This window comes from Diorhabda carinulata, chromosome X (assembly GCF_026250575.1).
Source record: "Diorhabda carinulata isolate Delta chromosome X, icDioCari1.1, whole genome shotgun sequence".
NCBI classification, from domain to species: domain Eukaryota; kingdom Metazoa; phylum Arthropoda; class Insecta; order Coleoptera; family Chrysomelidae; genus Diorhabda; species Diorhabda carinulata.
Genome location: NC_079472.1, coordinates 36,354,791 through 36,405,808, shown reverse-complemented (window position 1 = coordinate 36,405,808; position 51,018 = coordinate 36,354,791). Strand labels below are relative to the sequence as shown.

General features: G+C 31.7%; 1 protein-coding gene across 6 annotated transcripts; it reads left to right on the top strand.

Moving 5' to 3' along the window:
- Positions 1-10,046: 10,046 nt before the first annotated feature.
- Positions 10,047-43,619, top strand: LOC130901495 (sodium- and chloride-dependent transporter XTRP3). Of its 6 annotated transcripts, XM_057812931.1 has the most exons (12): positions 10,068-10,346; positions 13,293-13,657; positions 20,878-21,110; positions 22,975-23,196; positions 25,040-25,150; positions 25,590-25,831; positions 29,426-29,570; positions 32,471-32,672; positions 32,793-33,115; positions 34,394-34,594; positions 36,375-36,462; positions 41,530-43,619. In XM_057812931.1, exons 2-11 carry the CDS (start codon positions 13,369-13,371, stop codon positions 36,459-36,461), a joined length of 2,055 nt encoding a protein of 684 aa, XP_057668914.1. In that variant the 5' UTR covers positions 10,068-10,346; positions 13,293-13,368; the 3' UTR covers position 36,462; positions 41,530-43,619. The 6 variants fall into 6 exon arrangements, with proteins under 6 accessions (XP_057668910.1, XP_057668909.1, XP_057668911.1 ...); XM_057812927.1 differs by lacking the exon at positions 36,375-36,462 and having other exon boundaries at positions 10,047-10,346; positions 13,304-13,657; XM_057812926.1 differs by lacking the exon at positions 36,375-36,462 and having other exon boundaries at positions 10,047-10,346.
- The last annotated feature ends 7,399 nt before the right edge of the window (positions 43,620-51,018 follow it).

The window sequence follows — 51,018 nt, the reverse complement described above, 5'->3', positions numbered from 1 at the left end:
GCATAAAATAGGATGTAGGTTCAGTAAATTTATTTCAGGTCACAATCGGCAAATAATAGAGATTAAATAAAAAAATAATTAATACTCTACAAAACTAACAAAAACACGCTTTTTATTGCAGTTTAATGTGGCTCCACAGCGCTAATCATTAGCGCAGGGTAAAAGACTATTACAGCTGGGTAACCTCAAGAAAGAATTTCTTGATTTATTTGAAAGTTTGACACTTGAGTGTTTCCTTGAGGTTGGATTTCAGATTAATCTGCGGTAAAGTATTGTATGCAGTCGATGAAGACTTCTCTGTCACAGCTTCTCACCTTCCTAAAAACAATCCGGGGGAGATGAGAAGTAGATGGAAGGATGTTGTGTAGTGCTGTCGTCTTGTTGCTCCATATATTGCGCCAAAAACTTGGACGAGGTTTAAAAACACGCTTCAATACCAAACCAGATTAGAAAATACCAAACCAGATTAAAAAATAATTCTCTCAACATTTCATATAAGGGTAGAATGATTAATAAAGGATATTATTTTAATGTAATGCTGGTTGAATTAAATATTTCATGTTGATGGATATAATGAATATTCGCCGCTGAAAAGATTGGAGAGAGTCGAATACCTGGCCGAGACGATCACAAGGTCACTGGGATTTCTTTGGGTGAAATTCAACATACTATTTCGCCGAATTCGTTCTTTCGGTCTGAAATAGTACAGTTTGAGGTTATGTCATTATATGTGTTTTCATTTAAATTGTTTTATACGGCTATTCATTCAAACTTTTATAATTGCTATGAAATTAAATAAGTATATCTCTGTTATAATAAGATTTCTACCTTCCACTATATAATTAAAATGAATATCAAATATAAATATATATTAAATTTCTAACAAATTTCCATATCATATTAGTGTTACCTTGAAACCCCAAAAGTCGATTCTTGCTTGCGTGTCTGGTATTGATCCAGGGGCGTTGTATGACGTAATCGTGACGCTTCCACTGGTGCCATTTAATGGTTCGTCTTTCTCTGTCTCTTCTGGCAATTTTTGTCGTATTTAAACTATCTACGTTTACACGTTGATCTGTTTTATCGGAAGTGATGGTTCAATATATCCCAAATATACCAAGTTCCTTAATTTTCCAACCCGACAATCCAATTAACTGAGGTATTATGTTGTAATTCTTCTTCAGTTATAATACGTTCTATTTTTTTAATATGTAGAATATTTATTACTTATTTGGCTCAAATTATTTCTACTTCTTTTTTATTTTCGTACTATTAATCATATGTTCTAATTATCACATTAATAAGTGTATTCATTTGTTAACATTTATAAATGTATTAACATTCACTACTTCTTCTTATCGTGCCGTATCAAGTCCCGTTGACATTGGCGATTAACATGGCAAAACTATCTCTATCTTGAGATATTCTAAATAACTGTCATGCTTCTCTTATCCCAGTCCATTCTCTAATATTCTTCAACTAAGAGGCTTGTTTCCTTCCAATTCCTCTACGACTTTCAACTTTACCCATCATAATCAACTGGAGGATATTAAACCGGCTACCACGCATTATGTGTTCCATATAAGCTATTTTCAGGCATTTCATCCACCAAGTCACGAGCCGTATTTGCTCTGTTAAGGATTGCATCTTGAGCATGCGTCTATATAACCACATTTCAAAAACCTCTAAGCGATTAATGGTAGATATTCTTAACGTCCATGCTTCGACACCATATAAGAGAACTGTTCATATGTAACATTTGATCATCCGTATCGGGAGTTGAAATTTTAAATTATCATTAGAAAAGAGTGATCTTATTTTAAAAAATGTTGTATGAGCTACCTGTAGCCGTCCATTCAAGTACAACTTATCTTCTGCTTATCTGATTGTATTTATAAGTTTATAGATAATTTTTACTCCATATGATAAGTTGTGTCTAGCTTGCTCAAAGATCTAGATACAAATTAAAAAGAAGTGGTGAGAGTATGCAATCTTGTCTGACTACTCTTAAGATTTTGCATTCTTTTGTCGATTTTCCGTTGATTCGAACGCCCGTTATTTGGAGCTAATTTTTCGATGATTCTTACGTCAGAGCTATCAACTTATTTTTCCCTTAATATATTTATTAACTTGTCGTGTTGTACTCGATCGAATGCGTTTTCGTAATCGATAAAGACTGCAAATACATCTTTCCGTTGGTTTTGGCATTTTTGTAGTAATATATTCAATGCAAAAAGTGCTTCTCGTGTTCCCAACCCATTTCTGAAGCCGAATTGGGCTTCGTTTTGATCTTTGCACTTATTTCTGATTCTAGCGTAAATTATTCTCAAGAGTAGTTTTATAGTGTAACTCATAAAACTTATCAGTCTATAGTCGCTATAGTGCTTTGGACGTTGTTTTTTTTTTGGTAAATGTTCAAATTATTGAACAGTTTGACTAATATTCCTATGTTTTCTTTATTTATAAGCTTTAGCATCTCTATTGGAATGTTATCGTGTCCAGCAGCTTTCTTGTTTTTCTGGCTTTAGTATTTCTGGTCCTTCGTCTTCATCAAATGCCGTTTGTTCTGATATACACACACCAAGTTGTTCGAATTTTTTCTTCATCTATAATAATTTTTTCTATTGAATCTTTTAAGGTATGAGGAGTCTTCTTGTTGTATAGGCCAGCTACTTCTCTAACTTTTTTAAACATTTTGTAACTCTCATGTTTGTCTTGTAACTCTTCCATTTCAATGCTTTTATCTTTCATCCAATCTTCTTTGGCCACTCTTATTTATTGTTTGATTATATTCTGTATCTGTTTATATTTTTCACTAATATTTTTCTGCCGTCTTCTTTACTCAAGATTTCATCAGTCATCCACTATTGTTTTTTGTGTCTTGGACTCGTTTTAATGTGTTTTTCCATTATTCTGGAAATGTGACCTATAAAAGTGTCTCAATTGGCTATCTTTTTCAATTTGTGATTTGTTTTTCTCTGTGATATCCAGTTTTAATTTTATTGAACTCTTTTGAGCTTGGTTTTAATATCGGCTATTAGAGAATTGTGATCCGATGCAATGTCTGCGCCAGGATATGTTGTTACTTAAATTTTTAAATCTCTTGTTCACTAGGATATAGTCATTTTACACTTGATGGAATTGTCCAACTTATTCTTCATACAGTACGGTGAATGGAATAGAAAATGGGACAATACAAAGGAAAGGTACAAAAATGCCCTCAAATAATTTGGCAACATTGTAATAATTGTTGGAAAAAGATGAAGAGAAATTAGAAATTATAACTAACAATGTTTCAGATAAGCTAATGGGTAAATTGTTTTTGTGTCGCGATGTAGAAAGAATTCATGCACAATCCCTAGAAATTACTGCTAAAAATCGCAGAAACACAGCTAATTAATCAAAATGACCACAAACATATAAATTCGTATTACAATAGAGAATTGAGTAATTGAGAGAAAGCACTAAACTAACACTGGAATACTTGTAATGAAATATATGAGAAAAATAAAAGTACAAATGACATGAAGGAGAAAGTGAGAAACTTTCTGAAGCACAAAGCGGATTTGAATCAGTAAGAAGCCTTCAAGGACATCTTCTACATTTAGAAGCTAACAGAGCAATAACAATATGTTTAAAAGTATAGAATCGTTGATATAAATTCAATAAATTTAAAACAACTATAGAATTAAGATTGTTCTATATACATATAGAGCAAAATCACCAAACAAATGTGAACAGAAAATAGAGGAAATGTTGTCAAATGAAAAAAAAAATGTAGAAAAAGTGGAATTAGTTGAAGGTGTTTGCAGAAGATGTAGTATTACATAAAAAACTTATGGGGGAAGCTGTGATGGAAAATGCATGAAAAATAATACAAACAAAAAACACAAATTACTGGAAGAGGAAATTAAGTTTTAATACGAACGATGAAATAGACAACGTGCAAATAGAACAGGTGAAACATAAGAAATATTTGGTAATAATGTTTTGATAAACTAGGAAACGAATTGCATATAAAAATTATATGATTGAAAAATAAATTGAGATGTAATAGGCCATTAACAAGAAATGTGTTGTCAAAAAATTTCTTAAGATTAAGATATGTAACACCATTTATTATATACGAGAATAGAAGAAGAATGGAGGTACGTACCACCGACAACCATGCTGCTATGGAAATATTAGGGGAATAGACAATTATCAATAAGTGAAAAGAATATATTAAATAGAGATATAGAGAAAAAAAGAAAAAAAAATGAAGATCAAACCAAACATAGAATATGGTAATGGGTAAAATGCTATAAGACAATGACAAATCTTGGAGAGAGATTAGAACGTAGGTGAGAAATAGTAAATAATTGTAAAAGTTAATCTACGATAATATAATTTAAATTATAAAAGGATAAAGATAAAGGATAGGGTTGTTCTGCAAGACAATTCGTTAATATTACTATAAACATAAGTATTAGCTATCATTAATTCCAATTAATCATATTAAGGATCAATGAACAAATAATAAACTAATGATTGTTTAGAGCTTTTGAAGAACTGTTTATTGAAGTTGAAAAAGCTTCATTTAACACGCTTATATTGGACCTGAATGTGGTTTTTTTGTTTGTAACTAACCTTTGGATTAAGAGCAAGTGATTTATTACTGTTAGTATATCCTACAACTTTAAATGCGTTCGTTAGCCGAGCGATTTGATGCGTCAACCTCCGGATTCGCCAGTCGTTGGTTCAAATCCCGTTCTTGCTTTAAAAAAAAAATTGAGCGCTTTGTTTCATATCTCTCGTACATCGAGCGCCCAACGCTTTTTCACATCCTTGTTTTAAGCTTATTTTGAAACTTATTTTCAATTTTTTGTTTTATTGTGCTTTAGAAGCGTGTTTTTCAGTTTTTTTTACCCTAATCACGTTTAATTTTTGTCCTATGCTCTGTAAATACCCATAATTTTACACATATTTTCATCAGATCATACGTTTTATCGGTGCTTATATTTATGATAATATGTTAATCTAGTTACCAAACTTTGGGAGGTATAGATTTACCTACTAATGTCTGAACGAGTAATTGATAATTGATTGAACAGAAATTCACATTATGTGTTCATCATTTTCATATTTTTTTATCAGCGGTTATGTTAATTGATTAAGTGTTGATAACGATATTTGTTGACAGGAGCTTACTTTATACATTTTTGCAATCGTTTGAAGGAATTTCCATTCCACAGTATAGATTTGTAGATTAATAGGCGCATTTTTAAATATTGAACAACTCAATGTACAATATATTCTAGTGCGTTAACCATTTATTAGTTATTAACAATAAAAATTATTATGAAAATATATATGTCAAAATACTAATAGGTAATATGGTTACTAGAAACATAAGGTTGGTCTGGGAACAAAGGTTGTGGTATAATGAAAGTATGAAAAAAGACCCTTGCCACAGTAGTAGGTACACAGAAACCAGAGGGAGAAATGAGAGAATGAACAAAAAAAAACAGATAAAAATTTGAGAATAATAACGAATTAATATTGATACAGAAAACTGATACTAAACATTCAGTCGGAAACTTCCAAAGCTAATATGGTAGTTGGAGATTGAAATAATTGACAGGACCTTTCACAAGAAATTGAAAAGCATTATGATGAGTTTTTTTGACATATATAAAATATTTTAAGTATGTCTCTTTTAAAACTCAACTTTCTGTGTTTTATGCTTACCTTCTGTTTTCTGATACCCCTTGAAAGTCTACAATTTCCTTTTTATATTCGTCATTAGTTATTCAGTTTTGCTCGCACAGTTTTATTGAATCCTCAGAAAATAATATAAAAATTACTGATAGGTGGTGTTCGTAAACATAGTTTAAAAAAAAATTATGTTCGATATTTTTGATATAGTTTATATTTTACTCTTTTAAAGGGTAGTTGTGAAAAATTAGTGAATATTGTTTGTGGAGATTATGAGAGGTTAATTTTTTCAAAAAAAAATTTCTTGATGCACACTTACATCATTGAATTTGGGAAATTTTCTGCTTCATTCTTAAGTTTCGGATATTCATAACAGCTTAGACCTCAGTTAAGGGCTGCAATCATCCCGGCTTTCCTCTTATAAATTTCATTACTTATCTCTAGCATATATGAATTTGAGTTGTTTCTAATTCATAACTGTTTTGTGTTTTTTGTACTCTCTTGAATACGCAGTTAATGTGAATTTTATTACTTTTTTAATAAATATACGAATGTTGATACTTTTTCATCGTTTCTAACAATTTTTATTAATTTGTAAAATTGTGTTCGTTGTTTTAGGAAACAAAATTATTTCGAAGTGGTTTTCAGCTTTTTCCCCTTTTTATTTATATTCATTTTGTTTCACTAAAAAGATGGTGGCATGTCGTTACACTGAAAAGCTGATGGCATGCAATTTAATATTAATTGTTCATCCCATTTGAGTACTAGTTATATATACCTGGACTTTTATTACCACTTCCAGAGGAAAGTCTCCAGCCAGGGTCCTAAAGGTTACTAATTGGCGTCTAATGGCCTCATACACAATTTCTTTCCATTTATACACTAGGGGATGAAATTATCAAAAATTCTAATATACGTGTTTATTATTACTGATTTTCTAGCTCAAACAAATTTTTGAAAGATTCGATTAATTAATTTTCATACAAACATTGATATGTTAATTCATTCTTTCAAAAATTGTAATAATTTTTAGTTTTCACCATATATTGAAATATATGTAATTTTCAGTTTTTATTTTTCTTTTCCTCATCCTCAGTTGTGCTTATTTTGTGTTATTTTTGTAACTTCTTCCATTTCGATCAAGGTTATATGATACAAACTTATTTATACTGGTAGTTTTGGGATCGTTTTTGAGACCATTCTTTTCCGCATTCACTTTTTTGTGGGTAAAAAGAATTTGGTGAAGTTTCTATCATTACTCGTATCTTATTTTTATTCCATAATTTCTTACACAACTTGTTATTTATTATATTAAGTATGGAAGTTTGATAGCATTATTTATTATATCCTTTCCTTCATTTCGGATGAATCCACCAAATTGCGAATAAATTTTGAATTTAAATTTTAAAAATATATCAAATCCTTTCCAAACTGGACAGATTCACTTGAAATAGATGTATTTTGTGTTCCTATTATTCTTTTTTGTCTAAACTTTAAGTTACAATAATTGATTAAAATAAGTAGGACTTCCGTGTGAAAATTAATATTTTTTTCAACACATACATACTTCTGAGGCTTGATATTATGCCTTTTACATTTGGCACTAAATATATATCATGAAACTAATTTCACTTTGAAGCTTATTCAATTTATTTAACTAACGTATTATATAATATGAAAGCTAAATTTTCATTCCATTTTTTCATTAATAACCATTGAAATATGGAGTAAATATTAACCGTACTACTATAACGATGAATTCCGACTAATGCCGAGGTATTACAATCAATAATTCAGTGAATTTCAGAAAGCTCTGTAAGGTTACAGGGAAATGTATATCCAAAATAACAAACGCATTTATTACGTTAAAGTTTTGATATAAAAATATGAACAATGCAAATCTAATCAAAGTTATTTGGAAAATTTCTTGAAAAACTTGTTATGGCATCTATGAAATTAACAAGTATACCACCCATATGTAAATCGCTGGTCTGATCGATAATAGAGATCAATCACCATGTAAAACATTTTTATATTTTTCTTTGAAATAGCACCTCACGATAACTGTCAAATTTTCAACCCATTTCTTTCAGTTGTATGTAGGTGAAAATTTTATTGCAAAACTGTAAAAAACGATCTGTACGGAAGAGAAAGGCAAGAGATTCTCCATCAGGACAATATTCCGTATTCTCATTGTTAACTTATCTGCATTATTGCTTTGAGCTATTTCTATATCGTTCTCAAGGTGAAATTTGTATTAAGAGAAGCTGACTGAAGAAGACTTCCAGCACTATTTCAAACAATGGAAGGTTCTCTTTGAACGTTGTGACGACAGAGAAGAGGTGGATATTCAAAGTGACAATGTATGAATTCATAACAAAAATCTTACAGCTGTTCTCGTTATTTAGTAGCAGGTCAACAGTGAGTGTAATCTCAAAACTCATCATAAGTAGTAGCAGTACAAAGAACCACAAAGAACTCTAGAAAAAGAGATCAATATAGGCCATATATAAATGTAGTTAATCAAAAAAGGGCCACTATAGTCAAAGCGTGTAACAGTTGGAGAACATCATTGATATATAATTTGATATAGGTATCAATTAGATGAAGAAAAGCGTCTCTTAATCTAACTTTGTGATAAAAACACCACCTTAATATTGTGATAAAATTTTCTTCGCAGTTATATAATATTAATTATCAATGAGATTACGGTTCCGAATAATAATAACTAAAGTAATCCAGAAAAACATTGTACTTATAATTGAAAGGATTATGTATGTTTTCACTAAGAGTGGATTGAACCTATAAAAAAATTGATTTTCCCGATATAGAATTGAGTGAAACCCAAACATCAGTTCACCATAACTGACCTCTCCAGTTCACCCCTCTACGAGTTCCACTTTTTCAGTACAAGCCCAACAATTTCAAGGCGAAACGTTTTCATCGACTATGTAAACGTTGTCGTTTGGATTTTGCAGATCCGTTTCTCGAAATAAATATAATATCGATACGTTTAATGATTTATAACATATTATGTGTATTCTTAGAGCTCCAACATTATTACAAGTATAATTATTGCAAGAAAATCCAAGATGTCTGAAATTTGTATAATATTTTATTGAGAAAAAAATAATGATGAACTCTTTGTGATTTATTCGTAATTTTGGTCAAAAATTAATGAATGCCCTTAATTATGAAAGTAAATTTAGTATTGTACTTACTTACAATTGCCTATTTTTCTACAAAGTTGCCTAGAATATGACGTACTTGTCACTTCTTTGAATTAAATTTTAAAACCTTCTTCAAAGAAGTCTCCCTTCTGCTCGTACACCTAAGTGTGCATGGTAACTTTCACTTTTTCGTTGTCCCTAACCACCTAGAGGGTGTTTGAGCCGCAGGAAAAGGTAATAACTGCTTGGAGTAAGGATGAAATCCTTAGTCACTACGAACGACAAACCTGAGCGTTCTTTGATATGTACGTTCATACGTACATCTTAAATATCTCTAGTTCATTACTTCAATACCATAAACTTCTGTTATGTTTTGGATGGCATTGGTATTTTCGCACTCATATCAAAAGTAAACCAAACTGCTCACTTCTGCTGCCCTTTTTTCACAGGATTAATTTTTAAAAAGTGTCTGCATGTCTCGCATTAAATATTCTCTCTGACAATTCTATTATAGTTTTCTATTTTTTAAGTTTTTTCCGTTAATCTGCATCTTTCAGCCATGATACACAATAAAATAATATCTACGAGAAATCATTGATATAACTTCTATGAGAACTAGAATTGAAATATTTGGGCTTATTATATACCTTACGGGAGACAGACATAAATTAATAGATGACATCAAAACCAAAAAACTAACCTGGTATGGTCACATAAAGAAAATTTCAGACAATAAAATACTTAAACAGGTCCACACCAGTCCAGACACCACAAAGAAGAAGACATGGAAGAAGCTGGAGGGAGGGCATATATAAAGAAATGCAGAAGACCTGGCAGAAGACTTATAGCAAGATGGAGAGTGGTTAGAAACCACTATATATATATTATTCTAAATAATTCTTATTCTATTATTCTAAATAATATTGATCAATAAACCAACTAATGACACCGGGTTTTCTTTTGTAAGTGTTAGTTATTAGGAAAATATGGCGAAGATATATTTTTTAAATAATTCTGTATTTCTGAGTGCTAGAAATTTTAGAATTTTCAAAATTCACATTGTATATGATAAACACATTTTCTATAAATAAATATCATATTTATTTCTATCTGAGACCCACCCTGGTATTGCTCTCCCTGATTCTATCAACTCCAAATACCCCAACGGATCCCGATTTTAGTCTCCTCCAAACCTTCGGATGTATCTCCCTACTCTGATTGGTCTTTCCAACTGTTAAGGGTGATTTTCCCGTGCAAGCACATGCTTCATATTGATTTTTGGAAAGGTGCTTCTCACTACCATTTACAGTGAGCCCAAAACTTTAGTGGAAAATTATTTAACGTGCGGCAAAAATCACGAGATACTATTTTTACATAGCAAACGGAGTTTTTTAGTGAATTAGAGTGTTATAAATATTGATAAATTACATAAGTTGTGGGAGTGCGTATTGGAAAGTTCATGTGTATTTGGTTTACTTGGTAGTATATCGATTTCACAAATTTAACAAATTGCTCAAATTAAATGTCCATCATATAGGTAGTACATATACAGAGTGTCCCAATTTTATTTATTATAGAGTTTAATATTTCATTAGAATACTTTCTAGGAATGTATTTTTTGTTATGAGTTAGAGGAAAACAAATATTAAGAATCAAATTTCTGATATATATGTGTTAAATTTTTGATTCATTGTATTTAAATGTATCGTATCATTTCTATTTGTGACCTACCATTTCACAATGTGGAGTGACCTATAACATGAGCTATATAATAAAACTACGTAATTTTAGACAAAGATTGAAGTACAACAACTAATGGCAATTTCCTTTTTTCATTCCCTAATATTGTGGAGCCTCCAATGCCTTACTAGTTAGAGTTTCTCATCTTTCTAGTTTATAATTTTTTCTATTTCTATGTCGTCTTACATGTTTTGTCCACTAAAGAGGTCGTGCTTGAATGAATGTTTCGGAATTTATATAAATCTCATTTGCCTTCTATGGAATTACGAGATATTCCTATGTAATTGTCAATTTTCTGTAGGAGTATCTATCCAAAGATTCCAAACGTTTTTCATTTGCTACAATCGGCATTTGTTGTTCACAACTATCTACAGTATGTAACATTTAAAATGAAAGCACCTCCTTATTTCCTGATTCCGATATTTATATTCGAAAAAATTCATTAGAAATAATCGATTTTTGAGTTTTATTACAATGATATAAGTTTGAGAGGCTCTCAAATTGCCATACTCTCTGTATTTCTCTAAGGTTTAGGTTTCAGATCAATTTATTGGTATGCGGTAGAGTATTGTTTAAGAATGTGCTGGACAGTCATAGAAGCATGAAAATTATAACGCACAATACAAGTAGTAGGTGAATGGGTGTAGAGTCATGTTGTTGCTCCATCGATCGCGTCAATAATTTTGTTTGAAGTTGAACTTCACATTTCTGTAGTATTGTTAGAAGCTTATTGGCAGTTTCGTTTCCAGTGTGAGATCTAGATTACCAGTAATGATAGTTTGGTACATGTCATATATGACTATTGGTTTTTTGGTAAAAATAGTAGCGAGTGAGCAGGATTGGAAGGACAAAGACAGCATGTGAAACGAGTATGAGTTAGCTAATTAGCTCTAACATAAAAGTATGCTGCACGACTAGAGCATGAGGAATTAATACTGTACTGTGAATAGAGTTAAATAAATCAGTGCTAGGTGCCCAATGAAGGTGACTTAGGATTAAGCGCGTATCCAGGGGGGTCGAGACTCTCCCCCTCTAGACCCTGATTAATTAACTTGGTTTTTTGTTTCAAAGTCGATGAGGAATTGAGGTTTGAAGTAAAAATTGCGTGAAAACAACGTAATTAACCCGTCCTAATACTAATAACCCCCCCTTTGTCAAGACCCTGGATCCGCCCTTACTTAGGATTCTAACCGTGTTTAGCATCTTTAGACAATTTGTCGTAGGAACTGGTGCTTCCAATTTCATGGAGTCGATTAGGCCATTTCGAGGATTTTACACTGATTTAGAATAGATAACAGGGAGTTTAATATGCATTGAATAGTCGTATTTAGAAAGAAACCGTCAAATGTTATTAATTTCTAGCATGACAGAACAAGTACAAATTCCATTAGTCATGGAAAAACAGATGAAAATAATGAAACTCGCAATGTAACTGTTATTAATCTGTAGTTATGGCCAACTTCGATGTGTACACATCTTGGTGTATTGGTGGCGCATAGAGTTGGGCCAAGAAAAAGGGAAAGGAAAAATTATCACATACAATAAGATTGGACTATTGATTTTGGACCCAATATATAAATAAATAGAAAATTCGTTTTGTTTATGAAGCTTCTATTAAGGGGGATGATCGTCTTAAAATTATATGTTATCCACTCTATGAAACCAATACTCTCAGAAAGATAGTATCAAGTTGAGAATTTAGAAAATCGAGTAATTGATTTCATTTTACGTGTAATATTTATGGGATGCAATTTATAATTCTTCTTTCAACAATTGTGGCCTCTGAGATTCTCCGATCTTCAATTCCACCTTAAATGTAAAAAAATAGATCAACTTGTTTTAGTAAAATAGGAGGATGAGTCCATATATTTGGCTGATTCCCTTATAAATTCATCGTACCGATTGTAGCATTATAATATTATTATATTTTAATTTCAAACATGTAAAATTGGGACTCTTTGTATAAATGATAAGAATTTTGGTTACGTAAATACTAAATTGAATGTTGATGTATCTATATTTTAAAAGTTAATCAATAATGTTGCAAAATTGATTTAAATATTCAATTTGGTCGCCCGATAACAAAAAAATCATTCATTTACAATCTTATCGACGAGTGTGTACATAAAAAATATTCCTACATCATATAAATTTCACGAAATGCACCAATGATTATATCTTGGTGAATCCCACCAAATATATCAGTTACGATCGCAAATTCCTGGCTACCTCTATCATCAGTCTTCAAATATTTACTGACTTGTCTATTTTTTTATTTAACGACTTACGAAGATATCGATTACCAAACGTTATATCAATTTCTATAATTGTTTATACGGAATAGAAACTTTTTCCGCATGGAAAATAGAGAATTATCAATGAAAACCGTTACTTGAATGACAGAAGCTTAATTTTCAATAAAAACTGTTATATTTAAATGTTGTTTATATAAAGCTACGATTTTTTCTTTCTCACAAGCGAAATAGAATGTGGTGTCTCATTTTTTTGTTCTCATTTGCTATATCTCCAAAGTAACCAGAGCAATTCGCATAATTTCTAGATCCTTCTGTTCTGTACAATTTTCCTACAAGTATCTAGCCAGTATTTAGAGAATAAAGTAATTACGATAAAAGATTTTCCATTTATTTATTTATTATAATATTTACGTAACAATATTCAACATAGAATTATTTAAGTTGGACGTTTATTGAATCTATGTGCCGAAATTTGGACAGTAGTGCCTATTCATTAGACTGATAACATGACGGATAAAGCATTAAAATCAGAGATGACGAAACACGGGCATGAATTAGCGCCATTAAACAATGGTGTGAATACATCGGCAGAACCAAAAAGTAAGCAAGGAGTTACAATAGTTCTACAAGGCCCTAGAGGCTCCATAATATCGAGAGGTAGTCAGGCTGCCGACGTTGATCCAAATCGGGCGGAATGGTCTGGAAAACTGCAATTTTTTTTATCCATTATTGGTTATTCTGTAGGATTGGGAAATATATGGAGGTTTCCTTATTTGTGTCAACAGAATGGTGGAGGTAAGGATGATAAAAAATTATACTAAAATAATATCAGTATAAACTGGTCTACTTCATCTTCGTATTCTACATAGTCTTTTCTTCTGCTCTTCCTAAAATATGCAATGAACTTTGATGTGTGTAATTGTGATTATCATATAAATCATTGTTAACGAATATATTTATTTGTTATAAATAGAAAAAAAATATCTAGTTTCCTGTTATACTGTAACCTGTCTTCTATAGACTTACGCTGTTGAAGCATATCTAGAGTGAAACCCGAATTCGAAGGTGGCACATTTCAGTATTAAAATTGATGGCATCGATTAAAACGCTGTGATCAAACACTTGCGTTCCAAGAAGTTGACCATAATGTAACTCTTCAAAGATTTGGTGATAACATTAGTAGAATTTTTACATACTAAAAAGGTGGGAACGTGAGTTCGAAAGTGGTGGACAGTTCTCTACAGACTAACATATAAATGAAGGATCTAGAACCGCTAGAAAGATCTGCGCGAATAAGAAAAATTGTTTGTCCGACCCGAATGCACACAAGCAAACTAAAAAAGACATTTGCAGTCAAAACAAAACAAAGCATAATTTCTTGCAAGATTAGTAACGAGTGAAAAAGTTATCACTATAATGTATAAATCAAAATGCAGAGTAAAGAATGGAAATATTGAGGTAACTACACCACCGCTGCAAAATTCTTTAACGTGATAGATCATGCTAACTGACTCGTAATTTGAGTAGATGATAAGCAAACGGGAAATACGAGGATGTATTTATATCAGTGTCAGTGTAAAGTTTTACGTCAAAATTGTAAACCAGAGTTACGCAATAAATTAAAAGAAAAAAGATGTCCACCGAAATTGTGAAAATTGAAAAATTGGATTATCGAGCCATCATCAAGTACCTGTATTTAAAAGGGTTAGGAGGTAAGCAGATTTACGAAGATATGCTTAATACCCTTGGTGATCAATGTCCTTCGTATGTGACCGTGAAAAATTGGACTGCAAGTTTCAAAAGAGTTAAATTTTTCATTGAAGATTATAAGCGATCGGAGAGGCCAATTTCTGTGTCAGTCCTCGAAAATATCGATGCAGTTCATGACATGATTTTATCAGACCGTCGAATTGGGCAAAAACGGATATCTGAAGCACTGAATATTTCATACGAACGCGTTTATCATATAGTTCACGTCAATGTGGACATGAGAAAAATTGCTGCAAAATGGATCCCCAAATATTTGAATGTTGACCAAAAACGTGCAAGGGTACAAGCATCGCGTTCGATCTGTGCTCGATTTGAAAACGATGTAGACTTCTTAAACCGAATTGTTACTATGGATGAGACTTGGGTACATTTCTACGATCCAGAAACAAAGCAACAATCGATGGAATGGCAGCACTCTGGTTTTCCAAGACCTAAGAAGTTTCGGGTCCAAAGATCTGCTAGAAAAGTTCTTGGTTCAGTTTTTTGGGATTGCCATGGAGTAATCATGATTAATTTTTTGGATAAGGGTATAACAATAACTGGAGATTACTATTCGACATTACTGACCACACTACGGAAAAAAATTAAAGAGAAAAGAAGCGGAAAGCTATCCAAAGGTTTTTTGTTTTTGCAAGACAACGCCCTTGCACACAAATCTCATGTTGCCATGCAAAAAATTAGTGATTTAAGGTTTGAATTACTAGAACACCCCCCTTAGTCACCAGATTTGGCTCCGTCCGACTATCATCTCTTTCCTCAACCGAAAAAAAGTTTAAAAGGTCGTAAATTTTCTTCCAATGAGGAGGTAATAAACGCTGTAGAGGTCTGGTTTGCAGAGCAAGAAGAAACATTTTTTTTGAAAGGTCTGGAGACGTTGCAAGTTCGCAGAATATGTTCAGTAATAAAATATTTTGACATTGAAACTTTGTTTGGTTCAATACTAGGCTATCAGGTAGGTTATCATGCAAAGATAGTTCCAAAATTACGTGAGACGTTGAAAGAAAAACATCCGAAGAAGTGACTCAAAAGTGTACTCTTGTATTCGTATAACGAATTTAGTTTAGCATCTGACACATTCTCCAGATTTAATCTCCCGTGATTACAAATCTTAAGGAATTAACTTTAAACAAAAATATGGTATATCCTTGATAAATTTTTATTCTAAATAGGATCAAAGGGATCTGGTACTATCGAGGGTGCCTCATAAATAATTCGTATTTATGGTGATCCTGGGAACCAGTTAATTGGTTTTACCGCGACATACCTTTGAATTTTGCATTTCCATTTGTGCCACCCAGTGCCTCCTAACGCCGTTTTAACTATCTAGAATGTCTGTTATTCTTTTTTTTCTAGGTAGTGATCCAGTATAAATTTAACTTGAAATTATTCGATCACGACTATTCTATTTATCTACTTTTCTTTGAATACAGATGATAAATATTATTTCGATTTAATCAGCGTTATCGGTGTAATCATCACGTAGGTAAACTCGAAAACTTTTGTAACTACTTATCGAAAATCATTTCAAGAGGTTATATGTTTGTTATGTGATCTGCACACAATTTCGACCGTTTTTGCTCTTGATCTTTTTATATACATTTTTGTTCTTGTGAATAAGTGATCTTGAGTTTAGGTCGATTCCAATAAATAATTCATGTTTCTAGACAAAATATTTGCAACGTTTAAATCTAATTTCGATCTTTATAAAACATGGGAAAGCTGCTGAGTCCTCAATTTATCCTCAGTATATCATGTACGATCTCTTTTAAGTAGTTATTTCCAATTTAACCTCAAATTTTTTTGAGGATTACTTTCTTTTTTATTCACTTTTTTTCAAAGTTGATTTATTGATGTTAATTATAAATATTGTTCAATGATGTATATGTCGTTTGGATAGAAGACCTTTCACTTTTTATTTGGTTAAATCACAATTTCCGAACTGTAGAATTTCTCACCGATTCTCACAAACCTCTTTCGAAGTCTACACTACTGATACAAGTTTTCAAAGGGTTATATAATGGATGGAACAAAACTTCTCAAACAAACTGTCTTTGAAGCGTCAGTCAAATGATTTAGTCTTTCCTGTTCATAAACTCTGGCTATTACTTCTTGATAGTTAATTCAATATCGGCTAATGGCAAACTATAGATACATTTCAAATTCCATCAAACATTTAAGATTCCTTCGCGTCGTAACTATTTGTAAAGGTTCTTTGGGCTCAATCCTCTCTTTCGCAGATTATTATCGAAGGTAACACTATTTCATCTCCAGTACTCATTTGTGCCAGCAAGGATTCAAGTTTCGAGTATCGAGCTTCTTTTTTATCAAACGATTTAATAGTGTTTTATGGTCGATGTTAATCGATTTTTTGAACAGTTTCATCGTCTATTTCACTAATCTGGATGAAGGTCTTTAGGAATAAATAGAGCAAATTAATTATGAACTTGAGCACTCATTACTATAAATTCAGTACAATTTTCGATAAGCTTACGCTGTTGCTTCTCCGTTTTGAGGAAAAAACAAAATGTTAGGAAAGTAGCATTTTGAAAACTTCATTGTTAAGTAAAGTAATTTATCAATGAGAAAATGAAGGACTTAAAACTGCAGAATGTTGTTTTCTCTCATACAGCTCTCGCCAAATCTAGAAAATTCAATTTCAATTGTTTTTATTATATACAAAACATCGCCATCTATGTGGAAATGACAACTAGAAATATTGGACTAATTTTTTAAGATAAAACATCTACACAAAAAAATAGTCTTTATAGTGTTATGTGACAACTATAGAAAAGTGAATGACAAAACTAATTACACAAAAAATTTTTTGAGGAAGCACTAGGGATGCTTAGTGTTTACAAATGAATATTCATCTTAGAACAATCAAAATGTCAAATAGCTCTAGCTGCCGAGGATCTTAATTTTATATTCCATGGGCCCCTAATTCCATAGTCTTTTACATTTCTATACCTATTCCTATACCTGTGACAGAATTTGTACATTGCATCCTCTGCTAAACCTAGCGTGTCAACAAAGGCAGCAATGTGCTTACAAGTTTTCTGTTAATATTCGTAAATTATAATTACTTAGGTGGGTACATTCAATAAATATTATTTGGTTGAAGATTCCCAAGAGTGTCTGACTCAACTTCTGTATATTAGGCCAGTAACTTATTTGTTTCTTATCCATCCTCAGAACTCTAATGGCTGCTTGATTGCTCGACAAGATGATATCCTCCTCTTTGCGATAATTCCTTTTAAAATTGAACTGGGCAAATTTTTTAATGGTGAATATTTGTAGTTGTAAAATACTTGGTATATTTCTGTTTATTCCTTACATAGTGTTTTGATCCTATTCATACGCACAGCTCAATTTTTAAGTACTTGTTTGTCAAAAGCTAAATTTTTTAAGTATTTAGACCTGAGGTTTGATCACATTATAAGGAAGTTATCGGCCTATATCTGGTTACTCCTTTGAACATTCTAAGTAAATATTTAGGACACTTCTAGTGCGGTTGTTTTGTATGTTCTCATTGCTAGTCGTTGCAATTTCGAGAAATTGATTCTTACGAATGCAATTTTGCCTTATAGAACTTGAAATTCAACAGTTAATAAGATGTACTGAGGATAAGCTAGAAATTTATTTAGAAAGCAATCACAATGGAAGAAGGAGCTTTTCATGTCAAATCAACCAATCTAATATGAATACTTCTTCTTCTTATAGTGCCGAGTCCGTTATCGGACGTTGGCGATCATAAGGATGATAAGATCCAATATACTATATGTGTCAGGATTGCGTATTAAATGTGCAAAGTAAGATAATTTTCTGGTCTTAATAGATCTTACAATCTCTCTCCTTTTTTATTTGCACCATAACGTCTTCATTACTTTATTTGCTTATTGATTCCATTAAAGATTCGCTATAAAATTAATATCTTTGCTATCAATTCCAGTTACCTGTAGAATATTTATTAGTTTATGATGACGGACCTTGTCGAATGCCTTCTCAAAATCTATAAAGCATAAGAATACGTTACGGTTGACATCTCTACACGTGTGCACTAAGGCCTGAACGCTGAACAAACCTTCTCTAGTTCCTAGTCCTTTTTGAAAGCCAAACTGTGTACTGCTAATGTGTTCCTCTATTTTGTGGTATATTCTTTGATGTATAATTTGCTGGAATATTTTCAATACTTGACTCATCAAACTTATCGTGCGGTGATCTTTACATTGTTTAGCGTTTGATTTTTTAGGCAGTGTGATAAAAGACCTATCTGTTTAAATTACGCCTTTGTGATAGATAGCGTTAAACAGCTCATTAAGTAATCTAAGGAAATTGGATTCAAGAGTTTTTAGCAATTCTGTAGGAATTCCGTCAGGACCGGGAGCTTTTCCATTTTTTGCATTTGCAATGACTTTCCCGACTTCATCTATACCTGCGCCAACCAGTGATTCTTCTCACTCCTATCTACTGGTGTTATATTATAACTCGGGAAAAATAATCAAGAACATTCCACCTTTAATAATTGATCCATTATTCAACAAATCACAATGTGGGTAACTCTTAATTGAGGGTCAGAATCTGAATAGAGACCATTGAAGTGTTTCAAACCATTTATTTTTGCTTCAATATTCAAAAATTCAATAAATGAATGCTGTAATTCCAAATTTCATCATTTTTTTTCGAATCCAATGTACTCCAACTAAAATTAAACACCAAAAATAGAAAACTATTGACGAAAATATGAGTTCAGAGGAATGTGTTAGAGTGTAAAAGTGAGAGTTTGTGAACCTCGCATTTTCTCCAGAAATACATAGGTCAATACGGTCCACTCTTTAGGTGAACTGGATGGAGATCTGGTAACTGAAGGTTATTCTAAAAAGAAAAGCATAAGATCAAATATCCAAACTTGCAATCAATCAATCAATACCTGTTCTTCACAATGCAGACATACCAGAACCGACGGCGCCTTTGGATTGACAAAATATTGTGCTGGAATTAATGAGCATAATATTGGTTTTTCAGGAAGCTTCAAGGAATAGTGTAGCAACCTCACATCACGCCTGATTAGAATTAAATGAGTACGTGCTTTGCTACAGGCAGAGCTTCTTAAAGAGAGTAGATTACTTACCAAAAACAAAGAAAATTACAACTATTAGAAATACCGCATTTTTGACACTTTCCAATATGCATTTTGTGCCAGTACTGATATTGATGATTTAATGTAGGTACTCGATATCAAGCACTCTCCTTGTGAATGTCGTTGTTCATAAACTCATTGAAATTAATTAAAAAGCTGTGTTATTACATAATCGAAATTCGAAATCATCTACACCAGTTGCCATGTAGATCCAAAAATATCTTTTTCCTTCGAATTCATACCTAAAAAAATCTTTCCCCAGCTCAGAGTCAAAGGAGGGTATTTTTATTGGGCCACAAACTAGAGAGTTGCTGGGCGATAATAATTTTATAGAAAAGCTTACAACGTAAGAGCCTAGAGCTTGAAACTCATACCGATTTATGGACAACAATAAAGATGCAACCTGCAAACAGCTAATCAATAATCTTTAGCCTGTCGTATATCTTTGGAAAATCACATTTCTCATTTTTTCCTGAGAATTCGAGAGTTGTCAGATCGATGGAAATTTGTTACCAAGGGCGATAGAATCCATCCAACTCTTGGTTTTTGAAGAAATATATGACTCCTCATAAATGAAAAAAATAAAATGTGTTATAAATAAATATTTTTGATTTGTATTGATGAACTGTATGTGGTTTTCTTAATGCAATGAAAAAACTTTATGTGTTACAGCTTTTTACTGACTATTTTCGTATTTAGCATTCTATGGTAAAAATGCTATTCAGCTCTATGTTATAGCAAGAATTAGGAAGTTTTATAAGATACTTCAAACAGTAGCTAATCTTCATCAACCTGAAAATGTTAAATCATATACAGGTTGATTATTTCGAATACCTTCTGCTAAATTTTTGGCAGTTTTGGTTTTAGAATCTGGGGAAAAAAGGAGGTCAGCAAACAACGTAAAAATCGATTATTGTAGATAGTAGTTCTAAAATATGTTGCGTTGCATATTCCAATATTGTACTTTCGATATTAAAGAAATTCAACTTATAATATATATTTAAAACACCTCTATCCCTGTTTTTATTTCTTCCCATACAATAAGTAATTTTGCACAAATCTTTCAAATATCGCTTCTATCTATTGAGTTTTTACTTTTTTATTTCAGGTGCCTTTCTGATACCATTCGCCATAATGTTAGTTATGGAGGGCGTTCCTCTGTTTCTTATAGAATTGGGAATCGGACAAAAAATGAGACTGGGATGCTTAGGGGTATGGAGTACCATCCATCCGTGGTTGGGCGGTATAGGCATGGCTTCCTGTATAGTTACATTTTTTGTAGCACTGTACTATAACGTGATTATCACTTGGTGCTTTTATTATCTTTTCAACAGTTTTCAGGTAAGGATCATTCGTCACAAGTATATTTCATACAATAAAAAATTGTGCATGTCGTAGAGTCGCATTTGAAAACGGTATAAAGAAGAATAGGAAACATTAATATAGCCGAAACATAAGCCGAAATAAAACGAATATAATTTTTCGATGTATCGCTTCGTTTTCAAAAATATCGATATTTGAATCGATATTTTAAGCGATTGAGTATTTATTTTAGACGTAATGAAATTTGTTTTTGACCTGAATCATGTAATTTAACATTAACTATTTTATCTAGATGTTGTATAATTTTCCTTAATAATTTAATATGTTTAAATAAACATTTTGTTGAAACAAAATAAGTAATTGCATATAACTTTCATCACCCTTAGGATGAATATAATAGGTTCGTTCCAACCCATTAAAAAACCGTCCTTGGTATAGTAACGATTCTGCGCAATAGAGATTATATGTTCCAACCGAGCAGTTACACGAGCGATTCTGTTTTGTTCTCCAACCGACTTAGGTATCGTTTGGGAACCATTTCTGGAACGCTCTTTCCGATACTTGGTTGATAGCCAAAGGGCTAGCTCTTAACAAAAAGATAAGACTCCCATGGAACTCAGGGGAGAAGAAGGAGACTACGCACGAAACTGCGACGTGAATGAGGATAAGGACCTGTCAAAATGACAGGGGATGGTGGAATGTTCTTCTCCGCAACCATCCGCGGATTTATCCAAGAACGGTCCAGACTAGGAAGTTGGAACAAACCTAATATAATTTACGATAAATATAGAAATAATGTCAACCATTTTTAGAAGGTACTTTTTATTGTTTGGTAGGATTTTATTGATAATGCAATTGTAGTGACGATTTATTTGTTTGGAAATTGGAAACTTCATTTTTGCTATCTTTAGATTGTACAGGTTGTCCCTGAAAAAGTTACGGATTGTTAACCATTGGGCATCAGCCACCCTTGACCTTCAGATAGATCATCCTTTAAAAAATCATAATGTTCGAATGTATAATGCCTATAAATCAGAAACGAGAAAATGTGTCACAGTATCATTTTTACGCTATCACTCCCAAATTGTTTGCATTAAATCCCGGAATACCCTATATTTTAACTGAATACATCCTTTAATACGTATAACTTTCAGTTACTAGCGTCGTAACTTTGCTCGCGATATGTGTCCCTTCAATTTAATATTATTAGATTATTTAGAAAGTTTTTCATCCAAATCCGTTAAACAGATACATAATACGAAACGTTCAATTAAAGAAAATTTATCTTTGGAGGCTGTTCTGACTAAGGAATACAGAATGACAACGATTTCTCTATCCTCCGAGGTTTCAGCTCGGCTCTGCGCATTCCCATCCATGCGCAGTATAGATAAAGTGTCTCGAACGAGAGAGAAAATGAATATTGTCGGCATCGTAACGCAGGGACGTTTTTTACCATACCAACTGTCCATATAGGAGTATTACATTTTTGATCCAATTCAATTGAACAGACTATTGATAGTGGCGACATTTATCAAAAATGGTGAACCCATCATTATTTTCGAAATATACATCCGCCACTCAGAAACCTTCTTAGGCCCTTGCACAATAACTTTACTAAAGATAATCAATCATCAAATGCGTAGTTTACGATTCTACAAAGTATGTACAAACATTCACTTTTAGATATATAGAAGATGTAACGTGAAACAGTAACGCATTATATTTCAAAATAGGATTAAATTTTCAATTACAATAATACAATCTAATTATGATGAAAACTTTAATTAACCAATAAGGCTTAGCTTAGTTCATCGATCAGACAGTTTTATCATAACGAAATTGAAAAAATGTGTGTTTTATTTCAAGGATGTTATATTTTTAGTATCCACTTCCTTGGGAATCGTGTCCTATATACAATGGTACTATCGATGCCGAATGTGATAAATCATCAGCAACAGCTTATTTTTGGTACCGAGTAACTCTAGATGCTTCAGCTAATATCGAAGAACCGGGAATGCCAAAATGGTGGATAGTATTATGCTTACTTCTATCATGGCTCGTTGTATTTTTTATCATGATGAAAGGAATACAGAGTTCTGGAAAGGTAAAATAATACCAAGTATTTCATTTTTTTATTCATATAAGTTTCTAGGAATCAAAAATACTTCTCTCACTTAATTTCCTATTCTCAATGAATACGGGGGCAAAATCTACGTAATTTTTTTTTTAATAAAACAAGTTTTCAGCCATATGCTCAAATCTAAAAAATTAATTCTAGATTTCTAGATTTTCTAGATTTTCAATCAACCAAATTATTCAGTTATATATACTAAAATATTTAAAATTATTCTACAACGCTCTACAACAGAGAGATCTCAATAAATGTTTCGTACACTAACGACTTCATATAAAAAAATCGATAGGATTTAAGTCAGGTGATCTTGAAGGACAACAATTGGGTCCATCCCGACCAATCCATTTTTCTGTAAAACGTCTGCTTAAGTAATTTCTTGCCGCTGCAGCAAAATGAACAGATACCCCATCGTGTTGAAACAACATGTGTTGTGTAATATTTAAGGATACATTCTCCAACAATTCATCCAACATTTCATAAGTAGTTCAAAACAAATAAAAATTATTCACAATTTCACGTTTTTCAATGACAAAACGGTGTAATGAGTTTATTGAAGTAAGCGGCCAATTGTTTGAAAAACCACTGTAACTCTTTCAATTTTGTTATTGTTGTAATACAGTGTTGTTTAAATTTAATTTGTGCGATTATTATTTTCATTGCCAATTTTGTTACTAATACATTTGTGTTTGAAATTGAGATTATGAATACTTTTTATTTGTTTGACAACTGATCCTAACAGCGCGCCACTGGTTAAATTTTTCCAAAGTTTGTTTATGTCAAAATATTACTTTATTAAAAAGCATATTGGTCACCAAATTTGAAAAAAAAAATTAAAGGCGTTCTTGATTTATGGCAAATTTTTTATTTTGATTTAAAATTTTGAACACCCCATATCTCAGCAACTAGGCCCCGTAAGGGTTTGTATTCCTATATCAAAATGAATCGAATTTATTGAGATCTCTCCGGGGTAAGCGTTGTCGGTAGAATATAGAAACACCCTATATAATTGTTGAATTTTAGACTAGGCAACTAAACTTACATTCTATAATTTGGCGAACGCGCTGGTATGTTTATGTTCGAAGTATTACTATTTTTTTGTAAAACTTCAACATAATTCAAATTATAATCAATTTATGACGCGTTTTATTCCATCCTGAAAGATATTTCACAGAAAATGTCACGAATTAAGCAATGGTAGCATTCAGCGGTAGCGGTAGCGTTCTCTATCAAGCCTTTGTTGTTTTCTCTCAATTGTTTTTTGACAGTTGTCTTTTCAACCTAGTGGCTATTTCGGTTGATGAACTTGATAACTGTCACATCATTAAGTGGTAATCGTGCTGGTACTTTATCCAGTTTATTTTTAAAGAATTACGAGGTATATGCGTCAATTAGCAACTTTTATATGTCTATGCGCGTTATAATTCAGAACGAAATTATGGAAAATAATTCATACAGCTCCAATTCATTTCCCTGATCGTCATAAACGATTTCAATCATTTTTCTCCGAAGAAAGGCTGCAACTTAACTTTGGATCATAGTTAATTTAAAAAATTTCTGGTTTGGGTCTATCTCAGTTTTTGTTCACTTGTCTCACGTTTCAGTTTCGAGAAAATTAAAAGCTCCTCGAAGTATAGCGTTTGTTCCAGAACATATTGAGTTTATATCGTATGTGCCACAGAACAATTCCGCTAGATTATTCGGTTTCGTTCGCCGAATGCAATCATTGATTATTTCAATACATCCCTATGCTTTCCACCGCCATCTACTTGAGTTCGATTAAAACACATTAACTAATAAGTTTACTTGCTTTTAGGTTGTCTATTTCACATCACTCTTTCCTTATGTAGTACTAACAATATTTTTTATACGTGGAATAACGCTTAAAGGTGCCAGTGCTGGATTAGCCCACATGTTAACACCGAAAGTAAGTTATTTGAAGGAAAAACTATACTGGTTTGTATGCTTTCGATGTATATATTTGCAAATAGTTTTGAACTTTAGTATGAGTGATTATTTTGTGGTAACAAGGTTTTAAAAACATAAAATAAGTTGAAAAGAACTCAATACCTTCACAAATAAGCTTTCTTGCAGGTTTATGATTTTAAATGTAATTAAAATCAAAATAAATATTTTGAGGTTTAATATTTTCGATTTGATAAGCGTATATCAGATAATTTTCTGACCTCAAACTTCTTACGAAATGAATTACTCTCAACTTATATTCTTTCTACTTAAACTGATGTATTTGGAACCCAGATACTGCTTTTATTAACCTTCTAAGTCACACTAATACATCGTATTGTGTGATTTGAAAAGAATTTTTTCAGTTTTTCATTTCAATAATGGGCATATTTTAATTTTAGGTTGAGAAATTGATGGAGCCGAAAGTGTGGCTCGATGCAGCTACTCAGGTATTCTATTCGTTTGGATTAGCCTTTGGATCGTTGATCGCCTTCGGATCGTACAATACCCCTAAAAATAATTGTGTTAGAGATGTTATTTTGGTATCGATTTGTAACGCTGTTACGGCAATTTATGCCAGTGTTGTTATATTTGCTATTTTAGGATTCAAAGCTGTTACTAATGTGGATAAATGTATAATCGAGTGAGTATTTTTAAAATTTTCATTCCATCGATTGACGTATGATATCCAATGAGACATTTCCTATTACTCTAAAATCAGCAAATATATGAATCTCTAAAATATTTCTTGTAGCATTTGAAAGATACAGAAGCTCAAAGAGTTTTTCTAAGCATATTATCACACAATCTAAAGGAAAATTCAACCATAACGCAGGATGTTAATTGCATTTAATACAAAATATTTTCAGAGGATTATCTTGATTTATTATAAGGATTAATAACAATTCTCTGAAACATAGAATAACGGCTAAATGTTAACCAAGGCCTTTGTGGCATACCACTGATGATTCATATTTTCAATGGCGCACAGGTATAATCGAGGTTTAATGCCGTTAATGTACCAGATTATCTTTCATTCTCAAATTGCTCAACTTACTGGCCTAAACTTTTTCTTTCAATTATCCCCAGAAAAAGAAGTCCAACGGCATCACATCTCATGCTCGTGGTGGCTTAAAAACATCGATATGATTCTTGAATATTCCATGTAAAAAATCGTTGGCCTGTAGGATCCACATATCATACAACTCAATATTTTCAATTCATGAACACAAAAAACATAATCATCACATGATAACAAACACCATTCCCTATTTGTGGTTGCTTTTCAAAAATCACTCGTGGATTCTCACCCATGCAAATGCGATAATTCTGTTTATGAACGAATCCACCCCAGTGTGCCCCATCGTAAAATCACCATTCACTTTTAACTAAGCATTCGATATATTGACGAGACTAAAAACCGTCAATAAACTTCATCTTTAGAGTCAATTGTACTTTGTGAGCTTGTAAATTCAAATCCTTATTCAGAATTCGCATCAGTAATGTCCATGAGATGTTTTATTATTGAGTACAATAGTGAGTGTTTTCCCTGGAACTAACTGGGGGAACATTTTACATCTCCTACATGTCAAATTTACTGAAATTTACGTACAATATCACGATCATTAACTCTCCAGAGTTCAATTTATGAAATGCTGCAACCAAAGTATGTCAAAATCATGTTAAGAAAAAAGCTTTCTATAATGATTATAATCTAAAATTTCTGTGAATATTTTTTTACATAATACTTAGGCCTTTGTCACACTAAAAACACTCTGTATATGTTTCATATGTAATAAGCAAAATTTGAACTAGAGTTTCATTAAAACAATGAGCTTAAGTTTGTTCTTTTATGATATACAAGATGCTGAATTGAAAACATTATAATATAAAGATAATAACTTGAAAATTGGATATGTACTAGTTTCATTAATGTCAAGAATACCTAAGAAGAGTTCACTTGATGTAAATGTCGTAACATGTACTATATGAGTCAGATGAAATTGAAATTAATTGCAAAGATGAATCGAACTTGAGTATACCTATTTATAAAATATTCTATAGGTTTTATGGTTTTATTTCGAGCGTTAATTATGACGTACTGAAATGAATGGATATGTTCGTTCAGTTAATATATCGCAAGTATCATCAATTACATTTCTAACATACGTTAAAAATAGAATCGACACATACACCTTTATTGCGATTAAAATATCACTTTGAAACTAAGTTGCATAATATGTGAGAGATTGATTGCTTGTTTAACTATTGAATTTATGATTTTCACGCTTTCTCAGATTTTCTTTAGTAGTTTTGAAAATGCCAAGAAATTTCTTCTATATTTTTGTATATATTTATAGTTCAGAGTGTCATATATACTGCGACCCAAAGGATCTATTATGTTTCCTTTTCTTGTTGTGATACCAGAAATGCTCAGTATTCACAACTGATGTACTAATCCAGATTATGCGTCCTTAAGTATCCATTGAGGCCACAGTGACCCTTTAAGACTCCAGTAAATAATCGTAAATTGTTCTTACTTCGAGTGGTATATTCAATCATCTTTTTTAATTATAGGTTACCAGGAATATCTTTGCCTGCTTCAACGGCTGTAGAGTATTCTCCTTTTTGAGTGTTTCTTCTATTGTCCTGTAACCAATTCCTCAGAAGCAGTTTAGTAAGTCTGTCTGCTATTCAACTTCTTTCTACCACTGGAACACATTGGAGGGTAACTGTGTTCTTATCACCTAACTGATTAACTCTTCTGGGTGTTCCTAAACTAGCTTGGATCTTATGATATTTGAGCTAAAGGCCCTAATACCTACTTGGCCAAAATTATGATCTCATGTTAGTGATAATTCCGTTTCAAACTGAACTAGTCAAATTTTTTGATTTCATTTGTTTCTGCTTGGAAAATATTTGATGTATTGCCTAAAACCTTTTAAAGTGCTTGGGTTTGTGCACGTAGGTTCCTATTCCAGTTCGGTTTGTTCTAATCGAGCCATTTATCCGTGCAGTTTAGTTTTGAGGTAAATTTTTCCGCTATTTCGTCCTAAAGCGCATGTCCCATATTTGATCTTTTTCTAGACTCTCCTAGATGATCCTCATTTTGAATGACCCCTATTTTGAATTCTTTTTGCCACGCTTCCCAATAAAAACAACCGTTTTGCATGTTCTGGTCTTGGTTGTACATATCCAAGCCAGTCTATGCAATTTAAAGGGAATGTTTCTCTTGTATCCAGATCTACCATCGTAGACAACTACCTCGTGCATGATTATTGGTTTCACTATCGCCGAGTACATTTATAGCAGAATCTTTCGATTAGAATTCCAATTTCCTACTTTTAGAAACTTCCTCGAATCTTCCGTCACTTTCTTTGACTTAATTACCTTATATAAAATTTAGTGTTTGGTACGAGAACAATACTTTCCTTAGCAACAGTATTTCCTATAGCTTCCATAATTGCTCTTCTTGATTGTTCGCTGAAATTATATTAACAACGAATGGACACCGATTCCGCACAACTGACTATAATAAGAATTTTAAGCAAACTTGGCCCCGTGATCGAAATGTCCATTTTTAATTCTCCTTTGTACATTGTGTGATAATTTAGAATTTGGGCAATTCAAATGCCAGTTTTTTCAATACACAAATTTAAAAAAAATTTACAAATGGCTAAAAAAAGTATATAATTGTTCTTTATTGACGGTAATTTCTTTAGAGCATCTTATTCTGAGAAGTGATAGGTGAAAATATTTTCTGAGATTTAAGTGGAGATAGAGACTTGAAATTCTGTAATAGAGCAAAGGACTAACTGCAAGATCTCGTTTCATTATCAGGGAATGACATAAACTTTCCTCACCTTAATAATATGATATATTCATTTTAAAAAATGTCCAATAATAAAATAGGAATACACTACAAATAAGCTAAAAAGTATTATGATGGGAATGGGGTTATGTACAATATCTATATCTAAATTAGTTACAAAATTATTAATTCTTTTTTAGACAGGTTTACATTGTTTAATAAAAAAAATATGTTTCGAAAGTTATGGATTTTTTCACCCTGCATAAACAAGTTTTGACTCTATTAGATCATTAATGGAACAAATAGGTTATATGTTAGGTTGGTCCTAGTTGGTAGGCAACCTCGACCTACATTAGACGTATAAATAGAATTTGCAATCCAACTTTTTGTGGGATTTTCATAAATTTCAGTAATTATTTTTTTTAGTAATAAAAATATTTTAATGACTCATGGAATTTTGAGAAAAATGTCTCCGGAAATGGTGTCCGATGAGGCTTATCAAAACGCACTTGTTCATGCTAATAACACCCTCAACGTCACCGATTGTTCTTTAGCAAGAGAACTAGATGCGGTAAGTTGAGTATATCATAACCGGTATAATAAGTAAATTAGAAAACTCGTCGATTTAAAATAGAGTCTCTACATAAACGATACTGAATACACTGTTTACACCATCAATACACCAACATTCATAATTACACTATCTGTATCTGAAGATAATAATTTGGTTATCGAAACGCGCGTCAGTAGTTAGTAGTGTAAACGATATCTAAAATAATAATTATAAGATAACTATCCATAGTTGTTGCTCACAATAATTTGAATTCAGAACTCAAAAAGCTCTGGGAATTTCTCGAGAATGTTTCTGCCCTTGACAAATACTGAGATACGCTATGGTATTTGCGAAAACCACTCTTCAGTTGGTAACTGACATAAAAACATAATAATTTCAATGAAATAAATCGTTTGAATTCAAACAATATATTAAGTCTCTTAATACTAAACGCCCAACACGGTACGCGCCATTTAATTTACTTTGTTTTTGGCTAGCTGCGCAACAGTAATTTGATTATCTTATGATTTACAAGCATTTATAGATCTAAATTAAATTTTGTTCTGTGAATTTTCTTTTTCAATCAAAAATATTTATAACAGAAAGCGAATTGTTTAAAATGGATAGTATCATCTTGTCAATGCTACAAGGATGGTTCCAGAAGTACCTGGCCTGACTTAGAGATGACGGTAGTTGTTTGAAAAATACCACTGTATTGGAAAGTACACAATGTATACAGCAAGTTTCAAGTTTGAAGATGCCATGTTGTTCAGTATTTGTTCGGCAGCCATCAATAGTGAACGCTTTTAGTGAATTTAGTGAAGCGGGACTGGATGATCGTCGACTGAAAGTGCGCGAGCTAGCATACATAGTAGTAAGTAAAAGTAAAAAGTGGGTACATCCCATATAAACAGAAAATTTGGACATGAGAAGCCTGTACAGCGTGTTTGGCAATGTTTCACAGAAATAAAGCCGAATTTTTGCGCAATTTCATAACAATGCATGAAACGTGGGTCCATCACTTCACACCCGAAACAAAAGTCAAAGAAAATCAAGACAATGGACTGAAAGGGAGAACCGGCTCCAAAGAAGGCAAAGACAGTTTCATCTGCAGGCATGATATCGGTTTTTTATTATTAGCTTTAGATAATTTTTATTGACAATGATAAAGAAGGAAAAACTATCAGCGGCGTCTAATATGCGAATTTATTGAAACGTTTGAGCGAAGAATTCAAGCAAAAAATGTTGCATTTGGTGGTCAAAGATTTTCTAACAATGAAGAGGTGTCGGCAGTTTTGAGGAGGAGACTTCTTTTTTTGTTGTGTGTTTTCCTTTTTTGGGCCAGGTACTTTTGGAGCCATTTTCGTGGATGCAATGATGTTGACAGGCTTTTTGCAACCTGCTACTAAATTAAGTATATACTGTCATGTTCAGCGTTATTCTTTCATTCACTTACATTAAAATTATGATATTTTGGTTACCTTGGTTAAGTATGTCTTTCATTGTTTTGATAATATTAATAATGAAGTTAGAAAAATAAACAATTTACATTTAACACTAAATTGATCTTCACAAATATAAATTGAAGTTGTAGTCGATTTCGATCGAAGTTTCTGAATCTCTTCGAGCAAGTTGTTACCACTTTTTTCATTCCTTTACTGTTGTAGGTGTGGGAATTAATAGTTTTTCATGAGCACTATATACTACTCATAAGTTTTAAAAGACATTTTATTACACAAAAACAAACGAATACTGAAGAATGCCGTTAACCATTTACAAGCTTACTATATACTGACGTCAGTGCACCACCACATAGTAATGTGCGTTTTAGCGGAAAATTTGAAAATTTTAAATTAAAAAGTTTTAAGTAATATTACTATAAAAAAATTACTATAATTATTTTGCATGTCAAATTGGAGGTAAATAATCAAACCACAATTTGTCTGTACTTTGAATATATGGTTATGTTTTTCGTGAACAAAGAAATGATTTTCATAATTAAATCTCCTCCATAAACTACCCTATTGTTTATATTATAGCTTCCTACATTTATTATTTTCCATAATCAATCAGACACAAAATACATTTAAAAAAAGATCACTAATTGAAAGGTGTGTAACCGAGAAAGGCCTCGATTAATCTGAGACGACCTAAGTCATTGAAACATTAATATAGAAGTGATACCTTCCAAGAAATTGTGAAATTAGATTTCTTTGAGGACCACTGACTTAACCTGATCAAGCTAGAGTAAAATGATAAAATGATAAAACATTAAGTTGTCACTAATAGAAAGGTCTTGTCTCGAAATCATTTAGATAGATATTTATTCCAGAATAGTATGTTAAAATGTCAGTATGGAGGGTAGAGGTAAGGAGAACCGTCTTGGATGGAGGATTAGTAGAAGAAGTGTCCAGCGGTAAACAGCAAATTATAATACGAAGACTCGCCAACATAGCGCTAGTGTAGCAAGTGGAAATGATATGAATTTAGCAGTTATATATGTACAATTTTCGAATGAATTTGTATATTAATAGTTTCTAGGCATTAGTTATGACTTTCAAAAAAGAATTTAATTTACTATCCTACTCTATTAGTTTGTGGCGCTCTTTTTAAAATTCTTTCACCTTAATTTGCCGCTTTCTTTCAATAGACACTTTTCGATACACCGAGATGGTTCTCCTTACCTCTACCCTCCATAGTCACAACAAATAGGTAAAAATCTTATTGACGTCATTTTATAAGCATCAGAACTATTTTAATTAAAATGGAATCGTTTTTCGCCTCATGAATCTCAACTCATGACTATTTAGTCAGATGTTAGATTTTTTCATCATTTTCCTGATTCCGAAGGAAACAAAACATTCATAGATTTTATATTTCTTATAGAATAAGATAAATATCTAGATTATAATTTTTAGGCGGCAGAAGGTACAGGTCTGGCCTTTATCGTGTTTACCCAAGCGATCGTCGAATTACCAGGAGCACCATTCTGGGCAATAATTTTCTTTATGATGCTTCTAGCTCTTGGTATTGGGTCTCAGATCGGAATGATGGAAGGAATGCTGTGTACTGTCTTTGATATAGAAATATTCAAAAGAGTCGGCAAGATTTACGTTACAGGTAAAAATAAAATGCAGATTAAATCATACTAATATCTATACACAAGGGCTGAAAAAACTATTATTCCATTATATTTTCGTCATTAACAATAATACTTCATTTAAATAATTACTTTTTTAGCTGCTCTCTGTTTGATATGTTTCTCCGTTGGTTTAATATTCACAACAGGAGCCGGCGAATATTGGTTAAGTATGTTCGATTCGTTCGCCGGAACTATTGGTTTGGTGGTTGTCGCCTTTCTGGAGATGATGGCAGTTACATATATTTACGGTCACGAAAAATTTACTAAAGACATTTTTGAAATGACCGGTACTAAGCCTGGACTATATTGGCAGATTACTTGGAGGTATTTAGCTCCGGTTATAATGATGATTATATTGGGTTCGTCAATTGTGCAAATGTTCATAGAGAGTCCAAAATATCAAGCGTGGAGTAAAGAAGAAGTGAGTATATGTTTATTAAAATATCGATATCTACAATACCCAGGAATGTGGAATAAATATTTTGGTAGCATGTTCGAGTGAATTTTTATCTTACTGTTTCTCATTTTCAAAATAAAATCCTCTAAATTGTTCGACATTTTGTTTAGTATCTAAATTTCATATATAAAATAAATAAAAAAATAAACAGCTAGACAAACATTTGAGTTCCTAGAATTCCTACATCTGCCTTCATTGAATTTAGTGATAAATTGTTCATTACAATTATTTTGGGATACTATTGAAACCAGATAAAATAAAAATAAAACCCGATACGATGCGAAAATGTATTTTAACAACATTACATATCCTATTGACTGCGCCAATTACAAATTTTATATCGGAAAATTAACACATTAAACTCTATAAAATATCAAACTGAAGAAAAATACGATTCCAACTTTTGAGCATGAACAAAAAACTAAAAAACATCATCTTTGTAATAACAAATTCGTATGATATCAAGGATTTGTAAACTTTTCTTGTATCGTATATTTATAACTTTCATTTCGTAATACGAGGTCCTTCGAATTAGAGACAATTTATCAACTTGTTTATACCAAAACAACATTGGAGTAATTGTATACATTTTCTGAATACGCAACCTTTCTTTTGTTAAATATGCTGTTCGTTTGAAATATACGTATTTAATTTGAATGAATTGTATGAAATTAAAGAAACTCAAACTTTGCAAGAAATATTCATCTATTATCGTATATTCGTATACATTTTCCCATTGTAGTCAATCTCTAATCTTCTGTTCCCTGTTTTTACTTGCTTTTTGATCTGACTCGCCTACTATTTGTATCAGCCCAAATGACAATTTAGTGCCAACTAACTTCTTCATCTATCTCAAGGAGATATTGAGCATTACACGTATCATCGTTTTCTGGTTCACTTTTAACTTTGTATGGTCAAAGTTATTATTTCCATAGCATAAGAAGAAAAAGTTGTAAGGCAAGTACGAAAAGTTTCCTTTAGTTTTCATTGAAACTTCTACAATATGTGTACAAGAAAGGAAGTTTGGTGAAGATTTTTTTAGATAAAAGTGTTTCCACAAGTTGACAACATAAAAGTTCACCTTAGTTTTTGGATTATGAAAATTTTTCAAAATTAGTCAATATTTTTGAACAGAATGCAGTATATAAAAATTTTAAATCAAAATTCATATTCTCAAGAAGATAAGTAAGAAATATCTCATCATTATCTTGATCACGACTTTTTTTATTTAATCTTTCACAGGGTGACGTTAAACCTACACCTTATCCAACATGGGTAATGGCTATTGCTATTTCCATGATCTTGGCAGGGATACTACCTATTCCTATAGTATTTCTCTTGAGGAGGTATCAGATCCTGAAACTAGACGTTAATATTCATGAAGGATCTATCCGAAGAATAGATACAACGGTATCTACCAAAGAAATGATCACAGATGTTGATGTAAGTAATTAGTATATTGTTATTTTAATGGGCTTTGTTCTAATTATAGGAATTTGTGGTATCTATATTTATTCAACAGTAGTTCATACATGATTATTTGTGATTCTTAGTCTTCTTCAAGGAGTATTATTGTCCATGTCTCAGATTAAAATGATTGAGAATTGTCAAATTTTGAAGTGGCTTTTCTATTCACCCATTTTGTTACCGAACAATATGACAAGCAATAAAAATTTATAAATTTCAATCATCACAAATTTGTCAAAATTATCACTATGGTAGCGATTTTGCAAGGTACTGCAGTGATGGTCAACGGTGACGTTCTAATCATCATAATAGGCGCATTCGAGTCTTCGATATCTTTTCATACCTTCTACGATTGGTGCTTTCTTTCAAAGCGAATGTTTGAGCGTAGTACAGAAGCACTGAAAAGCAGAATGGTGTAATATCGTTTCAGCAACGCAGCAACATCTGTTTTGTTGAATTTGTTGCAAATGCAAATCAATAAGACCCTTAGGAAGTTTCAATATAGCGTTCATATTACTTATTTAAGCTTTATATGTGCTGGTTCATTTTTTCTATACCCTACTTTCTTTTTTTTACGCGGTCAAAAAAAGTAGAACCAACTTCAACTTTGAAAGTTGTGGTTCCATTCAATAACTCATAAAGGCTGACAGCTCAGTTATCAAGAACCTCATATTGGTCTACGTTTACAGACTTTATTATCTCTCTTGTGTGATGATTGATTAGAAAAGAACTTACAAATTACTACATCAACAAATTGCAAGGAAACGTTTAATTCTACTAGAAGATGATTTCATTCTATGAGTCCTTTAATTTTGAGAATAACTTATCAGTAATTATATTTAGCTAGATAGCTCACACTGTATTTAAGCACATTTTAAATATTCCGCTATTTTATTTGCTTCTGTAATAAAACTATTCGAAAGCTTTGTCACTTGTTAAAGTTTTTACTACACTATTGAGTTTTTGTGAAGACAATTGCCTCTAGGCGTCAATTCTGGAACTAAATGGATCTCATATTGACCTCAATTCCTACCACCGATGATGCATAAATTTAGATCTTCAGATTTTCTTCTAAACTCTATTTTGATTTGAGAATCGTCAGCTCCATCGCCTAAAAAACACCCACTAGAATTGAAGAAGAATAAGTAGCAAAAGAAAAGTGGAAGAGACTATCCTCATAAAAAGCTATGTTTTTGTATATATTACATTGTTTAATTGTTCTCTCAAAAAATTATGAAAACTGAATTCGTGAGTCAGAAATAAATTACGATAAAGGTGAGACAATTTATAGTTGCAAAGTAGCATCACCAATAAATGAGAATGTGGGTTAAAAAACAAAGTGCTTGAAATCAAAGGAAGTAATTATAATAAGATTTCTTGCTCGAACGTCATTAGCTGAAACAGTAGTAGACCAAAAATCAAAGAAAACAAAGTTAAAGAGTTTGACTTTTGCCTGTAGAAGCATAATAGTTGATTCTCTCGAAATAACAGATCAACGAAGTATTTAGGAAGTTATGTCTCACCCATATCACCTGAAATACGGTTGTGTAAAGAACGAAGTCTAAGGTTCAAAGTTCGAAGACCTACTAGAAACTAATTTTATAATTTTAACGAGACAAAATATTGGGATATTTGATAATAGATAATAATAATAAATGAAATAGTACTATGAATGAGTGTGTATTTGAAATAACTTTCGATTAGTTCCGTATTTTGTTATGTATCGCTAAAACTAGTACCTATTCATTCGATTCAGGAGCAATTAACTAGTCCAGAAGGTCCTTGCCTCACAGCTGCGAACACGCTCAAAAATAAATTCACAATTGGAGACTTTGAAGTATAGAGTAAGTATATAAAATTGACGATATAGCTTAGTTGTTTCTAAAAGCATCGCAGGAATCATAAATAATTGATCGTTTGCATTTAAACCGTTATCCAGTCCATTGATATTTTACAGGCGTTGTACCTTTAGGCAATTATAATACGAAGGTCATTTTTAAAGTCATTTTTTGCGTCACGACTTATTAAATATTTAATAAATGCAAATGCTTAAGTCATAAGTCAATTTTCTCATAGCCCAACCTAGTTACAAAATGATTCTTATTTTAAAAAAATGACCTTCGTATATTGTATGCTCATTTTTTTATAGAATTACATGCCCAAATAGCAAGAAATGTTGAAAAATATATTTAATAAAAAAACATCCGAAGAATTGTAATTTTGTTTGTGATAAATATTACTAAAACAATTCTATAGAATTCTATATCAATTTAATATCGAGTAAAAAAAATTGTAAAAACTTTAGTTTCATACATATGAGGATGGAACTTAGTAAGAATGAATTTCCTCGCAGTTTTTCATTGTAGTCTATTCACCAGCGGTTTTTGACAAGCAATTCTCTCGGGCAACACAGAATTTCATAAATTTCATCATGGAAGTAGTAAATACCTCGAGGATCAATAGTTATATTCTGCTGAAGAGCTCTTTTAATCTTTTCCGTGAATATTAATAAATACAAAACCCTTCTCGTTGGTGGGTAGGTATGGACAAAATAAGTTATCATATGGTAAAACAATAGAAGAGATCGAGAAGAAGTTACATGAAATTTATTCTGAGATTGCTCCGTTCCAGAGAATGATCTACTTCTAAAATTGGCACATGAAATCAAAAGAATGTTTGAATGCCTTCAAAAGCGATGTAAGTAAATTATTGTATCGATATCTCACAGTAGAGGACTATCGGGTACACTATTATACTACAGAAACAACGGATTTCATTTGAGAAGCATGCTCTCAAGGAAGCAAAAATTATGTTCACTGGCAAAAAAGATCATGTTTCAAGTTTCTATTTATTAATTATTAAGAAAAAAGAAAAGAACGTTAACTGGCAAATAATATACTGATTTGCTGACAAGTGTTGCTGCCGAACAAACGCATTTATTGAAGAATATAGTTTTGTTCTACCTCGAAAATACGCCTGCACATTCTTCCGTCATTGTTGCAAAAAAATTAACAGAACTACGTTTAAAATTCATTGTCATACTTGCCATATTCAACTGATCTTGTCCTTTTTGACTATTTTCAGTTTCCAAAAAAATGGAAACAATTTCAGAGAAACATGATGGCAGAAATAAGCGCGTATTTAACATAGCATTTGCAAGGTTGTTTTTTGAATAAATTGGATACTCCTGTAGAATTTTTCGCTACATAGTCATTTAAAACACCCACTTCCATCAATCTACCCTTATGAATAAATCCTATTTCACTAAAAGTTATTTATCACATACTGTTGGGAATCAATGTTATCTGTGACATTGTTATTTGGGCATCTAGTTATCTACGAGTACAATGAATCATTTTAAAAATAAAGTTGCTGTAAATTGTGCTTTATTGCGATTATAATTCAGTTTTTAAGGGGATTATTAGAACATGGATATTCAATAGAATTGTCAATAATTAATTTAAAAATTAAAGCGAAAGATATATAACAGAATTTCATGATCAAACAATGTAATCTACTCGTATATAGATACCGTACACTAAACAAATCTATTTTGAATTGGTAATCCTCTTGAATTTCTAGTAGATTTTGTATTTTATGGCAGCATGTATTTTCTTCTTTTTCATTTTCTATAATATTAAATATTATCGATTCGTCAACATATGAGTGTTAATTCGAAAAAGTCTTGAACTTTCTAGAAATTAATTCAACAATTGAAGTGCCAGACTGTTACTTAACCCAGATCACCATAATTTAGAAGAGAAATAGTATATTTATGATAAAAATGATTAGCTAATGAAGTAATAGTTAATTTTTAGATACACAATATTTTGATACTGATTTTCTTCAATTGAAGTTATTATTCTTGGTCGTTTATATCAATTATGACTTGATGAATTACTATGTTTGCATTTAATATCGCGAAATTCAACAATCTTAATGTTGAAATATGATCAAATAAAAACTAAAATCTAAATATTCCTTCCTATATACCCACAGAAAATTTGTTTGACTTTAACAGGAGTTCTACTGTCCATTCAATAGGAAAATAGTATTTCCACTACGCAAAACTTTTATCTGTACGTTTATCGACGATATTATTTTTCTTTCATTCATTGATACCGGGCCACTTTTTATGTTGGCAAAACTGAAATGGAACGCAGTGATAAATCGAAATTGATTTTAATAGAAATACACGACCATACATAAACTTATTATTTATCTCCTTTAACATAAATTGTTAGTGTCCAATTGAAATCAACTGTAGATTCTAAATCAGATACAGATGGTTTTATGCTATATCTTCTTCTTCTTGCGACCATCATGACTATTTGTATTTTATTCACAGCTACTCTAAACAATTGGTTTGATGTGCAGTTAAACCGCTCCCTCAAGTTTCGTAGCCATGATATTCTTCGTCATCTTATACCTCTCTTTACTTCTATCTTTCCCTGCATAATCAATTCCTGGAATTCGTATCGTTGTCCCCTCATTACATGACCGAAGTACTCTAATTTGCGGACCTTTATGGTATTCTCTTGCCATTTTGTGTAACACTTCATTTGCAATTCTATCTGTCCATGATATTCATAGTATTTTTACCAATATCCACAATTCAAAGACTTCCTGTTTTTTCATTATTGCTTTACTTAAACTAGCTGCCTTCTTTCCGTACATAAGGATCGAGTATATGTAATATTTTATCATTCTCTTTTTCAATTCGTTAATCAAGTTTTAACATCGAAAGAAGTTTTTCATTTTATAAAATACACTGCGAGCAATTCTAATTCTCACTTTTATCTCTTTAGTGCTCATTTTTCGAATTAATCCAAGTCCCTATAATTTTTATTTCTGTAATTTTTCAATTGGTGGTTATTTCCTATTTGTAACTGAGAATTCTGATCTTGAATTTCCGGGAAGTGCATGTATTTAATTTTATTTAAATTCATGTGTAGCCCATACTGCTCGCTGATACTTCTTACCTTTTCTGTAATTCTTTGAAGGTTTTCTATATTCTCCGTTATTAAGACAGTGTAGTCAGTATATCTTATGTTATTAACTGAAACTCCAACGCAATTATAATTCTTACTTTTATCTCTTTAGTTCTGTTATTTCTCGAATTCCAAGTCCCTAGATATTTTTATTTTTTTAATTTTTCAGTGATTATTTCCCATTTGTAACTGTGATTTCTGATCTTGAATTTTCAAGAAGTACATATATTTAGTTTTATTTAAATTCATTTCTATCCCATATTGCTCGCTGACTTTTCTTATCTTTTCTGTAATTCTTTGAACGTCTTATATATTCTCCACTATTAAGACAGTGTCGTCAGCATACCTTATGATATTAACTTGAAATCCATTTACTCGAATCCCCGCTATTTTCTTCTGCTAGTACTTCCTGTATAATTACGAATATATATTAAAACTCCATACTTTATATGTATGTTATTTCTTCCTCTATATTCATCTTGGCAGTATGGTTAAGAAAAAGTCATTCTATTACTTTGAGGTCTCTATAATCTATTTGTTTTTCTTTCAGTATCTGTATCAATTCATCACGTCGGACTCTATCAAAAGCCTTCTCGTAATCAATAAAGCTCGTATTATGTTTTCTGTTAACATAAAAGCATCGTTGAATTAATACATTGAACTTGAAATGGCATCCAGAATACCACGTCCACTTCTAAAACCAAATTAAGTGTCACTCATACTCACCTCCAGTTTTCAATAAACTCTATTGTGTATAACTTTCAAGAATGTCTTGAGCGTGTGACTCATTAGTGATATTATAGTTCGATATTCTTCGCATTTTCGGGGAATTGTTTTCTTGGGGATTGTTATGAAAACGGATGTTAGCCGATCTTATTAGATAGTTTTATAAATAGTATTGAAAAAATTTGTATTTGGTCTTCCTCAAACAGCTTAAGTAGTTCATCAGGTCCAGGTGCCTTGTTATTCTTCATATTTTTGAGTGCAGGTTTGATTTCTTCTATATCTAATCCACTTTCCAAATTCCTTGTTTCTGATGTTGATCTTGCTATTCCGTTATCATCAAAAAGTTGTATATATTATGTCCATCTTTTTAATTTTCTTTGAGTGTTTATGATTATTTTGCCATCTTTATCCACTAATAAGCTGTTCGGTCTTTGCTTTCTGGTTCCTACTATTTCTCCAACATGAATGTTGAAATTGTCATATTCTCGTATTGAGCCATTTCTCTTTTGCCTTTTTGCTGTATAATGGACTTATATCATTTATACTTGTTAAAACTGTAGTTATTGTTTTCTTTTGAATATTAAAATAATTTTCGTTAAACTATGTTTTCGATCCAATTTATTTGCATCTAGAGGCTTCATATTTTTTGTATAAACAGCATGTTTTCTAATACATTTTTTAATGACAATTTAGTGCAATTTGTGTGTCTCTAAAAATAGACACAAAATGATGTGCGCATTAAATAGTTTGACCTTAGAACGCTTGCATGGCCTCGATCATCTAATAATGAAATAGTTATTTTATTATTCAATGAATACTATAGTTTAAAGTGTGAATAAACATATTGAGATTTGACATATTCCTGATCTACTTCATCCAGCCACTTATAAAGATATTTTTTGTCTTTTTTCAAGTTAGCATACTTGTGAATGTCGTTTCTTTCTGTTTATTTTTCCTTTATACCATACAGCTTTTCTGTTTTATTTCTTATACGGTTTCATTTATTTTCCTTTATTATTCTAAATACTATTCTGTGTTCAGGTCTTTTTCAGTATATATTTGTTTATTTTTATTCAAGCCAATATATAAGTTTGTTTTAAATTTAGACCATTGATTTCGTCATTTTATCAAAAAAGATTTTGGGTAATTTCGTGTATATTTTTAATATGTTGTTAAATATCGTGAATTTTTTAGCTCTATGAAGACGACGTAGATGATTTAAGGCCGTATCACGATTCCGATTCATCAGATGATGACGATCTTCAGCTGGACACATCAATAGGCCGAAAAATCCACATTGAGCTTTAGATTTTAAAAATAAAAAGATGTTTTTGAGTACAATTATTGTTGGTAGTTGACACAGGCTGTTTGTTAACAGGGTACACATAATTCAATAATTTTTAATGACTCAAAGTCATTTTTATAATCCCCATTGTTTTTATATGAATTTCTTTCAGTTGAATTTATGATAATAAAGGCGTTAATCATGTCTCGCTAATATGAAATATAAGAACTCAGAGGAATTTGTGTACCAGAAGCAAAATTCAAGTTGGATTCATCACCTCTTACGTTCTCGTCCGCGTTGACGGATAGACGTTGGTACGCGAACGCGGGCGTTTGTGTTTGTAAATCACACTCCGTAATCTGTTTAATTTAGGTTGAACGCGAACGATGGCGCCAACGCGAACGCGAGCGTAAAAGTTCATAAATTGAACTTTCCACTATAAAGTTCACGCTCACGTGCTCAAGTTTTTCTTTCCATTCTGGACTTTAGAAACACGTCCAATACATATAGAATGTTAGCTTAACTAAATAGCAGTGTTTCGTACAAATTATCTCAAATCTCAAACATTGTTGATTATATACTAGCGCGGAGTTAATGATGAATTTGAAGTCTCGTGGAATTAATAGTCATTGGAAAAAATCGCTATTGATTTCGAGCACCAGCAGTGATTATGTCGAGGATCCCACAATAGAAATTTACTTCAATGAGCTTATCATTAAAAAAATACATAACAGAGCGTCATGAAAACAATAAAACTCATCCCTCGTCATTTAAGGGTCATACTTCACAGAAAAAGGCATGACGACGTCGCCGGCTACGTATCCAAATAATTCGTATTGAAATATACATCCCTTTATTAATTTAGCGACGATTTGGGAACGTTGCCAATTTGGAAGCAACTGTTGACACGCTGTGTAAGTCTGGAAAATGTGTACGGGCAAGATGCGTCTCAATCACTCAGTCTTTAACCGGTCGTCAAGACGGACCCATAATGAGCTTCGATGCAGAAATATTCATCGTAGAATGAAAGTGTTGTGATAAAAAGTATCGGGACTAAATCGTAAATATATTCAAAGAAAAAGACGAGATGACGATTCTTCTGGACTTTTCTTAAAATTATATCTTTTTTTGTCAGTTCATTTCTAAATAATCTCAATAAGTCATCAAACGATGAGACTGACATTATCGGGAAGCTAAAAAACTTGGAAGCACATTTTCTTACATCTTCATATTAGAAAAAACATCTTTTCAGCTTCGATCTGATATGAAAGGCTGGACCCATAACGTTTTAGGTTTCTTCATTTTTAACTTTTTGCGACACATATAATAAATAAGTGCAATTTCTTGTATGCACGACGCGTCCATTCTCGATATGAGGACTGAAAGAGCTGACTGACATATGGTCGCCTCCGGCTACTCCATTTGGTGAGGTAGCCATGGCTACGTAACTGGCAACGTCGCCATAACGTCACAGTGAGATAGGTTCCTAATTTGAGCTACGAACATACAAAGAGTTGTGCTAAAAAAACGACAGCTCGAAACAAACGGAACGCGAGCACTTTCACCAATCTATACAAATCGCATTCCAGTTCGTAAATGTATACGAATTGTACGGCGAATCTTTTACCTTCCATATATTAAGAATTTTAAAGATACATTTAAGAAATTCCAGCAACGTAAATTGAAAGTTAAAAATGACGTCGTATTAGTTGATAGATGTTGAAGGAACTAGGAAGTGATAACACAATTCCTTTTTCTCTATCCTATTAGTTTGTGACTAACTATTTCGCACTTTCCGAAAGTGTACTTACTGGGAATAATAATTTTAGCAAAATTTGCATTATTGGTAAGGGTCTAGTATGGAACTTAAATAAGCAGATTGTAAACACATGGTGGAATGAAGATATAGTGTAGTTGACCAACAAATTACGCGAGCTGAGTGTATTGTGCAAATTACACGCGCTGTTCAGCCTTTAAGCTCATGCTATTTCGACAAAAAGTTTATCTTGACAATGGATCAGCATTTTTTGTCGTAAATGAGCTTTCAAATAGCTTTCCATTTGGTTCTATATAATCAAATATACCGCCACTATTACCTTTCACTAAATTGTGTTAGCTTGTGTTACCGTTCTATAATGTAACAGGTTTTGAGTTAATGATCTCAAAACGTGCCGACAAATCTCGAAAGTTATTGTAAATGCGCTCATTTGAAATAAACAGCTACACAATTAATTCGTTTTTATCTGTGTTTCCTATGAAGTACCTGCACCATGGCCTAAATTATCTGAAATCAATTAACCTTGTGAATATTTACTTCTTTATCGGTACTCTGTTATAAAACAAGTCTGTAAAAAATCATCCAGAAACGACATTATTTTGTACTTATTACTGAAATTATATGAACTCCTTTAATAAAAATTTCTTTATTTATAAAATAAATTATTATGATATTAGTAGAAATTGTTAATTTTTTAATATTTATATACTCCTCAACCGAATGACTGATATGAACAGACGATACGATGTTTCTCCAAAAGTCTCGAAGCTACTTTCCTATTTCCACATCGGTGTTATTCAAAGTAGTTCCTATTTAATTAAATAACACATTTCTAGTGAAGTTTCCGCTTCCTGAATTGGTCCTGGAAGTACGTTTTCACAAAAGGGAATATGCATGTGGTATAAATTTTTTTTCCCAGAAACATTATAGTCGCAATATTATCATAAAATCATCATTTGTCTTTAATTTTATGAAATTATCATTAAAAAGTGTAAATTGAGCGAGAGAAATTTAAATTAGATTAACGCATTATCATTGGTCTCGACGTCAAATGCCACGTCTCGTATTTATCGTGGTCAAAGCAGATTGATGTTGTGGTTAATCTGATTATTATTTTGACGTTAATAAATATCTGCGAAGACGACTAAATAATTTCGAAATATTGAATTTTCTGTTGTATTATAATCTATATTACGTTTTGTGAGTAATGATAGGCCATGTAATTGGCATTTCCTTAAGTATATTATGTCTAAATTCATTTTCGAGAATTTTAAAAATCAAGCATCTTTGGTAATGAAGTAGACATCGTTTTTATGTGCTCATTTATTATAGACCATTTACACCATTACAATCATGTTTTCGTATGTCTTGGAACTTGAAAAAACACTTTATCAGGATCCTTCTATAGAGTTTTTGCACTCGGGTACTATACAATACCTATGAAAAAAGCATCGTTCATAACAAGCCAAATTTAACCGAGACTTTAAATATTATTTCAAAAAGTATTGGGACTACATTTTTTATCAAGTTATACCTATATAAAAAGCAAATTAAAAATATAAAAAAAATACATGCATACTCTCTACTGCCGTCAGTGCAGAGTCATATTAGAATTAACCTTCTCTTTGTTATTGAGCTGCTATTCTTTCATCACCATTTTTAATCTGATAAATCAAAGGGAGGAAATCAATATTACAACAGAAGTTATACGACTTGGTCGTCTTTAAATATTGCTGCACAAGGTAACATCTCATAATAGATTCATGATCAAATAAACCAGTCACACCATTCTTCACTTTGTTGCGACTTTGGCACTGGCGGTTCAAAATAATCCGAATCACCACCTGGCGTAATCTTCTTAGTTTTTTTTACTGGAACAAATTTGTTCATTTAACTTTTAACAAATTGTAATGAAGAGAAAAAAGACGCTGTAAACGAATGCATGTCGTTTACTAACGAACACTTCCAGTGGTAAAGGCTCACTGTTAACGCTCATACCCCGTAAGAGTGCTAGAAAGTCTTGGATCGAAGATATAAAGAATGGTTCGATACTTTTGGAATAAACTTGATATGTTGATAGGTTTTTCTCACACTCGTTTTTACTGAATCTCAATCAAATTTACTTGAGCAGTATCCAAATAAACTTTTATATAACTTCATTAGTAATATAAGATACTCCCAACAACAGGATATAGATAATAAAAGATAATAAAAGCACACAGCAATTATTTAGGCTTCTATCCTGTTTCACAAAGGACAAATAATCAGTGATGGTGATAAATCGCAAACCATCGTCGGCCCCAATTCTTGTTTTCATACGTTCGCGTTTGCGGGATTTTGTTCAATTACAATCATTATACTAAATTATATAAATATTTTCTTAAAGAAGCCGGAAATTTCCACCGGCCAGTAATAATTTTTGAAAATTCACAATAACCAACATCGCATTTAAAAACGTTACTGATTATACGCGGTATATGGAAGCTGTCGTTCTCACCTTAAGCGATGGTCTGCACACGCTACGTGAGAGATTTCCGCAATTTTTTTAGCAGTCACTAATTATAAGTCGTATGTGAAACGGGCTTAATAAATATTATATCTGATTAAGAAAGTAGAAAGTTCTTTGAAAATGTTGGAATATATTTGTGAAAATTGTTTAATGTCGACGTAAATGCTTCTGTAATTGTTTACAATCAGTTCAATTGGTTCAAATAAAACAAAGTGCTATAATTATTATAGCAGTAGTCGATAATTATTTCCATATCCCTAAGTCGAATTTTTTAATTAAGTAGAAAACTTGGCTACTACATACAAGTATGCACTAAATATTCCGTATTTAATGCAAAAATGGTAGACAATACTAGTGAAAACTGGAAAATGAAGCAATGAGGAAAATGATCTAGGTCGTTGAGAGATCAGATCATCTTATTGAAATGGTATAAGTTAGTATCAAATACTCAAGCATTTCGAATATTATTTATGCTCTAGATGTGCGGAAGAATCTCAAATACACTGATTCATTGCAAGAATATATTTTTTGAGTAATAGTTTTTTTGTTGATTTGCTGAGGCATTGTTCTGCAGCTGCTAAATATTTTCAGTATCAGAAAACATTTTCTTTGTAGGGAGATTTTCATTTCTTTTATTAGAGTTTTCGTTCGACAAACTTACTGGCATTCTTATGATATATTCAATCATGACTGTTTTCATAAAGAACCTCATTATTTCGGATTTTGATTATATTATAACTTTCGTTCGTATTGTGAATGCCTTTTCTTATTCATATAATCAAACAATAATATCAATAACTTTTGTAGAATAAATCGGCCATACTCGTATATTAATGAAACTAAGTAAATCATTTATTATGTCTTTAAATTCAATTGAAAATTTTTTCATTCATATTACTTGTATTGGGTTCAAAGGTTTCTTTGTTGATAAAAAATCAATAGACATTTAAATTTTTTCATTATCTATTCCCGTTAATAAATTTATCTCGATTAAGATAAACATACTTTCTAATTTGATAATTAATTCACTTAAATTTGTCTTGTAAATGCATAACGATCTTTTCATCACTTTTTTTTCCAAATTTGTGATTTTTCCTTTACTTCTTTATCTACCTACTTCCTAAGTTGGAATTTCTAGAACTGTTAGTGATATTCACACTGAACACATTGTTTATATTTACACTAAACCAACACTTACGATTACACTGACGCGCGTTTCAGCGTGTGAGTGTTGGTGTAGTGGTAGTGTAAACAGTGTGCTCAGTACCTACTCTCTAGTCTACTCTTTGGAAATATATTCTTCTATTAATTCCATATAATATTAATCAGCAGAGGCTCGTTTTCAACAAAAAATTCACGCACTTTACTTTTATAGTCTTTAAAAATAAATTTGCAATTATTCAATTTTCAAAAATGTAAACAATTTGAACAGATTTAACGCTATTCATCCAATTCAGCCGAAGAAAGAATCGATATGTCCGCATTTTAATGTTCCATGAAATTTTATACAACAAATAATTTTCGACAGTATATATATATATATATATTCAACCAATAAGCAAAATATAATTGAGCTATAATATTCGTTGATCTTAATCCATGGATGACTATAGTGCCACCAAAATGTAGGCAGGGAGAACAATATAATATATTTTTTCTGTTACAATCACATTTCCAATCATTTTTGACATAAGTACATTTGTGTCGTATCTTCCCTAATAACATCAGTTGGTTTTATAATAATATTTGGTAATTAATATCATATATTTAATTAAAAATAACTTCTTTATTGCTCAAAATCGTACACAGTCTATTATACTACATTGTTATTCAGTTCAAAGAGCTGGACAGTTCGGAAAGTCCAAAAGAAATTTATTCATTTACAACTAACCAAAGTATTCGCGTTTATTCCAGATAAATACAGTAGCAGAATCCAAAGATACATAGACTTTCAACTAGATGACTAAACTAAGTTGTTTATCATAAGACGACTGTGAAATAAAACAAATGTTGTTTTTGATAAGTAATAGAAAATGTTGTGTTAGTTTAGATTATTATCATTTAAATTATGAAATTCTTTTTTTGATTCTGATTCTTCTAAGAGCTGTGCAGCATAACATCGCATATGCACTAGCCTCTTGTATTCTTCTTCTATTTCATAATTTTTATTTCTACTTACCTCGAAATTTCGAAAATTTCACTTCTTGATTACCTTTTTACTTCGATTATTGAATCTAAGTCCACTGAAACTATTATTGTCAGTGTCAAAAAATTCTTATTCATTCACAAATTCCACATCTAATTATAATAAATATTCTAATTTCAATACACTATGTTGTCAGATACACTAAATATTATACTGATGTTTAGAATAGGGGTGCATTCTACAAAGTCTTCACGATGATTACGTTCACTACCATTGTATTTCCCGTTCCACTTAGTTCAGACCGTTATAATTGTAAACCAAAGTGGAATGGATTACTAAGCGTTTTGAGCGTTGGGGTAAATAATCACAAATTGCAAAACAGAAAAACTGAAGCAAAAGCTTTAAGAAGTTATAAGTCACTGAATTTCTTAGTGGAGTATGCCTAACTTACATTAAAGTAAAATGAGAACATCTTCTGCGACGATATTAGAATATTTGATGGTGTGCCACAAGAAAACTTCAATTTAAGTACTTATAATATCTCATTCCGTTTCTAATAATGAGACAGTTTCAAGCTGCGCCGGTTGAGTTTTGAAAATTCTTTCCACGCCGTGAACGCTTAGTGGCATGCACCACTAATGATACGAAACGAACCACTTGATCTGATAGTGATTTTTTTTAAATATTTTTTTATTTTTTGAATCTGGATGACTTTATATAATTAATATCGTAATATTACACTGTTGTGATATTAGTTAGTACCATTAGATGAGATATTTAATTATTTATAGAAAAATTCACCTTAATGAATTATATAAAAAATATCGTGATTTAGCACAATTGCGATAAAAAAATATTATAACTATTAAGTAGGTATATCATTATTGTACGTGTCCAAAAATGAGAAACCAACTAAATCTTTGAATTATTCCTGTTTAAATCAATTTCTATGTCTCATATCATCCCTCAATTAAGGAATACGTTATTTATTATAAATGCACATGCACTTTTTAAGAGCTACCACATACATTTCTGTGCAATCGAACTCCTATACCTTCACAAGAAGAAGTGTATACTCATATGTCAGAATTTCTGAACAATTTTTGAATGTCTAATATCACCTCGTCAGTTATCCCTTTCTGTTCGTCTTCACTGTACCATATTTCAAATATTCCAATAAAATAGGAAATCTAGTAAAAGTTTAAAAAGCAAAACTCTATATTTTCAATGTTAATTGAGAAGTAAATTTTGAGGATATTGTCAAAAAAAGTTGAATTTCATTTTTTTAAGTGGAGGACTACCTCAAACAAAACTGAATATTTCCCTGAAATGATAAATTTTCTATATCCTTCATAGATTCACTAGTATGTTGTATGTTCATAACTGACAAAAATTGACGACAATTTATAAGCATATCAAAATATCTGATTATCCTAACCGGATACGCTAGGTTTCATGAGCTTTTTTTGCATTCTTTGCATGAGAATAGAATAGAGCTTGTGAACAGACAACGTAACCGCGCCGTCCCAAATATACAAAATCAAGATGCAACCATCAACAAATCTGAATAGGTACTTTCAGAATGCTTTTAGAGTTATTTATTTTAAGTTTTAATACAGTTTAAAATACAAGCTTTTAGAGTTAGTTCGATTCAAAAGTAAAAAATTTAGTTCAAAAAACTATAAAAAAGACGCTCTTAGTAATCGAACTAAAAACTAAAACATAATTTTTGGCATAAAATTACTGATCAAATAAATGTCATTATTATAAAATCGTCGGTGCTTTCTATGACATTTTTAAACTTACCCTATTTTGAAATGAAACTAGTAAAAAATAACGTGAGACATCGTGTTCTAAATTTCAATATCACCATTTATAAGGTAAGCAATCCTACAGAAATGGCTATTTTAACTTTGGAAGCTCCAGTGGTAAATAATTCAGGTGATGTGACGTTAAATAGTTTTCCAAGATTTCTAAGTCAAGATTTTCTTCTTTTTTCAATAGTTGTTTTCCTACAATCTCGCCCTATTATGAGCTGTAGGATCTTAAATTTTGGACGTCTCATGATATGGCCAATACACTGAAGTTTTATTCGTTTCAGTTCATGAAGAATTTCTACGTCCTTCCCTATTTTTCTCCCAACATGTACATTGGTCACAAGATATGTCCATAATATTTTCATCATCCTACGGTAGGCAGTTTTTTCGAAGGTCTTTGCTCGCAGTATGCGTGGAGTTTCCAAGCTTCTTCACCATATACTGAGAACTGGGAGTACATAAGATCTTCTCAATGTTAAGTGTCAGACCATATTCTCAACTAACTTTGGTGACATTATTTAAAATGTTTTCGACGAGAAGTACTGTGTAGTCTCACGACACAGATTGTTTTTTAGTAGAGTGACGCTAAAAGTAGTAGACGTTGAAAAGAAGCGGAGAAAGAACACACATGTCGCACTTTATCAAATACTTTATTATAATCGATAAAACAGACATATACATTTGAGTTGACATTAAGACATTGCTACATCAAGACATTGTAGGCACACAAAGCTTCCCTTTTTCCGAAACCATTTCTAAAGCCGAATTGTGTAAAAGTTTATCTTCTTTCAGCTTATTATGAATATTACAATAGATAACTTTGAGAAAGACCTTAAGCGTCTGGCTCATTATGATAATAGTAGGATGTTCTTTGCATTTTCTGGCATTATGTTTATTTGGAATTGTGAAAAACTTTAAATCTGTCCAATCGCTTGGTATGGCTTGCTTCTGTTGGATAAGGTTATCTCATCTAGATATTGTTGCTTTAACGCATTTGCAGGTAGGTGGTCAAGACCAGGAGCTTTTCCATCTTTACTACTCAGGGAATAAATTTCAGTAAGTTCCCGGGCTAAGAATCAGGCAGATCTATTAACTATTAAATAACAAGTGTCCTATCGGGATACTATCACCTCAATGGTCACCTGAAAA

What these genes read in the sequence shown, in the direction of transcription:
- LOC130901495 (XM_057812927.1), top strand. Translation starts at nt 13,369, where the DNA reads ATGACGGATAAAGCATTAAAATCAGAGATGACGAAACACGGGCATGAA. An exon ending in GAATACAGAGTTCTGGAAAG is followed by an intron (nt 23,197 to 25,039) that starts GTAAAATAATAC and finishes ACTTGCTTTTAG; the next exon opens with GTTGTCTATTTCACATCACT. An exon ending in TAGCAAGAGAACTAGATGCG is followed by an intron (nt 29,571 to 32,470) that starts GTAAGTTGAGTA and finishes TATAATTTTTAG; the next exon opens with GCGGCAGAAGGTACAGGTCT.